At 44.7% G+C, this 62304-nt stretch overlaps 4 protein-coding genes across 5 annotated transcripts in view; 3 read left to right on the top strand and 1 right to left on the bottom strand.

The window, feature by feature from the left end:
* Nucleotides 1–431, top strand: part of chmp4ba (charged multivesicular body protein 4Ba) — a 7145-nt gene extending 6714 nt beyond the window's left edge. The window contains exon 5 of the mRNA XM_069179675.1: nucleotides 1–431. This exon is cut by the window's left edge and continues 1512 nt beyond it. The gene's annotated coding sequence lies outside the window, so the exon portion shown is untranslated.
* A 1651-nt stretch (nucleotides 432–2082) lies between these two features.
* ahcy (adenosylhomocysteinase) lies at nucleotides 2083–13469 on the top strand. Its single transcript, XM_006639660.3, has 10 exons — nucleotides 2083–2210; nucleotides 3233–3423; nucleotides 4170–4245; nucleotides 5585–5737; nucleotides 6497–6609; nucleotides 6947–7154; nucleotides 7337–7424; nucleotides 7744–7861; nucleotides 9747–9941; nucleotides 12918–13469. The coding sequence occupies exons 1-10, from the start codon at nucleotides 2183–2185 to the stop codon at nucleotides 13047–13049; spliced, it is 1302 nt and encodes a 433-aa protein (XP_006639723.1). The 5' UTR covers nucleotides 2083–2182; the 3' UTR covers nucleotides 13050–13469.
* Nucleotides 13470–17141: 3672 nt separating this feature from the next.
* Nucleotides 17142–43356, bottom strand: asip1 (agouti signaling protein 1). Its single transcript, XM_015365014.2, has 5 exons — nucleotides 43041–43356; nucleotides 30608–30692; nucleotides 23645–23814; nucleotides 22056–22111; nucleotides 17142–20524 (listed from the first exon to the last, which is right to left on the bottom strand). The coding sequence occupies exons 3-5, from the start codon at nucleotides 23796–23798 to the stop codon at nucleotides 20351–20353; spliced, it is 384 nt and encodes a 127-aa protein (XP_015220500.1). The 5' UTR covers nucleotides 23799–23814; nucleotides 30608–30692; nucleotides 43041–43356; the 3' UTR covers nucleotides 17142–20350.
* A 10305-nt stretch (nucleotides 43357–53661) lies between these two features.
* Nucleotides 53662–61177, top strand: eif2s2 (eukaryotic translation initiation factor 2, subunit 2 beta). 2 transcript variants are annotated; one of them, XM_015365164.2, is made up of 9 exons: nucleotides 53662–53801; nucleotides 55012–55192; nucleotides 55653–55753; nucleotides 56208–56352; nucleotides 56662–56762; nucleotides 57723–57871; nucleotides 59302–59358; nucleotides 59604–59689; nucleotides 60687–61177. In XM_015365164.2, exons 1-9 carry the CDS (start codon nucleotides 53787–53789, stop codon nucleotides 60860–60862), a joined length of 1011 nt encoding a protein of 336 aa, XP_015220650.1. In that variant the 5' UTR covers nucleotides 53662–53786; the 3' UTR covers nucleotides 60863–61177. The 2 variants fall into 2 exon arrangements, with proteins under 2 accessions (XP_015220650.1, XP_006639724.1); XM_006639661.3 differs by having other exon boundaries at nucleotides 53663–53801; nucleotides 56208–56340.
* Nucleotides 61178–62304: the final 1127 nt, after the last annotated feature.

Raw genomic sequence — 62304 nt, 5'->3', positions numbered from 1 at the left:
CATGCGAAGACTAAAGTTAATGGAGTTTAAATTACCTGAGCAGGTGCCCCGCACAGAGAAACCTGTCCGACCCAATCTGTCTGAATGATATTGGTTGACATGGTTACATTTTTTTGTCATTAGCTCTTAAGCTGCTTTGGGGAAAAAATGTTTTTGTAATGACAAAGTAAAAACTTGTGGTTGTTTTAACCATAGGCAAAAAAAGTTAGTTGATCAGTCAAACTGGCACGAAACTGACAAGTGTTTTCATGCTGAATGAGAGGGATATTACTGTTGAATTAAAACAAACATGCTGTACATTTTCTACATGGGAACTGCAGTGTAAATTGATATTTGCGAGGTGTAACACAAGCAGTAGCATGTATACATTTATATGTTTTAATGATTCAGATGAATCTATTATCTGAATGGTCATTAAACTTCTTGATTAATTTTTTGTCACTGGTCTTAATTCTCAATTAAGATTCAGTTAGGTGTATTTTTAAGCAGTTCGTCATCTTTATATAGCTGGAATAGCTATATAAAGAATGCAGATGGACCTTTTTTATGCTTATGGTTTTTATGCGACGTACTGTGTTAAGAGATGTCCGATGGCCTCACTCTAGAAACCTTTCTTTGCTTTAAATGCACTTGCTGTCACATGCAAAAACACCACAGCCTCCCTGTTGAAAGCAAGTTCTGAAAGCGTCTTTTACATTTTCCAGGGTGGGTTTTGCATATTTAGCATGAAGTTTCAACGATGTAGCAACAGCTTGGGAGTGGAGCATTGTGGGACTGCTGCTTGGCTGCGCGGTGTTGCCCTTGGTGAGAACAGGTTTGTCTTCCTGCCTGCCATCGTCATCCAGGTAGTGCTCTTATTCTTGGAGGATTTAAAACGGGGGAAACGTCCCCAAGGGTCAACTCAGGGTAAACATGAGTGATTCGAAAGGAGAGAACTATGGGTCAGAGGAAATGAAAAACCGCATTGCTGTTGGAGAACATCAAGTTGCAACTTCTTCCAGACCATCACGAGGAGATAATTTCCCATGATGTGTCAAAACTTAGAGGAGGGTCGATACCCCCTGGTGTTCTACAGGTTGTGATACGACACTGTACAGTTTTGGTTCATTTGAACAATCTTTTCCCTTTCCCCTGATTAGAAACCAGGAGCGCAGGCTGAATTCATTTCTTGACCCTGATTTTGTGGCAGGTACTTCCAGGCTGATCTTTCAGACCTTCGGGATTGATGACTCAGGTAGGTCTTTCCAGCTCCTAAGATATATATATATATTTTTTCCTTCTTCTGTTCCCGGTTTGAAATGTGTGCCAACGTTGAATGTCTGCAGCTCAGGGTTTCTCAACACTGGCCGAGGCTGGTGTGGAGCGCCTGTCAGGCGAAGCCCTGAGCTTCCACGCCTGACGTGACTTCTGGAGGCGGGGCCGGGAGTCGCAGCCCCATCTTTGTCTGAGCTCCGCTGCTCCTCCGGGCCAGAGGCACTGCCGTCCCGACAGACTTTGCTCCCTGTTTTCACGTCTTGCCGTGTGTTACCTGTCCCTCTGTAGGGTAGCAGTAGAGTATTAGAACTATTGCCAGAGATGCCCTTATAATCAGTGGGGAGAGTATGCTTATATAACAGTAACTGTAACCGTAAGCAAATAAAATATCAATAACATTTCCCCAATCGTCACATTAATTACCAAGGTGCGTGAAAACTAAAACTATCAGAGCTAAATATATGCAATCCCAATTCTTAATATGGATCTTCTGAAAACATTTTAGTTGGAAAAAGTCTAACAGGTAAGCACTTGCAAAGAAAACGTCAGAAGCAGCTGAACCTTATTCAGCTCGGACCAAAAATACTTCACTGTACAAACCTAACTAAAATCACCTTATCAGCGACAGGAGCCTAAAGCGCACACTGGAACATCCGCCCCGCCCACTGACACGCGTGGCCGCCTATTGGCTGCGGCGGTCGCGAGTCGTGGCCTATCCCGGCGCGCTACCCGCCCCACCTCCAAGCCCCGCCCCCTCCCCGCCTTACGGAAAGATTTGAATATGCAAATGAGCTCCTCATAAATATGGAAGCAGGTGGCTGTATTTGTATCCCCGCTGGCGGCCGCCCACTCTTCCCCGCTCTGTGCAGCCGGCAGTCTGTGGCTCCTCTCCTGCTGTCTCTCGGACACCCGCGCTCCAAACACAAACATGTCTGAAAAGCTGCCGTTCAAAGTGGGTCAGTATGCGTTTAAGAATTATTTTCCTATGGCGCGGGTCTGTTTTTGTCATGCTTAACGTGTTTTCGTGGGGACAGGAGCTATGCCGCTAGACTGACGCGCAGGTGTTATGAAACATCGAAAAGCGCTTGGGTTTTTTTATTTTCATTTCAGTCCCTTCGTATGCCTGATAAACCAAGCGATTGCGGCGTTCAGTATCCTTTCAGGCATGCGTTATGGGCACTACTGCACCGGCTATACAGAACAGATTTTTTTTCAGCTTTAAAGAAACTGTCCCGGGTTCGCTCGAACAGAAGATCTTGTGCTTCTCTGGATGAAATATTTGAAGAAGTACATGTACTGCATGTCGGTGAAGCCAAGTTCATTTGATGGACTTTTCTGTGGCACTAACTCCATTCGAACAGACAGCATGGTTTCCGTGAGCCGGATCTGTCGGAACCCCAGAGCGTGTCGGCACTTGTAGTTCGGCTGATCGGCCGACGCCCTTGCTGCGTGCCGGCCTCCCCTCGCAGAAAAAACTACGTCTCCTAGAATGCAGTGCGCGCTGATTGACAGCCGCAGCAGAGATTCTATTTATGGCCGCGCGAGCGGGCGAGCAAGCCCGCGCCCACGTGGGCCGATGCAGTTGGACTTGGGACTTGAGCGAAATGACCAATATGCGTGATTTAATAACCTTGCACAACGGCAGAGAGAGGAGGGAGGGTGGGAGGTTATGCGAGGGCAGACTTCTGCATTGGAGCCAAGCCGTGGTATCAGCCGGTAACGTCACAGTCTGCCCCACAGTGAAATAAAGTGATTGTTTTTAATGGGGAAAAAAATCTGAGTAGCTGCTTGGCGTGTCTGTGGGCTTGGGGCTGCTGTCCCGGCCCCGTGTCCCACAGTTGGGTGGGGAGCCTGCCGGAGAGCAGGGGAGCACGATGAAGGCATTGCTCTGCAAACAGCAGTGTAACAGGAACTTGTGTGCCATGCAGAGCCAGTCTCCATTTCGGGGTCCTGACCTTCTCCTCCCCCACCCCCACAGCTGACATCAGCCTGGCGGACTGGGGGCGCAAGGCCATCGAGATCGCGGAGAACGAGATGCCGGGGCTGATGAAGATGAGGGAGCTGTACGGCGAGTCCAAGCCGCTGAAGGGCGCGCGCGTCGCTGGCTGCCTCCACATGACCCTGCAGACCGCCGTGCTGATCGAGACCCTGCGTGCCCTGGGGGCCGAGGTGAGGTGCTGGCCCCCTGTCCGCAGGCCCACCGCCCTGCGTGTGCAGCTGCCTCCTGCTCCTCCTTCCCCCCTGCAGCAGTCTGGCAGCTCGATGTGTTGGCGTTGCTGGAAGGGGATCGTGCTGCAGCTGCCTGCCTGCTTGCTTTGTCTGTCCTTCGTGCAGCGCATGCTAGCAATTCTCCCCCGGTCCTGGTACATTCCTGTGTTTTTTTTTGTCCTGAAACATTTGCCTGAGTGAGCAGGACAGTGCGCTGGGAGCGGGTCTGGCCGAGGAGCCGGTTGGGCAGGTTAGGGCGAGGGCAGCTGTGCTCCAGCAGGTGCAGCTCCCCGCGCAGCTTCTGCAATGGCTCAAAGACACCTGTGCAGACACTCCCGGCTTCGCCAATTCGGGAGATTTTAACAGTATACGGTTCTTCCGACCCGTCGTTCCTGGGTCCAGGTCTGCACCGGGCCACGGGCTTCAGCCAGCCGGCCCAGCTGCACCCTGTCCCCCCCCGTCCCTTCGGCTCCTTCACCAGGCGCAGGACCGTCGGCTGCGGGTTCGGCTGACCCCCCTCGTGCCGGGGCCCCGGCTTTCTCCCGAGGGAGAGGGTCGATCGGCTGGCTCCGCGCTCGGGGCGCCGTGTCGGGTGTCAAGTGTGGGCTGTAGAAAGGAGGCTGGCGGTGCGGTGCGCCCGCAGCGGGGCCTCGCCGCGATGGGCGCCCGGTCCGCGTCTCACCCGCTTGTCCGTCTCCGTCCCGCAGGTCCAGTGGTCCAGCTGCAACATCTTCTCCACGCAGGACCACGCCGCGGCCGCCATCGCCAAGGCCGGCGTCCCGGGTAAGCGCTCCGCCTCGGCGCCGAGCTCGCGTGGACCAGGGCCCCTGCTGCTGTCGGGGAGGGAGTGCACGTCTGAGGTCTGCGCTGGTCTCCGCTGATGCAGCAGGAGCTCTGTGCTCTCGGCAGGCGGGGGAAGGCTGGGACACCCTGCCCCACCCTGCCCTGTGGGCTCACTGTCTCTGAGAGCAACTCGAGTGACTTCTAACCTCCCTTCCTGAGGCAGCTGAGTGACTCGGCAAGGTTTCCTCCACTCGGCACAGGCCTGTGGCCTTTTCAGGGGTTGATAGCTGGGCCAGAGAGCTGTTGAGCTGTCTGCTTTGCTCCAGGTGAACCCTGCACTCTGTCTGACCCGTGACGTTGTCCCCTTCTGAGTGCCAGTGAAGGCCCAGGCTCCTCGAGGGCTGACCAGTTACTGCCCCCAGAGCTGTTCATGTTTGAGCTGTAGAGAAGCTTAACGATTTCTGTCCATTAATACAAGAAGAAAGTCAATGATTTTTTTCCTCCCATTATCCTCTAGCCAGAACTGTCATTGTTTCCACAGGAGCTGAACTGTCCCAAAGGTCCAATGTAGTTAAGAGTGTGAGGTGTCAGCAGGAGGACTGAGGCTATAGGACGCCAGTTTAAACCCTCCTATACTGCTCGAGTGAAAGAATCGTGTGTGTTTTGGTTCTGGAATGCAAACAGGAGGCAGTGGGTGTGGGCGAGGTGCTCCGTCAGTCACAGTTCAGCTTGCGCTTTGCTGCACCACTCGACTCCTGCTTGTGAGAGTGAACCTTCTTGCAGCGGCAGGGCAGACCTGGGTCTGGAGCGGGAGGCGGCCAGGGCTGGGCATTGAGGGTGCAGAGGTGCCCTTGTGGCTTGTGCTCTTGTTGGGAGGAACGGGACAGTTTGGGGGGGGGGGGGATCACCGATGTCTTTCGGCTGGGCTCTGTGCAGACTAGAGCTCTACAAGGCTGTGTGCTTTGGGAGGGACTAATCTGAAACGTTAACGATGATCACGATGGCAGTAGCGAAGCTGAAAGGTGACATCGCTGGTGCACCAGTGAAGCTGTGCTCGCAGGTGACGGGAGCTCGTCCACACTGGAGGGCTTCCTTTGCGCTTAACAGCAGCTGGTCAGGGCAAGGCCGAACCAGTGAATAAACTCAATGGAGGTTAAACCTGCGAGTTTCTTGGTGTTTGCTTCTTGTGGCAGTATATCGTAGAGCCACCTGTTGCAATGTCAGGGTGTTGAAGGTCTTTAAGTTTCCCAGAAGCCTTTGAGCTGTAGTCATCCTCATGACAACCACACAGTCGCTAACCAGCATGTTGCCCTTCGCCCCTGGGCCATGTCCTGCGCAGTGTACGCCTGGAAGGGAGAGACGGATGAGGAATATTTGTGGTGCATCGAGCAGACCATCTACTTCAAGGACGGGCAGCCCCTCAACATGATCCTGGATGACGGGGGTGACCTCACTAACCTGGTGCACAAGAAGTACCCCAAACTGCTGGCAGGTAACCCCATTTTCTCTCCTGGTCCAGAATCATTTTTCATGCATCTTCCATTAGCTCAAGAATAGCATGCAACTGCTTCCTGTGTGAAGCTGGTTGCTGCCTGTCGAGAACTATGTCTAGAATATAGTCTGAATATGCAACAGGATCCAGCATCCTCACCTCAATATGGTGACATTCGCATAAACTGCAGAAGACCCTGCTCGAAAAAGTGAGATTGTCTGGGGACATGCTTGTGCTCTTAGCAGTCAAGATCAACCGTTCTTGATCCTCTGGCTGTTTCAGTTTCCTCTGCTCTGGACCCCTGCTTTTGCTTGTTTGATCCGTCTGCTGCCACCTTGTGGTGGACGTGCAGAGCAGAAACCGGTGCTGGGGTCTGTGGTTGTGGCCCCTTGTCGGCCACAAGGTGGCAGCGTTGCTCTGCTGTGGGGCAGAACCAGGAACTGGCCGACGTGTTCGATTTTAGGCAGCGATAAGGGTTAGGGTCATTCCTGCTTTTACCAAGGTCTCCTGCTTGTTCCTATGGCGTTTTCCTCCTAATACATAGGAGTGCACGGCAGGTAGGGCGCGAAATCGTTGCTTCCTTGACGTTCTGTAACAGTGTGCTGCAGGATTTGAAAACGGGCCATGTGAACAGCTCTTGAAAGCAGTGCCGTCCGTGACCGGGGTTGTGGTGCAGGTGCACTTTGCCCTTTATTTATCCTGGGCTGATGGAGATGCAGAATCCGTGACTGGTCTGGTCGGCTTCTTTGCGGTTTCCAGGGATCAAGGGCATCTCCGAGGAGACGACCACCGGCGTGCACAACCTGTACAAGATGCTGAAGAATGGAGAGCTCAAAGTGCCGGCCATCAACGTCAACGACTCGGTCACCAAGGTAACTAGAGCGCCCCCCCTCCCTCCCTGTTGAGGTAGCAGTGTCCTCTGGGCCGAGATGTGTGACCAGTACTGTAGGAGGGTCAAGCTCATTGTTGCAAGCTCAAAGTTCTGGTACGTGGTACGTGTCAGTGTGTTCTGTACCAGCGCTGAAACGGACTGGTCTGCCTCTCCCGTCTCTGTCAGTTCTGCCATGAGCCTCTGCTGTCTTTGGTGTCTGACCGCCTGGGTCAGAGAGCCGGAGCTGCTACTCAGCCAGGCTCTGTCAAAGCCACAAGGGCTGCAGTGGGCCTGACCTGCATGAACTGTCCTCTGAGAAGCCCCCTCCTCTTCCTCAGAGCAAGTTTGACAACCTGTACGGCTGCCGCGAGTCCCTGATCGATGGGATCAAGCGCGCCACCGACGTGATGATCGCGGGCAAGGTGGCGGTGGTGGCGGGCTACGGTGACGTGGGCAAGGGCTGCGTGCAGGCACTGCGGGCGTTCGGCGCCCGGGTCATCGTCACGGAGATCGACCCCATCAACGCCCTGCAGGCGAGCATGGAAGGTGAGTCCCCGAGTCCCCCCCCTCCCTACCGGCTGCGTTCCCCGCCCCAGGGTCTGGCCCGGCCCGGTCGCTTCAGTCCCTTGGCTCTGTCTCCGCTGTGGGCTCGGGGTACTGGGGGGAGCCCTTTTGTTTTGGGGGTTGTCAGTGAAGCCTACAGGTGTCCTGTGTGTCTCTCGCTCCAGGGTACGAGGTCACCACGATGGATGAGGCGTGCAAGGAAGGCAACATATTTGTCACGACGACGGGCTGCGAGGACATCCTGCTTGGCAGGTGGGTCGGGGTGGGGGGGACGTGGACAGGGGGGTGTCGGGGTTCTGTTGCCTGTTTCAGTGGCTTTCGCACTGCTGGCAGATAATGACACTGGCAAATTCCCCAACACCTCCGATACACCACGCAAGTATTGCACCTGTTCGCCGGCGGACATGTTCCTGGAGTGGATGCTGAGCAGCTGGTTTTGCGCCAGTGTGACCTTTTGACTCTGTTCCTCTCATGGCTGTGAGAGGGCGAAGGTCAGGGCCTCCGAGAGGTGCTCCTGCTCCTCTCCGGCTGGAAATTCACCCGGACGCCGGTCCCGTTTCTCTCCCGCCAGGCACTTCGAGCAGATGAAGGACGACGCCATCGTGTGCAACATCGGTCACTTCGACATTGAGATTGACGTGAAGTGGCTGAACGCCAACGCTCAGGATAAGGTCAACATCAAACCCCAGGTGAGTGGCAGGGATCTGCGCCTCAGGGCGAGCCAGCCCCCTCTCACGGGCTCAGAACCGAGCCCTTGGGCCTGTCGGGCCTTCCTGGTGCTCAGACTGCAGCTCCTTTGCCAGAGGAGAGGTGGTGGTGCTGGATAGTCCAGGACATAAGATTGTTGGTTTCTGAGTTTCATCCCAGGATGGCGGCTGAATGTTCGTTTTCCTCAAGAAAAAGCTCTCTGATCCCTAACCGTCCTAGAAGGGAAAACAGTGTCCCGGGATCTGGGGGTCCGGACCCTTTGAGGCAGGGCGGTGCGGGATGATGGGGTGTGGATCGGGTTCTGGCAGGCTCTGCGGCAGGAGGTGGCCAGCTCCGGCCCGAGTTCCTCCCTGGGATCTGCACCGAGGCCCGGCTCGCTGGGACCGGGCACGTGGGGCCTGAGGCTGTCCCCAAGGTTTACAATCTAGTGCGATGCCAAAACTTTCCCCAGAATGGGGCGGCTTCATCACAAAGATAGATAATTGAAGTTTAGTAAACTGGATAAAATGAATTTACATCTGCCTTTTAAACTTTTAAATGTAGTAGTACGTTTGTTTTTCTAGCAGTTGCCACCAACCCCAAATTGCTGAGGATGAAATTTGAAGCAAAGCACATCTTTTAAGACTAGTGATCTCCAATAGTCATATTGGGTGTAGTTACCTTAGCTGCCACAAGAGGGAGGTCTAGGCTGTTTATGCATAAAGATCTGATGTCTGAATCAGTGCCTTATTTGTGAGCTGTTCTTTTTTTAATTACAGAATCTGAAATACTCTCTTGCATGAAATCTGGTGCCAGCTCTGAAATGTTCATCTCTAAACTGCTCTGAAATGCATTCGTTTTTTTAAAAGACCTTGGCAGGTGACTTTCCCTGGCAGCAGAGGATAGTGACTTCAGCTATAAAACACTGCTGCCTTTATTCTGGGCTGTGAGCCCCATAAATAAGGGGAGTTCCTGGAACACAGGAAGTCTGTAAGGTTTTAAAATGAAATTGCTCTCCTGTTTTTAAACCAGTTTCTATAAAGAGGTGATAATTGCTTTCACTGGGCAAGTATAATGACACAAGGTGCTTTAAATTTGCTTTTCTTGTATCTTTAGTGTTTTGCATTGGCTCCAGCACTCAAAATCAAGTCAGTAATGGCTTGCAGTTGTATAAGAACTTAAGAAAAGTTACAAACGAGAGGGGGCGATGAGACCCATCTGTGCGAAGACCTGCCCCCATGTGCTGCCGCGGAGTCCTCTGGTTTTCTCTGCAGCGTCAGCGGTGCGCCGGGTCGGCCGAGCGCTTGTATCGGCTCTCGCTGCAGCTGTCTCTGTTCGAGGCGGAATGAGCTCAGTTCCTTCAGCCTGTCAGTCGAGCTGATCCCTTTAAGCCCTGGAATGTCTGTTTGTTCTCTGGATTGGTTCCAGACCAGCAATATCTTTTCTATAACATTCTGACCGAACTTGAACTCACAGTCCTGAAATGGCCGTACAAGTGCTTTGGAAGGTTTAAACCTGCCATCCCTTGACTTAACGCTTTGAACCGTCTGCCTTCACCGACGCGGCCGGGTAGCCTGTTCCACACTTCCAGGGCTCCTGGGGGCGAAGAGCCGGTCTCCCCTCGCAGCGGGACCCCGGAGCTCCTGGCTGAGCGGCGATCCGTATCGGTGTGGGCATCGGTCTCTGCCGTGCTCTGGCCATCGGCGCCGAGGCCCGCAGCCCAGAGGAGGCTGGTCTGTCTGGGCTGGTGGCGAGGAGCCTGTTGTCCGTTCGGCCCGCGTTTCTGGAGTGGAGCCGGGCGGATGAGCTCGTTCGGGGGGGCGGGCTTTAAGAGACCCCCCCCGTGTCCAGGTCTGTTTCCTCTCATCGCCCCTCTCTCTCTGGCAGGTGGACCGGTACAAGCTGAAGAACGGGCGCCACATCATCCTGCTGGCGGAGGGCCGGCTGGTGAACCTGGGCTGTGCCATGGGCCACCCCAGCTTCGTCATGAGCAACTCCTTCACCAACCAGGTGCTGGCGCAGATCGAGCTGTGGACCAACACCAGCAAGTACCCACTGGGTGTCTACTTCCTGCCCAAGAAGGTCAGTCCTGGGGGGGGAGAGGGGCTGAAACAGAGGGAGAGCAAGAGCACCACCTGCAGGGTCTGCAGCGCTGGACCTCCATTCCTGGGCTCAGGGGGCGCCCCCACCGAGATGTTGTATTACCTCTCCTCTGGCAGCTGAAGGACAGGGCAGATTATCGCTGTTTATGGTTTTGGCGGTGGTGTAAAAAGGTTCTGTGTTTCAGACCTGTGTGCTTTACCCCGATTGTCTTCCCCCCCTTGGTGCAAGACCTCCCGAACACGCCTGCAGATACTTCTGAGCCCGTTTTCCACCTGTTTTTTATCTCCAGCCTATTAAGATATCAGCGGCACAGAATGTTCTGTTTGAAGCCTGCTGGCTGAAGGAATCTGTATGTTCTACAGATGTGCTCGGCCTGCCAGCTGTCTGCTGCGGCCTTGGAAATAGTGGTGTGCCCTGGAGTGGCTCTTGCCCCACCCCTCTGCCCCCTGCTGTCTTTGCATGGTCAGCAGTCGGGCGCTGCGCAGGTCCACCCCAGCAGCTTGCTCTTCCTCCGTCATCCATGAGGGGGCGCTGTCTGCATCCCCCGAGTGCACCACTAGCTGTATTGACTTGCAGAGCAGATGTACTGCCAGCATGTTGGACTGGGTCTCGGGTTGCAGAGGAACAGCCAGATGCCAGCCTGTGTGCACCCCGCTCCACGCCCAGTGTGAGGGGGATTGTCTTCACAGGGCAGTGCAGGGAGCAGGGTGTGGGTGACTTTGTGCACTGCTTGCCAAGGAGTAAACTCCAGCACAGGTGTTTTTTGAAGATCCCCGCAGAAGGACAAACCCGCAGCCTTGCACACCCGGTAGGCTCAAGGGATCGCAGGGGTGTCCGACTGACCTCGGGGGGCTTGCGCGCAGTCAGGAGGGATTGTCCTGCCTGCCCCTCTGTTCGGGGACGTACTGTAGCTCTGCTCTGTGGGGGCAGGGGGCAGGGTGGGCTGGCTCGGGGCTCTGGAGAAACATGTCCAGGTCCTGATGGGGGGGCACTTCAGGGAACTGGCATGCTTTGACATTTTTTTTTTAAATCGAAGGCATAAAACGTAATCCTCCATAATTTATAAATGGCTTCAATATTTTGGCAGGCCCGAGTCCCATCTTTTGGAGTTATTTCGCAATATTTCAGATGTGACTTGGGGGGGAGGGATGTTTCACAATGCAAGATGTGCCAGTGTTTTTGTTGTAACTGTGTATTTGAAACCACATAAGCGTCTATATTTGAGTGTTACTTTACCCATCAGCGCTTCTCCAAGTCTTCAAAGCTCTGCGCAAGACGCAAGCTCTCTTTGAGACAGTAATTAATAATTCACTCCTGCAATAAACCATCTGCAGTGTTCTTGGCCATTGCATCAAGCAGGGGACTCATAACTGTTGCTTGCAGTGCCAGATTTATGAATGATTTCCCTGGTGTAGTTTCACATTTGCAGTCCTTGGAGACCACTCCATATAATCCATGCTTGTCTTGGGCACCCTCTACCAAATACACCCGCTAAAGGCAGCTGGAGCCGTCTCTCAAACCTGAGCTGCTGCTCGCTCGCTCTGTAAGAGGGTTTGAGGTATTTACCCAGACTGTACCCAGAGTGCAGTTCAGCCAGTGAGCTAGAAAGAGTCCATGTGGAGTCTTCTCTAGACTGCTGTCATGACAGAGCCACAGAGGTGCACTAGCACAGGGTTTTTGGTACTTAGATGTCTTTGAAATTACTAGGGAGAAGTCAGTAATGGTGAAAATGTGGATATGGCACCACCATGACTAATGGGCACATTTCTCCAGTGACTTGGTTGGCCAAGTGAGTGAGACATGTACTGGTGTCCATTAGACAGGTGTGTTGAAATACTGTTGCTTGCTGCGGCAACATGTCTGCTTCAGTTGGAGGCCTGTATCACCTTCTGATCAGAGCATGTCTTCGTTATTGATCCCCGTGTACTGGCGTTCAAAATGCCACCCTTCCGATGGCGTGGCCCACTGGAGGGCGCATTTCCCCTGAGCGACCACTAGATGGCAGAGGGGGTCAGGTCTCACCTTGGGCTGGGGGTGGCCCATGTCCTGGCAGGGGGGGGGGGGCTGAGGAGATCTGTCTATATAAGGAGCCGGACCTGCGTCGGCGTCGGGGCGCCCACGGGCAGCGGCTCGAGTGCGTTCCGTTGCAGCGCCGTTTTAATTAGAAGTTGGTTGAAATCGGATACAGGCTCAAGTGACGGGAGAACAGGGCTCCTGCAGGGTGAGTGTGGAGCCCGGGCGGACGCACGGCAGCGTTGGGGCTGCGGCGAATCGGAGCGGTTCCGCAGGCTCAGGCTCCTCTCCTTGTACCGCCCTGGGGGTGGGGTGGACACACGGCTTGCAGACCTGTCGTGGCGGACGCCCCCGGTTCCTGTGAGGGCAGCAGTGGCCGTGGCGCGGCTCGTGGTGTGTCCGGGGTCGTGGGTCATGGGCACGCCGAGCCAGCCTGCCGGTTCATGTTCCCAATCTCGGCACAAACAGCCTGTCGGGGCTGGAACAGCAGAAGCTCTCTGACGAAGACCAGACTCGGATCCACTGGGACGAAGAGGCACAACCGCGCTGCACGCAAGCACAGCCCGGAGCGCAGAGGGGCTGGGGAGAGGCCGGGAGAGGCAGAGGGGCGTTAGGTCCTGGGCTGTGAGGGGTTGTGAAGTTGCCCTCTTAAAGCGCGAGAAATCATTCGAACTGCAGAGCAGGATACTTCCTGTATTTTTGATCTTGGTGAGGGGGGTGGAAACGTTTTCAGCATTTGGGCTCGTGTTAAAGAGCGTGCTTCCGAGCAAAACACTGCTCCTGGTTTTGCTGGCCCTGCGTCTGTGCAGCCCAGATGGTGACGACAGCCCTGACCCTGCTGCCCGTGTGCAGGAGGTGTGTTAATGAACGGCGTGCAGGTCTGACGCTCACGTTCCTCCTCTCTCTCTCTCTCTCTCTCCCTCCCTCTCTCCCCTCCGGCAGCTCGATGAGGAAGTGGCCGCCGCGCACCTGGATAAGCTGGGGGTGAAGCTGACGAAGCTGTCGGAGAAGCAGGCCAAATACCTGGGGCTGCCCCTCGCCGGGCCCTTCAAGCCCGACCACTACCGCTACTGAGCAGCCCCCCGTCCTCCCGCAGCCCCCAGCTCTCCGCCCTGCGCCTGCCGGGCTGCTCTGAGGCATTGTGGGAGGCAGGAGGAGCGCTGGTCTGGCCCGGGAGGGAGACGGGCCGAGGAGGGACCAGCTACGCTGGGGAAGCACTTCCTTCAGCCTTCACACTGGTGTTAAACTGGGAATTTTCTATTGGATGTTCTAAGGTATCCCCAAATGCAGAAATGAATGCCCTTTTCGTTCTTTTCCTGGACCTCTCACTCTGTTTTAATTACTGGTATCGTCTGAGTTGAACTGAGACCGACGCTGGGAACGGTTGTTTCAAAGCTACTGCCATTACGTCTTAAGCACTTGTGTAATGTTTGCCTTTGTTGTCAGTCTCTGTCAAACGAAGGGGGTGTAAATAAAGGCCACGTTATGCAGTAATGAGCTGTTTCTTGTGATGAGAACAATTGGAAGTTCCCTGTTTTTAATAGCTTTTTTTAAAAAAAATATTCTACAGATGTTCATCCTGAAAGTCAAAAGCACTTTTTTTTAAAAAACTTTTTTGACCTTTTTCTATCCCAGCCTGCCATGCGGTGTAGTGGGCAGGCGGGCGGTTCTGTGGGACAGCTGGCCCAGGCTGGTCAGAACCAGGTCGGGCCGCCCTGGATCTGGCGCTGCTCAGGGTTCGGGTGCCCGGTGCGGCCGCTCGATACAAACCGGGTGACCCTGGTATCCCTGGCTCCCCTTTGAAGTTGGGCCGGGACACCCCATTAGTCTGTGAAGGATCAGCACTTCCTCTGGTAATGGGGCCCAGTCACGCAGGCAGCCAGGGGTGTTACTACCCCTGCAGTTACCCAGGCAGCCTCAGACTTTCCGCAGCGCAAGCTGGGACAGAACCTGCCGCCTTCTGAAGGTTTTTTTTATTAAACTTGAGGACTTCTGGTAAGCTCCAGTCCTGGGGGTGACATTAAAACTTCACAGGCCGGTTTAAAGACCTCTGTGGGCAGTTGGCTCTGCTGGAATGGCTCCGGAGTTTCTTGGAGCCTGGGCGGAGAGAGGGGCGAGTTACTGCGCGGTCGAGGAGAACATGTGGAGCCCCCCCAAGGACGCGCCCTGTTTTTCTTGGTCTCCTTGCGAGAGAAATTTGAGCAGGAGCCTGTTGAAAAAGCAATTAATTTTTTTTTTAAGGGGTGTGGGTGGAGAATGGCTTGTTCCTCTCGGGTGAGAGGCGCCAGCAGGTGGCGCTGCCCTGCTGTGTTTTGGTTGTTCTGTCCCAGGGCGGCGGCAGCGGTGGCGCCTATAGGAAGTGGGTGGGGGCATCAAGCCGTTTACCCGGAAGGCCCCAGTAGGCACCTGGGGGAGCGGTCTCTCGGCTCGGGGAGCCCTTTGCCGCCTGCTCAGATGGGTTGGGGAGGGGGCGGGAGTATAAGTGGATCTGTGGGCCATTACCCAGGCTGGAATAATTTACCATGAGTGCAGCCGTCCCCAGAGACCCCTAAACTGCTCAGTCCACCTTCAAGATATCGCTGCCCAATGGGAAACAGCTGGTGCATCTGGCACCCGGCGTGTCATTTCGTATCTCGTGTGTTTTGTTTTTACTGCCCAGGCCCAGGCGCTGCCAGCTCGTTAAGGCTCTTGTTCCCCCGGCCCGCTTTGATCTGCATTTATGACGGCTGCTGTGCACTGCGGAGTGGGGCCTGGGGGGCCCGGGCGAGGCTCTCGGGGCTGAGCCCTGAGCGGAGACGTGCGAGCAGAACTGCGCGAAGATGTGTGGATGAACTCTGTCCTTCTGACCAAAATTCAGGAAATCGTCCTGCACTCTTAAGAGTACTACATGGTGTGGTCATCTGCCATAATGAAGTCCCAAGACCGCAAAGGGTCCACTTGCTCACACCCCCTGTAGTTATGTTATTTTGTAAATCATCCTTTGACACGGATGACTCTGACAAGATGTCTCATGTCCCAGGAGTTTGCACAGTCTTGAATTGTTCTACAGTGTTCAACAGGCCTCACTTGTGATTATCTGCAAACTTGACTTGCTCTTATACTGAATGATCTAGATTCTGTTATTTTAAATTACAGTGAAAGTACAGGGGTCCTAGTACAGATCCCTGTGGTACTCCACTAATTACATCACCCCAGGCTGAGCAATTACACCCTTATCTGTACCTGAACCCATTCTCACTCTGAAGGCACATTTCACTACATGCCACCTGTGATCTGAGAACTAATCTTTTATGAGGAACTTTATCAGATTGCCTTCTGAAAACCTAAATATGATATTCTCTATGTGGTGTCTTTTACTGTTGTTGCTTTTCAAAGTTTAACACAGTGGTTAGGCAGGGCTTACCTTTTCCAAGTCCATGTTGACTATTCACCAGGAACTGATTTCCACAAGCTGCCAGCAGAAGGAAATCCCTTTGATCTCGTTTGATTCGTTTCCCTGTGCCTGAGCAATTCGTAGCTCTTTAATGCGTTTCGTAAAATATTTAAGCACATTGCACTGCAAGTTGAGATAGGGCTGATCTTGTGTACTTTCTAAGAATAACAAACAGAAAGAAGTCCTATAAAGGGATATTATTGTTGCTTCAGTCTGCGTGGACTGGAGTACATGATGTTCTGATTTTGCCGCTTTAAGTGTTACAAGGCTATAAAACCAAACCCTAAGGTGCTGTAACGGAAATAAACACCAAGAGAGATGACCCCTCACTTAACATGGGATTAGAGACTGCTGTGTGCTGGAGAAATAGATGACAGGACTCATTTCATAAACTCTTTACTGGAGTTAAATGTGGTGCCAGTCCGTCAGAGGTAGATGGTCAGAGGCTTTAGCAAATCGGAGAATTAAAGGGCTTTAAACAGGAAAACAACACACGTAAACAAACAGAAGTTTCACTGCTCTTGGCTAAACTGCTCGTGGCTTCCTGTTGGGTTTTTTCCATTAGCGCGATGTCTCTGGCGGGGTAATTGTTGCCACACTGAGGCGCAGGGAGGAAAGAAGGTCATGCCGGTTCGCTCACGTGGGGGGGCAGCAGAAATGGGCTCTCCTCGCGCTCTTCTCGGGGCAGGGGCAGACCCCCGGTAGACGCACACGTGCTCAGGTCAGCGCGAGGGAGCAGGAGCAGGAGGCCGCTCAACACAGTGCGCGGGGTGGGGGGGGGCTGTGAGGCGCGAAACCTGGCGAGTATCGGGCGGTTCCTCAAAGGCAGGCCACGCCTGGGCAGACGCACAGAACTGTGCGCTCAGGCTTCCTGCTTCCCGCCCTGAACACATTTTCACACATGTGAAGCTGGAGGGAGGCTAGCTGAAGGCCACTATCGCGAACGCTGTCCTGGATGTATTTTTACCAGAGGAGCCCGAGTCAAGCTGTTCTTTCGGAGTACCGGCTGTGCTTTGTGTGATCACGCGGGCCCCCGCTGTGGTGATCGGCATCGCTGCCTCATGGTGCCGATGCCCTGGGTTCACTCCCAGACCTGGGGTGCTAGCTTGTGGAGTTTGTGTTTTCCTCGTGTTCACATGGGTTTCCTCCCTCCCTCTGAGGACGTACGGGTGGGTTCGTTCGCTTCTGGGAAAATTGGCCCTGGTGTGAGTGTGTGTCTGTGGCGGTGTGTGCTCAACCATGGACTGGGGTTCCTCCCAGGGAGTATCCTGCCTTGCCCCCATGGCTTGCTGGGGTAGGCTGCCCCGGAGGTAGAAGAAGCAGGTGGATGGACTCTTGCCGGGAGAGTGACGGGTGATGTCACTGAGTGACACGCCTCTTCTCCAATCGCCTGTGAACTTCCTGTCCTCCCATGTGCTGCTGTGACGTGGGCTCACAGGGACGAGCAGGTCAGAGAAGCCCAGTGGCCTTTCCTCATTCTGCCCGTCACAAAATCAGCTGCTGTTGCCAGATACTGTTGGTATAGATTAAAAACGAATGAGCAATTCTTGGTTCTTCCTCCAACCTGCACATGACAAGGATTTGTAAATCAAGTGCGATGAGCTGAGTTCCATACATTTCCATGTCCTGAGACTGGATTAATCCCGTGTGCAACTACTATCTCTCCTCAGAAACTGGAGCATTAAACAAACATTTTTAATAAAACTCTCTTTACTGAGACATACAAGTGGAGGAATATTTAAAATATAAGAAAGCATTTACATTTTCACAGGTATTTCTTGGTAAAAAATACAATCTTAAATGAGATATACATAAAATATTTTGTAAAATACAGATAAACATTCTGCGTGTTTTGATACGTCTTGATGCTTCATAGCAGTAAATATTTAATAAATGATCTCAGGTACACACAGACGCAAACGAAATGTAAACCAAATCTCTGATTACAAGCACGGGAGTTAAAAATAGGAATGGTAGAGCTCCAATGGCACATAAGGTATATAGAGAACAAAATAAAACCTCTGATGCACATCCCGATTTATTTTTAAACCTAAATGCTGAAAACACAAAAAAGTTATCAAAAGTGCTGTTGAGAAATTGTATTTCCAAGGTTTTTCATCGGCAAATACAATTATATAGCCTTTGGAAAAGATGGATTAGAAGCTATATTTTCTTAAAAGTGCACACAGCCATTGCTATCATGCTAATGTACGCCACTTCTTTGCTTGTGAGACAGGGGAATCTTCCAAAAGGGGCACGTTTCACTCCCAGGGGTTGGGACAGCCCTCGGAATGGACAGTGGGAACTACAGGAAGTGCATTTAAAACCAAGAATGTAAGGCACTTCTGTTCCCAGAGGGTTGTGGCCATCCACCGTTGCGATTGAAGCCTTTACATTGGCTTCATTCAGGAAACAGCTGGATAAGATCCTCAGAACGATGAACTGCCACCTGCCAAATGGCAGCCAGCTGAGCTGAATGACCTTCTCACATTTATAACCTGTCCTAATTGTGGGTCTTCTGCTCAGTCTGAACTGTGCTGTTAAGCTACCAGATCAGAACACATTTTGGGGGAGTGTGGACAGGTTACGTGCTCCCTGTGCTGTACGGTGAGAAAGTCCCAACCCTGTTGTATTGCGGACTAGCTCTGAAGGCTCCTTTTCTTCTTCTGCTTTGCCTCCGAATCCGGCAGAACTCGTATGGTATTGATTGCGTTCCAGGAAATAGGTTTATTGATCCAGCACAACAGTGACGTAGCTGCCTTGGAATGCATAGCTTGAAGGATAGCACGCTCTAGCGATCTGGTCCGGCCCCAGGCTCAGAACCTCGGAGAGAACCAGGTTGCTATTGCAGGTGGTGGTCTTTCCTTTTGGACTGAGATATCCTAACCAATTCCTAAATCCACTGTTCTGTCTGAGGTGCTATCCTCTAATTAGATGTTAAACCTTGGTCCTGACCAAATTCTACTCTGGGCTTGAACTGTCTGGTTTCCCTGAAGTTCCCCTTTAATTCACCCGGTGCAGCAGTTTCTCACTCCTCCCCCCGATCTGCTGGGCAGTGGGGCTGCTGGTGCAGAATGGCCGTGGCTCTTTGGGATGAAAGGCACTATATACATGAAATTAAATGCATAGCAGCAGTGCGGCAGCTCCTGCGCCCCCAGAGCTGTGTGCTTGTGGACACCTGGGGGTGTCTCAGTGTCTTACATGCCTGGTTGTTCAGTCTTTGAGAGTGCAGGAAGAGTAAAGAATGGTGCCAAGCAGACAGCCCCCAGGACGGAGAGACCAGTGATCTAGACTGCGGGACAGGAAAAGGAAACCAGGCGCAGTCTTGGTATGAAGCTGAAGGCAGAGCTCTGGTGGGAAATATTGAAGTGCAAGAAGGGCACAGGTGTGGAGCCAGACTGGGAGAAGAGCTGGGCTCACGGACAGGGACACCGAGCTCGGCGCTCCAGTGCGGCTCTCTGCTCTCGGCGTGCGCTCAGCCCGGGACAGGCTGGGGAAGTCGAGCGAGGCCGCAGGACCAGGGCGGAGGCGATGACGTCGCGGCTGGGGAAAAGTACGGGAGTCTCGGGGCGCTCGCTCCCCAGCTCTGTGCCTCGCCCCCTGCTGCTCCGAGACAGGGAAACGCCTTTCCGCACTCCAGACAGACCTGTTTAGTCATTGATTTCAGTGTTTGCCTTTTCACCTCTTTCCAAGTTTTTTATCTAAATTTGTTTTTAATTTTTGCGCTGTTTTTTGGGTGTTTTTTATTTACCCTGTAAAGTGACCCAAACACTGTTGAGCTCCAGGGGCCCCGGATGAAATCGTTGAGAAAGCCTGGCGGTCCGGAGCCCCTGCTGGCCTGGCGCCGGTCTGAGGGCAGGGGGCCACGCAGACGCTGTGCGCCCGCCCAGGAGCAGGACCAGCCTGTCGGGGCAGAAGCTGTGGCTCGAGGCCTGGTGGGGTCAGCAGCCACACAGCGGCCCGCGCGCTGGAGCTCTGCGTTCTCAAGCCCTGTCCTCAAGCGGGACGCTCGTGGGATTGTGTCCTCGCGCGCTTTAATGAAGACGAGTGCGGATTCTGGTTTCGTGCCCCCTCTCGGGGGTGTGCTTCAAGAGCAGGGGGTTAAAGGACTGGCAGAATGGCTCTCTAGATTGTATCTGCGAGGCGGCGACCCCTGCTCCTCTCACTGCAGACAGCCCAGCTCGTCGAAGGGGGAAATCAGTCTGAAAGCAGCAGGTCTGCCTGTGAAGGTGCTGCTGCTTCTGTTGCTTTGGGACACCTGCTGCCTTCCTGATGGCGGTGCGTGGGCAGGTGAAGACGGCGTCTGCGGGCGCTGGGCAGTGGAAGGCTCAGGGCAGTCAGCTCCTGGCCTGTGCTCAGTCACGCTGTGCTGCAGCTTGGGATCAGTGCTCTGTACGGTAACGGTAATGAAGTCAGTCCTTCAGGAGCTGTCCGTCGGGAATAAGGCCGCTCTCCGAGGGTGGAAGGACGGGGGGCTGTCCGGGCCCTTCTCACAGAATCGGGGAGCAGCTGGAGCAGATGAAGCCCAGCCCAGCCCAGCGGGCCTCTTCGGAACCAGCAGAGATAAAGCTCTTCCAGGAAACTGCTGCAGGGGATCTTCAGGCCAGTCAGCCATGAGCCAGAGGCTCATGGCTGGGTATAATCTGTGTCTGTGTGGTGCTTCTAGCTATCGGCATAAATGAGCTGCGGGCTGTTTTTAACAGGCCCCTGCCTACCTGCCATATTAACTCAAAGGATGTGTCTAAACCCCCTGCGTGGGTGTACGTGGGGTCTGTGGGATTGGGGGACCTGCACAGAAACAGGGTGCACCCGCCAGGGCGGCTGTCTTGCCTCTGCTTTGCCATCTGGGTGCCACCTCCGGGCACAAGGAAGGACACGAGCCGGGGGGGGGGGTTTGCGGGATCACAGTTCTCCCCCCCCCCCCCCGCACACGCTCGGACCCTCAGCACTGCGGGTTGCCCACGCGGCAGTAGCAGACCGTCTTGAAGAGCCGGCAGTGGCAGAAGGCGCAGGGGTCGCAGCAGGCGGCGCCGGGCAGGCGGCAGCCCCCCCACACCGGCACGCAGTTGGCGGGCGGCGGCGGGCGCGGCTTCCTGCTGCGGGACACGAGCCGGTTCTGCGGAGGAGAGGGCGGGATTACTACCGGGGGGGGGGGAGACATTAACATTTATTAATAATACAATACGCACAGTAAGCAGCACACATCAACATACAACAATATTATACAATATAAGTTGCAATATTTACAAAGTATGCATCTTGACTTAGGGAATCCCGGACTGCTGCCAAGTATTCAGATCCTATTTTTTGTGCACCGTCTTTATTATTAGAGTTGACTTTCCCCAGTTTTAACCATCCCCAGGAGACACCGCGGGGCCCTGGCCTAACCTGTCCCTCAGTTTCCAAGGCCGTCTGTCTTCCAGGACTCCTTGTTTCCGATTAAAATCGTGCGATTGTCTTTTTCTTTCAGGAGCTTTCGTCCATCCGTGCCTCCCTTGGTCCTTCCTCTCCCTGCTTTTCCCAACGGGGCGGGCGAGCCGGAGCCTATCCCGGGGAGCGGCAGGGCGTGAGGCGGGGTACACCCTGGGCCGGACGCCAGTCCATCGCAGGGCACACACACTTACACTAGGGCCGGTTCTCCCCAGACGCTAATCCAGTCACCTCGGGTTTGGGCGGTGGGAGGAAACCTACGCGAACACGGGTGGGGGGCATACAGACTCCACGCAGACAGCACCCCAGATGTGCGGATTTGAACCCGGGGCCACAGCCCTTGCCGACCGCTGCCGCCGGGGGCTTTCCAGCTCTAGACACGACAAAAGCTGCACAAACACGAAGAAACAAAACAGACCCCGAGTTCTGTAACGCATGCAGCCGGTGCTGGGCAGCCGGCCTGCGGGTTTGAACGAAGACTAATCCGGACACGAGAGACCTCGAGACGACTTCCCACCGTGTGAGTTCAAGACGTGGAATCGGTATCCTTTACTTAGGGCATATTCCCACTCAAAACGTGCTGAAACATCAGAGAAATGGATATATGCTGGGTTTTTTTTTAAGAAAAGGAAAAGGGTTCGTTTTCTGCCTATGACGTTTATTTCCCACGTTTTTGAATAGCTTTCAATGAAATGTCAGTGTAAAGTGAGGGTCAACGGAGGTACTTATTTGGTCAGATTCATGTTCGGAGTCGTGTCTTGTCGGAAAATGTAACATTCAAGATGCTGTTATGATTATTATCTTCTCTTATTATTACAGTAAGTGGCGAAGCGGGTTCCCGTTATTCCGATCTGATCTGATCTGATCTGATCTGCTGCGCGGCGGGACGGTTTCTACAGTGGCGGTCGAAACGGGTCCTTTGGTCAATAATAAAGGTAATAAAGTAATGAAGGGTTTTGACAGCCTTCTGGATCCTACGCGCTACACAAATACGACTGCTATTGTCTTCACCGCTATGGATAGTAGTGAAGTTATCATTTTCAAATGCTTCTCCTGCGCTGGACAGCGCCCTGTCGGGCAGTACTGTACCGCATGTTCGAGTGTGGCGTATTTTCCAGCTGGAAACTGGAAGGGCAAATCATCTCCTCTCTTTATCATCATTGTTTGCCGCAGATCACGCCAGCCAGCAGAGTTCAAAGAGCAGGTAACGAACATACTTTCATTGATATCTTTTCCGTTGCTTTTCTGTGGTTCTTCTTTGTTTTCGGAAGCTCTGAAAAAAACGAAAAGTTATTTTAAGGGAATAAGGTTATAACGCTTGTAATGCGAGCAAAACGTAACATCGCCAAACCCATTTGTGTGAACTATATGTGTGCGAGTATCACAGGAACTCTTTAATTTCTGAAGTGTCATCTAAATGGGACCTCTGTTCTAAATCCTTCAATCCTGTTTGCTTCCCATGGAGAATTAAATACCGAATGGTTTTGAATATACTGTCGCTCTTACAGTCTTTACCATGAGAGGTATTCCTGCCACATTGCCCACAGATTCAAGGGTGTTAATTTGCACTGTGCTAAGAGTAAATATGCAAAATTAGCTTGGGTTAAAATCTTGCAGATGTTCTTGGAGTTCTGTAGTTAAAGCACAGTCTGGGTAGCTGAGGAGGTCATTTGGCAACACACAGGTCTCTTCTAAGAAAGTTGAATACGGAACGAGACACACAAACTGTTTTGCCAAAGATCAGAGGTTGGAACATCCATCCATCTATTCTCTAAACCTTTCATTAAGTCAAAGTCAGGGTACGCCCCGGACAGGAGGCCAGTCCACGACAGAGCAGGGTACGCCCCGGGCATGAGGCCAGTCCATGACAGAGCAGGGTACGCCCCGGGCAGGAGGCCAGTCCACGACAGAGCAGGGTACGCCCCGGGCAGGAGGCCAGTCCGTGACAGAGCAGGGTACGCCCCGGGCAGGAGGCCAGTCCGTGACAGAGCAGGGTACGCCCCGGGCAGGAGGCCAGTCCACGACAGAGCAGGGTACGCCCCGGGCAGGAAGCCAGTCCGTGACAGAGCAGGGTACGCCCCGGGCATGAGGCCAGTCCATGACAGAGCAGACACACACTCACACCAGGGACAGTTTTCCGCGAAGCCGGTTAACCTACCAGGATGTCTGTGGACTGTGGGAGGAAACTGGAGCACCTGGAGGAAACCCACGTGAACACGGGGAGAACATACAGACTCCACACAAACAGCACCCCAGCTCTGGAATTGAACCCAGGGCTGCAGCACTGCGAGGGGTGCTAACCACTGCCCCGCCCTGCTGCCCCGGTCAGAGCATCAGAATATTTAACTCTTCAGTCCCGACTGATTCATTGCTACCATGCCGGCTCATTTCTGTCATCTTGTGATGAAGTCTGCAGCACAGGAGTGACGTGTTGGGGCACAGCTCTACACAGCTTGCTACAAACTGGGCTACACAAGGCAGTAGCGCACTGCAGTTAGGCTCAGCTGTGGATCCAAATAAGTTTTATTATGGGCTGTCGATCTATTACACTCTTACTGGGTGAGACCATGTGTAATAGCATATTTTTTCTTAAAATCACTTAACAAAATAGTATAGAATGAAAAAAGCACTTAAATATTATTGTATCCATTAAAAGGCAGTTGGGAGTCTGCAAAAACCTTATAACTTGACTGTATAAGCAGCCAGTCACACTCACACCCTCCCCACCCCCCGGCACACACAATGGAGAAACAAAAACCAACCCATGTTATCCCGAGATCGGGAATTCTGGATTCTGTCAACTGACCTACTATGACAACGGGTGGGACGTCTGGCTGGTTGTTCTCGTGGAGGCTAGGTGACGTCGAATCATTCGACTGTTCCATTACCATGTGCGCATAGGCCACAAGCAAGCCAGCAGAGCTGAACACAAAGCAGCAGAGCAATGTCACGGAGCTCATGTTAAAATGCAGAGGCCTGGAAATAAATAGCAGAAATAGGTTGTCTCTGAAACGCTCCAAAAGTGGTATTGGATACATCTGTCTTAATGTAGCATTTAGTTAATTACAGATATGACTATTTCCTTATATCTCATTCATTGCTACATTTAATAATTTCTAAGCCTTGCACAGAATTTGGGAGAAATATTTGACCAACTAAGCCTCCTGATGCTGGAATAATACTTAAAACCTTTTAATGCGATCTGACAGAATTGATTTAAAATGTGTTTATGCCCTTTGTAATCAAAAGTTGATTTAAGCACATAGAAAGATGCAAGGTTACATCCAAGATTTGTTGCATAAATTAATGTAGGTTCTTAAATTATTTGATCTTAATGAAAATGTTATTCCTTTACTTGTTTTATATTAATTTAACATTAAAATAATTCAAAGAGATAATAAATGTATTAATTGTTTTTGATATTTTTTATTCTTATTGCTACTAATCCTGATATTTAATATTGTAGTGGTCTTTTTCTATAGCAGCTTTCTCGTTGAAAAGGACATTTGGAGTCTCATCAGGACTTGCTGTATATTGCTAAATGCAGGATAAAAGTAAAAAATGATTTATTAGTTAGGAGACATATTTCTGCTTTTAACTCTAGTGACTTAAGCTAAAATAATATTCCATGAAAATAATCCTTAAGAAAAATGTATAGCAGAATACTGAAACAGATGAGTTCTCCATTTTATTTCCACATATATATTCCCTTCTAAGACTGTAACTGCTCTTTAAATGTTTTGAAAATATATTATTCCCAGCCACTGCAGCTTTTGAAGGATTAACATTGGTTCAGAACGGATGTGTGTATTGGATTTCTAAAGCAACGATTTATACAAAGTATCACTTTGTTTAAAAACTAGATGTTCTTACGCAAGAAATGTTGATGCATACATTCTGTAACATCTAGACTGAGGCATGTATCATATCTTGCCATCTAGCCACAGTGTTTTAGAATTTTGACAGTAAAAATGTACAAATCACTCAGGTTTGTTTACCACCAGAATATCAGATGTGCGATTCATCTGACAAGACAGCTGAGGAACAGATGCCATCCACTTTGATTTATTTTGAACATTTAACTGGGTGACTTTGATCTTTTATTTGCAGAGATGCATCAGGTTAGTCATATATATCTAGACTAAAGTACAACATTCTTGAATTACAATTTAAAACCTGAGCAAAGGTAACACATTTTAGTCAGTGTTGATTTAGGGATTTTATTTACTTTGCCTGAGTTGTAAAAATGCACACAAAACTATCATTTTTTGTCTGAATTGGGAAAAAAGGTTTGCTTGCTTCAAGATCTTGATCAAATGTAGCAGTTATTTTCCATTACATTTATTCAACATTCTCAAGAGTTTTAAAAAATGTATTCTTTGACTGGGGTTTCAGGATTCAGGAGAAATATTACGTGACATGTAAATAAATGTGGAAATTTCCCTAACATTCTAAAAAAAGGATACAGTTTAAAACAAATTGTTCCATCTGCATTTACTCTTGAAAGCAGAGATTGCTGGTTTTAATGAGAAAAAGAACTTCATCTATAACACAAAACAGCCACAAATGTGCCTGCTATGAACTATAAAGGTTTTGATTTTTACATCTAAAAAACGTGCTGGAGATAGTACAGAAGTGTTTGCAGCCAACAGCGAACATTTCTTTAGTTTGATAATGCAGTTGATTCCCTTTCCAGACAGAAATGGACCCCAGACTTCACTGTACACGGAGTGTAGTCTGTTGTGCTATAAGCGCTGTACTGTAAGTGTGTATTCCTCAGGAACAGAAAGCACAGAGAATGCTGCAAAGGAGCACTTAACAGAACTTAATGTCATATGAAATATTTGAGATTATTCTTGCAAAATGAAACAGCACAATAAAGCTGTCATGTGAGGACAAATAGTTTCTGTGTTGCTTTGCACTCCCACACTGGCAGTGCTGTCCACTCGAAGCTTTCATACAGTATGTACAAACAAACCTAAAATATAGTGTATGTAGAACATATACAGTAAGTTTCCTACATACACATATGGCATATATACACTTTTGTTGGTGATTGCTCTAATATTTTTTTTAAATTTTCCATTTTAACTATGTATTTTTCTAATATGATCAGTAGCAAAATTACTTTTACAATGTAATTAGAATAAATACATATTATATGTGCTTAATATTTTTTATTAACTTAATTCAATAATTTCTGTTGTAACTTTTACTTTACTGATGATGAATCTGCTAGAATAACTTTTCATTAATAGTACAGTAGCTTTGTCTGGTCGTTGGATGTTTCTTTTTGCTGCATTATTCAGTGTATAAACTCACATCATCTTTCTCACACAAAGAAGTCCTTCTTTATACAAGAATCTATTATATTAACATACCAGACACACCCAAGTCCTTGTAAGATAGATGCAGAAGATTCATTGTGAGACATTTAAACTTTAAAGAAAGAATATAATTTGTTATTGAAACACAATCAAAACATTCAGGCAAAGAGAACTTGATAATTAAGAAATATTACCAGTTTATTGGCTGATGGGGCTATAGAGCACAGATTAGTTTCTACAAAATAATAAACTTTGCTTACATAAAAAAACAATAAGAACTTAACACATAGAAACTTGTTTAAAGTAAATGTTGCTTACTCGACATGGTACTTTCCAGATTATTCTTTTTGTATTTCTTATAATCCAGGCGGATATTTTCCTTAATATTCTCTACTTTATTCTGTTAAAAAAGGGGATTTGTAAATTTCTGAGAGAGTTTACTGCTTTGCTGTGTACATTTGACAACAATCTGTTTATAATGGAGTACATATGTATCAGCTGAAGCATTATTGAAGATCTTTGGTAAAACCCCAAGGGATAAGATAATCTGCTTGAGATGTCAAAGAGCGTTCTGCAATAGCTGGTGATATAAATTTTCTGTCAGTCAGAAAAAAGTAGCGCTCTGAAGAAACATGCTTGGCAGGTTGAAGAGAAGTTGAAGTGGACCCTATTTACAGTACCAACGTAAAAAGCTTGTACACAAAAGAATTACAAACACAAGCTGGCCACAATCTGTGGCACAAGATAGTACAGTATCTAAAACAATCTACATGTATTTAACAGCAAAATATCTTCTGTGCTATACTTTTCTGTTGCTCGTCATTGCAAAGCAAGACAGTTCAAGTAAAGTGAAAGTTATGATAGATTAACTTGCGATAAAGGACTTGTGATTTCTTTATGGGTTTCCTGAGAATGGGTTTCTTTGTGTACAATTCACACAGCTAGTTGCCTCTTAATTAGTTTAGTATTAACTAACATAATAGTATTATGTCCAAAGTTCGTATTAAATACTTACTGTGTTTAATTTATGTTTTTCAGTGAGTCACAAAAATCCATTTAGTCATAGAATAGGCAGAAATGTTTTACCCTCTCCTCCCTCATTCACACAGCTAGAAGTTATAATAATTCATTTCATCTGTATAAGGCTGATTTTGTGTTCTGAGTAGTGTCAAAGAAAATGTAAATAACAGTACATGTTGAATAAGCTCACCCGTAGTTTAATATAGACGTTACATACTGTAACACAGGTAATTGTTGAAAGTAATACTTGGGTGTGCTTGAATAATAGATCTTAAACACCTTAAAAATGTGGTGGAAGCAATAAAAATAATCCTCCTATTTCAATGTCTGTGTACCAATCGTCCTGTTTAAAATGTTTGTAACTGTTTATAACTGTTTGTTATAGCGCAGTAGTTTCCCGGGTTTCGGGAAATACTGGGTAGACAAGGAAAGAAATGGTGAGTGGTTAATATCAAGCTGTGATTTCTTCCATACCTAAAAATTACACTAACATGTCCTGAGATAATTCATTATGATGAAAAATATTCATTATTGTGACACAGTTTCTAAAATATGCACAGTAACGAGTAACTTGCTTCTAATTATAATATTTAATATTATCAAGGACTTTTATTGCATGTATTTCTCTATAAATCCAGTTTATACGTTTATTTACATTGTTAAAACTGTACTTGGCCATGTAATGCGATCTGCACTAACGAGGTTATAGCGGTCGCTGTTTTAATGATTTTAAGCCATTCTGTAACAGGTCAACGATTTACAGGAGTATTTCTGTTCGGTTTTAGGAATTCTGTCCCTGTTTTCAGTAAATGAGCCAATTTTGCGTTAGAATACGAGACAGTGTTTGGCTAATGACTTCCCTTGTCTTAAGTCGTTAAGTTCGGCTTCCTGTCTTAACCAAAGCTGCACTATAAACAAGAATTAAAAAAGAAACCATGTATTTTTTTTTTGTATGTAGAGCAAGATCAAGTACAAAGTTTCTTTGTCTTATCGGGCTGTGTTTTCTTAATTCTTTAACACACCCTCACTTTAAATAAATAATAAAAAACGGAAAGGGTAAATGCATTCTCTGGCACGTGGGTCAGACATGAGGTCTACACCCAGCATCATGCACTTACAGTACATGACTACTAATGAGCATGACCTGTGTTTTTATTAGATTCTGTATAACTGACAGACTTTGAATTGTTTTCGTATTAACTTGTGGTCAACCCAAAAAAAAATTGTTTTATTTTTCTTCTTTTATATTTGAGCCCGTTAACATTCATCTCGGCACACCGGACCATCTGCCCAGCAGCACCTTCGCCAGTGTAGTTGGCCGAGTTACACTTCCCACGCCGTGCCTGTACTGTATGTAGCCGGAACGGTAAAACAGCAAGCATAGAAATGAACCAACTCCGTTGTTTTTTGAGATTCATATTGATTACATAAAGCTTAAAATAAAACCTTTAAAAGAATAACACAATGTTATTAAAAACTTGAGGAAAACTCAGTTTTTTGAATATTTAGAACATACAATGTTATAGCATGACAGATCTATTTTAATGATAAAGTTTCACATGTTTCCCGTAGGATTTCTAAGCTGTGGTAAGAAAATTAGTTTTTTTTCCCCCTTTTGTCACAGTAAACATTTTTATGGGAGAGAGAGCATTGGTAATAATGGCATTGCTCAGTTAACAGTGTTGATTTAAGATGCAAAAAAAAGTTATGATGAATAAAGTAGAAATATGTTTTATTTATCTGTTTTAACAAAACATTTGTATGCGTTCAATTAAGCACTCGAAAATATTTGAATTACAGTATCTTTATTTTCGTTGCAAAATTATAAATCTGAACGTGAGAGACTTCCAAAGACTGGGACAGCTAAGGGTTACAGGACAAGATACAACTGAGAACTGAAGAAAAAATGCGAGAAATCAGAACTTTTTAAATGTACATAAATGCAACCTGAAGGCTTCTGTACTTTCTGCACGACAGTATACTTTGTCTGTGTGGAAAAACAAATGTCTGTTTAGTGGGTGCCAACTAGATGCTTCTGACACAGCTATCCATTTTCTAACTGCGTCATCCAGTTCAGGGCTGCAAGTCTCACAAATGATTTCAATTAAAAATGATTTCAATTTTTTTTTCTCTAATTTTTAAATCAAGTAAGATGAGCGTTTTTTTTTGTCTCCCATACACAGTGCTCCCATGCACTGGAAAAAAAAAAGTCATATATTATATTACTATTTCTTGGTAAACGACATATGTGCCTAGATTTATAAATCTCCTTTTACATTAAAAAAAACACACAGCTCTTCGTAGATTCTGATTTTAGTTATATTTACAGTACTTGCTCACTGTCTTTCACTTCTTATTGTATGAATTACTCTGATATTATAATTCATACATCATTTAAATGCTCCCATTTCTTTCTAAATGAGAACACAATAAATTCACTTTGGCTTAAAATTGTAAAAAAAGCTTTTAAATGTATTCAAGAATTAACAATCATTATAGTTTGCTAAGTTACCCCGCCACAGAAAGCAATTGTTATTCTCCAGAAAACAATTTAACTTTAAAAACGATAAATACCCAATAGTTACTCTGCATTGCTGATGGTGTCACAGAATTTGAAACACCTTGTAACTTTCCGAATTGTCCTTAAACTGGATTTCAATTGGTCAGCATAATCATTTCAGTGAAATAGTTTCAATCTCATAAAATATAGTGTGCTACAAAACAATTATAAGAAAATAGTTCAGAATGTTATGCTGAGAATATTAATATGTAATCTTTTGGAAGTTACAGTATGTAGTTTCTAGTGACGGATTAACACCAAGCCACAATCGATTGATTTGGTTTCTGTTTCTTCTAATACAAATTATTTTCTATGAAATACATTTTGAGCATTATTCGGGAGAAAAAACAACAATCTTTGCAGATGAAAAACCTGAAATGAACAAGTGCTGCTGATGATGGTAGTTTATTTACCAGTTTCTTTATGAATGCAAAAGCCTGTCAGCCTTGAATAAAAGGTGTGAAGACACCCACATGTTGATGATTGGTCATATTAAACTGGATACTATGGCTATAAAAGCTTATCTTTTGTGGAACTTCAATCATATAGGTCCTATAAGTCGGTCCATTTCTGTTTGTGCACAAGAGACATGGTGGCATGCACTTTATCGTAAGCTTTTAGAAATCCCTTTCAAATAATGTTTAGTTTTGAAGGATTTTATATTTCCCTTGTGAATTACTGGCCAATGTTTGACCTCTGAGCCTAGCTTTGATATTTTTAGAAGAAACTGTTACCTTCCTTGACATAAAACACAAGTATAGTTTTGTGCCTTGTTGGTCCGTAGCATTCCCCAACTAATCCTTCTTTGATTTGTTTTACAATGAGAGAAAAAAGAAAAAAGTATATAAGGCTTAAGACATACCTTTCTCGTAGTCAACAGTTTATCAATATGGTCTTACAATCTCTTTACTCCCTTGTTCTCAAGCTGCAAATTAGAGCCTTTTCGCCTGTTAAACGACAGAAAAAATAGGGCAAATCATGTAGTCGTGCATTTTTGAGAAGGAAAACCGAGACACGCAAGTGGGGGCGGTTCCACACATTTTACAAAAAAACCCTATAGGTTAGAGCAAAGGGTCAGTGTTTTTGGTAGTGATAATTATGAGAATGGGAAGTCTTTTCGTTTTTATCTGATTATTCAGAAAAGGTTCTGGAAAGTGTTTTAAGATCCTTTTAAAATCACAGAGCCTCCCCATTCCCCTATAAATCTCAGTGCTACCAACTGATTGGGTACTAAAACAGAGTCTGGCCATTGTGGTCCATAGTCTGAGCTTCCAGGAATTAAAAACTGTACAGACTGGTCATTGTAGAGGTCATTTTATGAATCATATCAGTCAGAACGCAATGCAATTGGTTATACAGTGTTTCCTTTATATTAGGAAGATCACTTTGAAAACATTTTCCTCCAGTCACAAACAGTGATTCACCTTTTTACTGGCAAGGGAATCTATTTTTTAAAATCAGCGTTTTAGAAATATAACTAAGCCTAGAGTAGATCAAGGATAATTGGGTTGCAGTTACTTTTATAAGGGCTATGGTTGAGCCACACTTCTAACTGAATTTGCTCCTTAAAATCTTTACTTTTTGTGTGTTTTGTAATCAAAATATCTTTTATCTTTTAAAATTAATTTTAAACACATATTGTATTTAACAATTCTGTATCTTAAGTGATTGAGCTAAAAGTGAGGTGCAGTAGTCGTGCAATCCCCTTGACATGCTAAGAGTGTATGTTAGAAGTTTCTGAGAATCCTGAAAATGCTTGCATTTATCCATTATTAATGTGGTTTTGAGCAGAAAGTTTCTCAGACCTTCCAAAAGAGAACTGGCCATCCAGTCCATGTTCTCGGGAGTTTTGCACAGTCATTTAGTTTCTTTTCTTTGTATGTTGGCAGCATTGCTGGGTTTCTAATTTGTTTCAGTCACATTTGCTTTGTCCTCTCGTCTGTTGACTGCAGATATACTGGTGCCTTGATTATTAGTGGTTTCAGTTTGTCTTCAGTCACGGGCTGTTTAAAAAGTTTGTTTGTAATGTTTAAGAAACTTTAAAAAAAATTAAAATAATACCAAACAAAAGAAACACAGCAGTGCTCTATATATGCATGCTTTGAGATGTTGTGGTGCTCAACCGGAGACCACTGTTATGTCAAATGTCCTTTCTAGGAGACATACAGCAGTTGTCTTTGACATGCATGGATAAATGATGTTCCTTTCAGTAGGACAGTTGTTTACGTCTCTAAACGTAGCAGCTCCGACAGTAGGCACTACTGTGTTGGAATTGTGTTCTCTCATTTAAAACAAAGGTCTGTTTTTAAGATCATTAGAAAGGCTACAAAGGAGAGTAGGACATTTAGCAGAGCAAGACTCTTTGATGGTTAGAAGTTAATTGATCCAAGGATCTCATCCATTCATGTGTGGAGAGAAACCAGGATGCTGGCTTCAGCAACGTGTTTGGATAGATTGGGATTTGTTTTACAGGGTTACCCTGGAAGATTTAGACTTTGTACAAGTTTTGTGGTAGTGTTCTGTGATTTGATATGATTTACATTTTTAGTATTTGAATACTTACCGTGTATAAAATAAGTATATAACATGTTTGTTTAACAGCAGATAATATATGTGATTTATGGTAGTCTAAAAACCTGTTCCCAGCTCTGAGGTCAAGAGAGTCATGTGTTACGTTGCTATCTTAATGCCACACAGGCAAGCTGCTTTCTTTGAATTTGGGTAATTTTGTCTTCTGCAGGAATTACATTTGATGGTTTTATGGCAAATTAAATTTCTTTGTTTTTTTCAACATTGGTGGTCAATTTTGATTTTATGAAATACACGTTAAAGTTTGAACAAATTGGAAATGACACATTTTATAATTCCTCTGTTTTTTTAAAAGGTTAACAGGAAAACAGTAGTATTTTTTTGTTATTTTCTAAGCATGAACGCTAAGGATTTTGGTTTTCAAGTGTTAGGATACATTTGGTGGAGTTATGATGTATAAACACTAGAAAAGAGGTTAACATGTTAGTTTAAAAAAGTTATCACCATGTTTATACATTGACTTAACAACGATGGCTCAAAGGTCCCAGCTTTGTCAGGCAGAGTTTAGTGCTTGTCATTCATTTGACTGAATTGAATTCTTTTGAGTTCACAAACTCCTAAACCATTTAGCCAGAAGTGAAGTGGTTTATTATTATTTTGTCGGTACATCTTCCCCTGAAAAAAGAAGAAAAACATAATGGTTCATCAGGGACTAGGGCATTTTTGTGGTGTGTATCAAGGAGAAAGTCTGTTTATCTTAATGGATATTTAAACTGACACATTGGCAAGGATAAAAACTCAAAGAAGAGATCATTAAGGCATAAGAATTTAAAAAACCTTGAATGTCTGCTGAGGGCAAAAATTCTTTAGTTAAGTGCTAACAAAAAGAGAGGGCTATAGAGAACACTGTCAGGCCTGATGTAGCTGAAGAAGGGAAAGGTGAAAAGGCCACATCAGATTGCTTCATGCTGTGAAAAGTCCATGTGAAAATAATAGCAAATTTGCTTGTTTTCTATCAGTCTCATTAAAAATCCATTCCCTGTTCTGGTAACAGTAATTCAGGATAAGGGTGATTTTCTCAGGTTCTGAAGAGCAATAAAAAAGCAAACGAGCTGGACAAAAAAACTAAATAACCAATTCTGAACAAAAATAAGTCATCATTATTTTTAAAGTGATGTGATTAACTGGTATCAGCTGTGTATGTAACAGGGATCCTTTGATGTCACTGAAAGTGGGTGACTGTCCTATGGCAGGAGGCTGAGCCTTTCAGCGCTGTGGAATTTTCCACACTCGGGGCATGGTGCTCTGTGGCTCTGAAACCAAAGCTACCTGGGACTGGCCATCTTCCAGTCTCCAAGGGGGAAATCCCCAGTGTCACACGTGCCAGGGTGAACGTGTTGATCTGGGCATGGATCAAGGCTGGAGAAGGCAGTCCTCTAGATCAGCACAGTTTCTTAGACTTAACTTAACTTTTAAAATACTGGAATATTAAGTGCTGGCACAACTATGTTAGGCAGCAGGACCTGTTCATTCTCATCAAATGTTTCAAAATTTACGCTTGTTAATATGCAGTTTGCCTGAAAAAATTAAACTCTGAATCCTGAATTAAACCATCAGCATTAAAGAGCTTTCTAAGAGAGGCATATTTCACCGATTACAAAATCAGATTAGGGGCTTGTATATGTTATTTACCTTACGAAATATTTAAATAATGAAATGGAGTATATCACAAACACAAATCGTTTATATCAGAACCACAGAGTAAGAGATACATATAGGATATTTCTCGAAATAAATATCTAGTAAAACAAAATGCAGAAACAGGAAATAACAAAATCTTACAGATACTTCAAGCCCAGAAACGATTTCTTTCTAACACCACATGATTTACACGTCGCCTGGTGTGAGGCTGTTGCTAGTTCTATAAATGGTGATGTATTTGAAACTGATCAGTACTTGCCAACTACCGAACTAAATTTTCCAGTGTTGGAATGCTGCACTGTTTGAATAACATATGCCGCTGTTGGTCATTCTTGCCAAGGAGTGAAAAGTTACAAACTTAAGGGACAAAAATGCACGAGAAAGCAAAAATTAATTTGAATTTACATACATATCAAATCAAATATTTTACTATTTGTTAATAAGAAGGGAAAACATAGACGGCCAAAATACTACATGTACTGGGAAGCAATAAAGCAGGAATGCAGAGTACCTTAAAGATCAGTTTAGGTGTTCTGAAAGTTGCAAAATGTAATTTAAGGAAGATTATTCTGACGCTGTAGATTAAGTTTCTGTTGTTGCAGCATTGTGTTCTCATCAATCTGAGGTGTAGAAACCATGTTTGGTGGTGAAAGCATTTTTTTTCAATGTTTTGTTAAATTCAGAGTTCTGGTACAATTTGACTGTTTTACCATAGAAACAAGGCTGATTAAGGATCATGAAGATTAAGAAACAGGTATAGAAATGAAACAGCAGAGACACCAGGTCCTGTTGCCGTCTTCGTGTGAACCTCTAATATGAGAAAGAAAAACAGCAGCCTATGGTATCACCTGGTAGGTCTCATTATTGTGTTCTTCATAAAATCATCTCTGTTATTTCTCTATAAAGTCATACAATCAATCTTCACCCACGATAGTAGGGTCAGGAAAGTCAGTAAAACTTTGTTGCATTTCATTGGCTAATTTTGTTTCCTATTTTTTCCACTTCTTTTCCCTGACCAGAGACTTCAAAGACATTCTATGGAATTTCAGATTGAAAACAAACCACTGTTGTGAAAGTAACAGTGGGGTAATAGATAGCAGGCAAGCTATAAGTTGTGAAATATGTTATTAATAAGTCAGCTCCAAGATGTATATTTATTTAGCTTTCTCATGTCAAAAGGAGCTGCTTTATGTAACAACCTTGAATTATCCAATTTGAACTCACACATTTGAGGTCGGTTTATCTAAAGGTCAGGGTTGTGTTGTTTTCTTTTAGTATTGTGTTTTAGACCCAGAAGCAAATTACTGTACCTTTTTTTTCCTCACAGGAACGATTTACTCCCATAAGGCAACAGAAATATGACTTGATATCGGAACACCGTTGCAAACCTCTCACTTTAGCTTGAAACTCACAGTAAGTTAAAATACGCCAATAAATAGCTTGCAAGACTCGGCACGTTCTTCACCCATTCATAGTACCATTTATAATACTAAGAATGTTCTTTTAATTTTTACACAAGCTGCGATGTCACACACAGATGCATCAGGATGCAGTTTCTAAATGTAGCCTGATCATAGCTGTGGGTGTCTACATCTTTACATAGAAGTGAAATAGAAGGGATTTCTGAGCTGCTGTTTATATTATTAAATATATATACAGTACATTATTATAATATATAATATATGTGTCTTGTCTGAATCAAGCCATTCACCGTGTGCCAGTTTTAGTCTTGGCATTTTAAAATTCTTTAGACGTTTTTGTTTCACTTGGAGCTATTAAAAAGGGTTTCAAAGTTAAAGTTTTAGTTCATCACTTTTTTATTGATAGCGCATGTAATGTGTATGATCAAAATGAATCTGTAAGTTAACCCTAGTCTGTTGTTATATAATTTTCCACAGAAAATAAAAAGTAAATATACAGTACAGTAGTCAACATAAATAATTTACCCTTTGATAATAAGTTTTCACAGACCAGCTTTATCAGTGACACTGAAAGCTGCATTTAAAACATCAGCAATAAAACAATGATGGGAAAACATGATCTTCATATTACTGTAAGATGCTGAGAAAGAAATATCTCATTTGGAACATTTGCCTAGCATTTACCTAAAGACAATTCTGAACATTTAAAAAAGTGGGAAATATTTTTGTATTTCTATTTGGAGGTCTATATAACAATTTAAAAAATATTCACGATTCTTGTATACAAAAAGATATGGCTCTCCTGATTCCCTGAAGCGGTCTGGTCCCAGATGTGCAGATGTACAGTATTGTGTGCTAGAGGAACATCTCTGTATTATGGGTATGAATATTAAATAGTCCTTGTTCAAGCACAATGCTACAGGAGACAATTGTCTCACAACTTCTTATTCTGCCTTTCATATAAACTACAACTACAAACAAATGAAAAAGAAAGTCTTTTATATTATGCAAAGGTTTAAATGATTAAAAAGGCATTCGTTTCAGGACATTTTGTGCAAAAGTTTCTTTTGAGATAAAATTATGTTTAGAATGAAATATAATGAACTTATCATTTCTTTTTTTTTAAATGAAGGTCTTTTTTTCCCAATTGCGACTGCTGTCTTTGTCTTTATACACATAACAAATGTGGAATGAAAAGTTGTACAACAGTTCTGTCTCCTGTAGTGTTGTTTTTTAATTAAATAATATTCATAAATCTATTTACAATTTAGAGGCCTTTGTAGTTAGTAATTAGTTTGAAATTTTTGATTGGTATTTTAATCACTATTTATTGTTTGGGGATTTGTGGCTGGTAGTCAAATGTGGATTGGGAAATTTATAGTGTGATATAATTGTTGACATAATTTAATATTAAAGGTAATTTTAAACTCTGTTTACCAAAGAGAAACACATTCGGTCTAAAACAGTAGAACAAATCTCTTTCTCAAGTCAAGTTTGTGCTCTGCCTGTGGTTTCCCTGGCGTCTTGAGGCTGTAGGGCTCTAGATTCATGAGGTGTCAGACTGCTCTCCTGCTTTGAACTTGTAACAGGAGTCAAAGAGCTGGCAGATTCTGACATTATAATACAAGCACTAAAATAATCAAAAGTGGTGCATATAACGATTGTAAGACACATATTTAAATATACATTTGTATTGCTGAAGAACATTATTTTAAAGAATATCAGTATATTACTTATCATGTTGTAATGCTTAGGAATGTTATTATTTCTTGTTCTGTTTTATACCATTGTTAGTAATCCTTTGGAATTGGAAGAAAATTCCATCTTTATTTCAAAGAACGAATTTTAATAAATTCAGGTAGCTTGTCGAGTTATCGCTCAAGGGTTTAAATGTCTGGCTTCTGTTTCCTTTTCCTTCTCACTCTGAATAAATACTTCATTGTTTTAAATGGTGCTTTTTAACTTTACCATTAAATTTATTATCTGCAAATTTAAGGAAAGTTATTAAATCTTATTTTACAAATTGGTTCTCCAGCTATGTAGGTTTGCCTTTAATCTCTCTCAGCATCTCTCACAGTAGAGGGTGGTTGTGTTCCGTGATTGTCTTTTCTGCGGGACCCACGATGCCTGGTGAGGCCGTATCTGAGCCTGGAGCTTGTGTCAGGTGTCTGGGCACTCAGACAGCATGACTGTCCCAGGGAAGCTGATATCAAATGATCGTGGGACTCCAGCTCAGCTCCTGGAGGGCCTAGCGTCTTCTTTTTTTTCTACCTGAGCTCTCAGATAACTGCATTATTAAAAGGCTTCTAACTAGACTGCAAGGTGTTTCATCCTACAAAAGCCAGACCTCCCACCATTGCAGGCTCAGCTTTGGAAGATGGACGCCCGGAAGCCCGCCTACCAGCGAGCCCAGGAGTGGCCCGACGGTATCGGCTTCACCGTGGCGTCCTGACCATCTGCCCCCGGGGCTAGGAGCGCCTGGCCCCGTTACCCCTTTTATTGCCCCGACCCTTCGCCGGATCCCGCTCCGGCTTTTAACTCCTGCCTTGTCTGTCAGGATGGATCACCCGGCTTTGGACAGTGGCTTTGACTTGTTTGCCTCGACGACGGCCCCCCGAACACCGGTCTTTGCTTGTGAGAGGACAGTAATGCTAGTTCTTCTCTTTTAATAGCCATTGGTGGCTCTGCTAGGAGGTGGAGAGGGCTTAGTGTCCGTCAGCCTCAATATCGTTAGGCACAATTAGAATCAAGGTACGATGATAAATGAAGTGTATATATGTGTAGAGGGAAAGAGTAAGAGTGCTTTGTTTATGCCTAATTGAATTCGAAAACCCTTTTACTGTCTTGAATTAGGTTCATCTAATGTTAAAAAAAACAAATGAGTACACAAACTCAGATATGCAAATACTTTTGCAAGACTTTTGTTTGTTTACAGCTGCAGAGCAAGCTTAAGAGGCCCATGACAATATCTTTAGTAGTCATCTCATTGATACTACTGTAGTTGCTATTTAAAAAGTTTATTTTCTTAGTGCTTATTATTTAACAAATGTGTAATAAGTATTGGAAGATTATATCATAGTTGTTTTCCTGAAGAAGCCGTTGTATGTCATAAAGAGATAGCTTTGAAGAAATGCCAGCAAATTCAATTATTGTATATCAGCCATGAAAGTGAAAATTTCATACAATTTTATGTCTGCCAAGTCCAAGACTAGACATTTACAAGATTCAGTGCAGTAATACAGCAAGACTTGTTCCCTGTTACTCGAAAGGACTGTGGCAATGTAACACAGAAACGTCCTGTGCTTGCGATGGAAGTAAATGGTTATTTTAATTGCTTTGCCTTCTGCTTTAACATTCTTCCTAGTTGTTCCCCTTGAAATGTTTACTAATACTGTGCATGAAAGGAATGTACAGATTAGAACTAGGAGATTCTCCTGGAAATGTGAAGCTACACTGCTCTCTGGGATCGATTTAAGAAAATAATAAATTATGTTTTTTTCTTTTCATATCTACTTTGAACTTGTTGATTGATATTCAGCACAAATGCTCATACCCAGATGACCCGAGGCATGGAAGATAGCTCACTAGGCCAAAGACCAGTTGCACAGCACTATCTCAGAATGTGCTGAAACAAACAACCTTTCTTAAGTTATTCTATTTTTAAGATGTACGCAATATATGTAGTGGGTTTTCTTCATGCCCCTCCTATAATTTATAGGAATTTGGAAGATTTAAACATGGCTTAACCACATGAAAGGACACCATTACAGTGAGTTAAACATTCTTCTACAAGTCAAATAATCATTTCTGAATTTCTGACTCCATTGAACTTAAACACACAGACATGTGACTGAAATAAGGATTCCAAAACCCCCCAGAGCTGATCATCTCTATTACAGTTTCCATTGAGGGTTAGTAATTTATTAGTACTTGATGATACTGTAAGTTGCAGATACTATTAAAAAAACACGTTGGTCAGTTTAAAAAATATATCAGGGAAAATATTGCATGAAGTTTTTTCTTGTTTACAAACCTGTACATTGTAAATTAATTGGAGAAAACATTATATTAAAAACTCACAGTTGAGAGTGTGACAACGAATTGAACAGTAGAGTTGTTTTGTTACATGTACACTTACTGCCTACTGTCTTCAATGAAATATTTCAAGGCTGTGCTTGGAGATGCAGAATGACGTGAATCCTATTTAGAACCATCTCACTGTTAAAAGTGTCCCTTTGGATTAACTGTCTTCTTAATAGCTACCAACTGCAACTCAGATGAAAGTGGAGACAAAAAACAAAATCTAGGACATCGTTTTTCATGCTTCCACATGTGCCGGAAAAGGAATCTGTCTGAAATATGCCTTTATCACTGTGTTTCGGTAACAATCCATTGGCATAGATTTAACCAACACACTGTATTTAAACAATGGCAGAGTTATAGAAAGTAGAGATTCTGTATTTTTATCTAGACTTTGTCAAATACATTTTTGGTAAATTATGGCATCTTTATAGTGTTCACTTAACTCTTAACTCTCAAACAGTCCTTTGAGAGATAAAATTAAATTAATTGATTTTTTACCCATTAATTAAACTTTAGTTTCACCTTCCACTAATACATTTTTTCTACTTAAATTAAAATGAATATGCATTTAGAATGGTAATTTAATGGTAATGATTCAATACTGGTTTAATTGATCATTTTGACTTGTATAGTGAAGATACACTGTAGGAGCTTGGTGTAAGATTGTTTCTCTGTATCACTCATAGTCAAGCCCTGAGAGGCTCTGCTGCACACTTCTGTCCTAAACTAAGTCAATAGGAGACAGAAGGACAAGACAAGGAACAAACAAAATGTACCCCACACTGTAATTAATGATCAACATTTGTTTCTCTTTTTAAAATTGGTGAATATAAAGTATAGTTTTATTTGGTAGTACTAATTAAAAAAAAATAAATGGTTCCCAGCACACACTGTATTTAGTTACAAACGAGCTTCTGTAGCATCAAAGTAAAAATGCAAGTAACCAAAAGAAAAAAAATATCGTATTTCACCCAGTGAAAGTATAATTATCCTAAGTTTGCAAAAATAGAAATGTACCTGACACTGCATGAGCCCTTCCTTCAATAGCATACAATTACTGTAACAACCTGGGACGCAGCTGGGTTAATGGCCTGCCTTGTACTGTGTGACCTCCTGCTACATCCAGGGCTACATCCAGTAACCTCTTTGCCTGAAAAAACAAGTCTGCCTGATGGTCCAAATAGCCCCTCTTATCTGGAACCATTCAGTTTGAAGGATCATTTAAATTTAAGGCTAAAGGAGGCAGTACAATAATCGTGTGAAATTTGCAGCTTCTTTGACTTGAAGCAGGTTAAAAATGGTATGCTTAGGAAAATTCCTGAATGTAAAAATGGTTACCGTATATACGTGTTCTGTGTTTGAACTATATTAATTTTCTTCTAGTTTAGCAGCCATTATATACAGTATATTATATACATGTTCATTTGTCATCCTTTCCAGCCTGTTGTACCGCTGCCTAAACTTGAAGTCTTCATCTTTCCACCACATATTTTTGGAGCTGCTCAGTTCCTTCATCTATTTGAAGTGCTCTCTCTACAAGCTGTTTTGAATGGGAGCTGCTGTGTTCCCCTATTATACTCCAAACATTAAATTAGAGCAGACCCTTTTAAACATCAATAAATATTTATTCATCTAAATGTTTTAGCATGTTAACTCTATAATTTTAAAAATAATTTCCAGGTAGACATTTCATTCAGAAGATACATTTCCTGTGTAATTGATATAATGAGACAACAGCTTTTCTCCTTTGGCATGCATGACGTTCAGCCCAAGATAACTCAGAGCCCAGTGTAAATGGCGAAGCTCAGCTCAATATGCAGGACGTTCACAAGCTGTTTTGCTCCTGTCACTCCTGCAGATTCCTGAGCACTATGTGTTCTGCCCTTAGCATGTGGGCACACGAGAGACCAACCTTACAGCATGCACAACACTGCAGCTCTAAGAGCTGAGGGGTGGGAGCACAGAACCCCGAAATTATAAACTGAGGCTGTAACGTCTGAGTCTCATATGTCAAAAAGCTGATGCTTATCAATTGTATTGCAGTGTTTAGGCAGTTGTAAAACAATGAGAGAAAAATAATTTTTAAAACTCTAACTTCTTTCTCATGAACATTAAAAGGTAAAGGTTGTGCAGCACATTTTAGAAACAAAACTTCTAAACAAAAATATCAAGACATTTGTTCATATGATTGCGTGTAAAGACAGTAAGAGATAAATCTTACTTTTAGCCTTTAGATTTTAAATGTAATCCTTCATAAAAGCAAAAAAGGGTGCCTTTCTAAAAGCATTATTGGAAGTTCCACACAACGATTTCACAAAAGAGCCGTTTTTGTTTGGTGTTTGTACACTACACCTTTGAAGTGGGAGCAGAACCAGGACATGAGATTATGTGTTAGTACACATATGCGTCTGCTACACTCTATATTTTAAAACACAGATAATAACACATCAGGGTTAAATTGTTTGCAAAGATCCTACTGGGAATTGAGAAGGTGATGTTAAACCTACAGTACACATTTATAGAGTTTCAACTTTCAGATGCTTAATACTATTTGTATTGTAGGAGGAAAATGCCTTCAGTATATGATGGAAAAAAAATGTTTCGGTTACTGCTGGCAAAAAGCTATTTTTTCATGATTAAAATAATAATTAAACTTTAAATGTAAGGATGATTTTGCTTCTATTTACACCTTTATTTGCATTTTGTATGTTTTCAGCAATTAAGAATATTTTATTAGAGTTAAGATAAATGTGTGTTTTTTAGAGATCATAAGATGCACTGATGTTGTTAATGGCACCTACAGTAAGTAACTGTAACAAAGTATGCAGAACTGGAAAGAATTGTTTTTTCTAAAATAAGTACTTAAATAATTAAATGTCATTAGTTAATTAGTTAAAATATTATAGTCTTATTTAAAAGAAACGAGGTATTGGAGCTGTTATTAACAAAAAACATTTAAGTACATTGATAAAGAGAATAGAAGAACACAATACAGAGTTTTAAGAGTTATTTTTCAGATATTTAATTTAATACTAAAAAACAAAAGCGAGCCAGCACACCTAACTTCGTAAAAGAAGCTTGTCAGGGATTACTGTTCTAAAACTATTTTAATAAGCAGAATGAATCTTGTTTCTCAGAAAAGCAAAAATTGTACTTGGAATCCATTCACTATCCCTATGAACGACACTAGATTTCTGTTTGATATATTTACAAAAGAAACGCAGACATAATTTTTAGAACTCGCAACACTCGGATTCAGCTCTTCTCAGATTGAAGAACTATTTTCTTGCATGTACAGTGCTCCACGTTTGAGACAAACGTTATAACAAAGAAGATATTATGGTATGTGATCACACACCAAAATGTCTGAATACTTAGGGCATTTGTTCAATTCAAGTTGCTTTTCTCTGACCAAGCATGTGTTCAGCATTTTCCATTTGATCTATAATTAGATTAAATATAAGTCCAATATGCTCAAAGATGAGTCTTACTTCTGGCAAACATGCCAGAAAAAAAGGTGTCCATGCAAGTTCAGCGGACGATCCAGCAATTGTGTCTTACCTTCTATAAAGATGAAAGATGAAACTCCTTTTACCTCTTCTCTGCTGGGATTCTTGGAGGTGGATCTGGGAGAAATTTACAACACGATTTTCAGTATGAAGCTCCTGGAGGCCCCCACACCCTGCATCACCAACCCAAAAAAGGGTGTGCTGGGCTGGGAAAGCTGATCCATCCACACCTAGGGTCATCCTTTGCGTTCTGCGAGAAAGGTTAGTCCCACTGAGCCTAAGCATAGTACCGAACTTTCCAGTTCAGCCTTTGTTTAAAAGGTGAGAACAATGATATATGCTTCCTTTTTTCTGATTCTTTACTGACATTTTTAAATTAGAAATGCTCAGAAATGCAGCAACAAAAAATATGTAACTCTTCCTGTACCATGGAACAGGAAATTAATACAGAGTATGCACAATATGTCCGTTGTTTAGCGTTCCTATGCTTTCACAAATGTTTTTAGGATTTAACTCTTCAGCTTCCAGAAGCCTGTTTTGAAATGTCATCCACATGTATCAGAGCTTTACCTCGACAGTCTTTTGAAGTGTGTTTTGATTGCGTGTTTATTGCAAGCACTATTGGTGTCTTCAACTTGTTTTATTCTCCAACATTTGTCTGTTATTCTTAGTAAGTTTACATTCTAATGTATTTTAGGTCATTACCCTTAGCAATTACTTTCTTTGACAGATTTAATTTAATTCATTATCTTTCGCGATCGTCTATAGCAGACAACCAACATTCTGATAGTAATTGCCTCTTTATAACTTTGGCCTTTGTGATGCCTTTTCACTTTTCATTTGTTTGTGACAATCATCATTATTGCTAATGAGTAATAAATGCATCACAAAATGCAAGCATACTGTTTTTATATTATTTTGATACCCTTGATTTTTAAAAAATTGCTGACTTTGGGAGAGAAAACAATATGAAAAACTCAGATCATTCAGTTATCTATTTCTTCTTTTACAAAAAGGGTTGCTTACCAGCAGCCTGAATATACCCAATTCAGCAAATACTTGAGCTAGTTAATAGTACATGAAAAAGATCACAGAGGAGCAAAACTCTCAATTCAGATGCATCTGAACAGTATGGTTGTCTGTACAACATGCTACGAAGGTGAAGTATGGAGAGATTCAGATGTTTGTGCGAGAAGCTGTATGTGTGACTTAGAATCTCTTGCAATGTTTAATCGATCATGTGGGAATAACAATGTTCAAAATGTTTAAAAGTGACATGAGACTTACAGAAGGTGGAAATGCAGAGGAAAGAGAAGAAATGAATGTTTGACACTATGAATTAGCTTCCTCCTTTTCACTTACCTCAACAATATAAAAGAAAACATTTAATGAAATGTACTGTGTCTCTTGAGATTAAAACAAATTAAATATGATAAAGAATGCCATTGTGTCTGTCTCGCTTACCAAAGACCAAAGACTGGCTTTACAGCTATTTTCAGCAGAGCACCATGGTCAAGAGGGAGTTGAAAGTAACTTTGGGTGAAGTTTAGAATACTTGCTCGTTTTAGATAATGTGCGGATTTGTAATAGAAGCAGTCTGTTTAGGAGATACTGTCTTTTGTAGTTGAAATTTTTATGGCCACATCACATGCTGTAGGGTTACCATATTTAAAATCCTGGTCATGTCTGCCAGCCTGAGGGGGCAAAATGCAAGTCTCTTTTCTTATTGTATTTGTTCCAAACATCCACAGATGTTTGTGTAACTGTGTTGTACTGTTTTTCAGTCCATTCAGTCCATTTCCATTTACAGTATGACCTCTTATTGTGATTTTCCTTGAAGAGCTTGAGTTTGGGCTGACTTTGCCCATTTCCTCTAGGTGTTTTGAATACCTTATCAAGTTCCCACAAACCGCTCATAGTTCCAGGCTCCAGAGGTTTTTTCTTAAACTCTCTGTCCAGTCCAGGAATTACTCTGGTTATTCTTCTCCTGGAGTTGTGGTTTCCAATGTCTTTCTTGTGGTGTGGTGTGTGGAAAGCTGAAGTGAAAACAGTGGTCTGAGAAAGGTCTTAGAAGCATTACCTCATAATTATCATCTCTCTCTAGGGCTTGTCTGCTGATCGCCATGCTTCCTCTCTCTTCTACACAAGCAGAATGTCACTTCCACATATACAAGCAGCCTTTCAAAAAACAGCAGTCCCCATGACGATCTCTACAGTATCTCTTACATACAGGGGACAGGTTCTCTAAAATCAAACTACTGTGTGAAACCTAGTGAGGTGGCGTGAATCACATGGACAGGATGGGCTGCTGTGATCAAGCAAGCATGTAGTGTCTAAAAGAGCTTATTACTCACATTTACTGTATACAACTGCAGTGCGACATTTAAATATTCTTCGCCTTTATTTGTGTCATAGGATCAGGGAAGTTTTATATGCATACAGTATAATTATTACATTTTTAAAAGAAGTTTTATGCACAATCTGTCTCGGTATAAGGGGCTGCAACATTTTGATTCACCACAATGACTAAAGCAGTGACACAAACAATGACTAAAGCAATATGTTTGTAATAAAAGAACAAGTAAACATCAAGAAATATATTTTTGCAAATGTTAACCTGTTGTAGTCACAGAACCAGCTGGCTCTACAAAAGAAATACATTTCATTTAACACTTCTTATCAAAAATGATCCCTTGTATGTTGTTTTATATGTTATTGTAAATATTATATTTTATTCCTTAAACTAATGTGAATTGTGCAAATAGAACCTTAATATAAACTCGGTATTTTAAATGTAATGTACTTCATGTAGACATTTGCGAAACATTTGTTACTTCCTGTCAATTCAAAATACTATACTACTGTTATTTAATAAAACTATAATCCTGAAGTGAAATAAAAAATTGGAAGAAACTGGCAAACTTAAGCAAATTGATTTACAATATAAAGAATCGTACTGTACAGCATGACTTTAATCTTAATATTGGGATTGTGACAGAAAACGTTCAAAGGTAAGAACTGTAACGTCTGTAGCATCTTAGCTCCTCAGTGCTGAGCCACGTGTACAGACCTTACAAGAGCAACTGTACCTTTACCCCTTTAACAGGAAAGGCTGTGGAAGGGCCCTCCCACGGTTCTTCATAATACACAAGAATACAACCCAATTCAATTATGAGAATTTCAGGCCAGATTGAGAAAGATGCCAGCACATTCATTTCTACAACGTGACTTGGCAGTTTAATCCACACATTAATATATATGTGCGTATGGATAATTACAGGGTTTTCTTATATCTGTGTAGAGTCGTCTGTTTGAGAGTTTTCCATCTGGGTTCTCGCACACGAAAGATGAGATATTTTACTTTGTAAGTTTCTGAGGCTGTACTTCAAAATTTGGCATCTTGAAGTTATGTTTTTAACGTACACAGTTAAGAACAAATCCTTGTTGCACAAACGATGCTCACTAGCCCTGTGTTACATCATGTTTTCCAGTTATTCATTCCAACTGTTTTGTTTTACAAACATTATTAAAAAGTTGCAAACATGCAGGTAAAGGTTTATTCCATTCTTTCATAACTTAAACATAGCCTGGAATACAATTACTGTACACCTCCTCTTTACTGAGCCCCCCTCTCCCGACACTGTAGGTAAATTATATGGTGAAGATTCATGCATCTCGCTGCACACTGTCTCCAGCTTAACTCTCTTGACACAGTTAACAAATGCTTTTTTAATGAGCGTGCTTGTAATCAGTTACAATTCACTGTAAACAGTTCTAGAGATACGCACACTATGTACACTTGAAGTGTCTGTTTATTACTGTTTCCAAGCCTTTGATGTTAAATGCTCGATTACTTAGCGTTGTTTTCAACAGAGATTGTGGTTTCTTTTTCTTAGAGCGTTTTCAGGGAAGCTAGCAGTGTTGACAGTTTTTATAACTAATATTATGTGGTTTCGCCTGTGAAAATGCGTCACTGTTCTAGATTAATATACGAGTCTTGGCTGAATTTTTCAGGAAGCCAGATCTGTGTCGTAGAGTCACTGACGTTTGCAAGAAAATACATGGAATAGGCACACCTCACCATGTTTGTTCCTTTTGGCCACCTTCACAATAAACACACCCTATACCTAAATCAGAAAACCTTCAGGAGAAATACTGTTTCACTAACAATAAAACAAAACAGTCCTTATATGCAAAGGCCCTTAAGTGGCTGTCAGCCAATTGCTTCATGGATCCTAAACTAAATTCATGGTCTTTGCTAGTACTGCCCATTATTTCATGGGATTCAAAATGACCTCATGCCTGAGGTTGCAGAACATAGTCAGGATCAGGTGGATGTGATAAACTGACTCTGTAACAATCAGTTGAAAAAGACTGAACCTTCTCCTTTAACCCTGACTTTAACCCTGTCTTTCAACCATTCTCAGTTTTCACTGAAGTGTGTCTTAGTGATAACACAGGGACATGTTCCCACTCTCTGAAATATCATCACCTGCTGTGTCCCAGATCCATCACTCAGTTTGTGATTTAAAGTCACATGGTGGCTGTCTAGGCACTACTGGAGTTAAGTGCTCATGGGTCAAAATGTTACATGTCCATATGGTTTAGTTTCTTATCTATGTTCGCTGCAAAATGAAAGCTTAAACACTGGACATTTAGAAACAACTGTTTTGTCCTCATTTGTAATACAAATGGGACAGTTGTGAGAGGCACAGACTCTTGAAGTATTTACCATGGCTTACTGTAAAACAAACAAAAAATCATTTAGTGCTTTAGGCAGACTTGCTGATAAACCTGCTTTATTTTAACAAAACATTTCTGTGCATACACAATAGTTTATGACATGTTTGAAACATCATAACATGATTTATGAAGTATGATTTTTATTTCAGACTTCATAAAATGTTAGTATAATACTGTTATGACTCTCAGAAATCATTTCCACAGATGTAAGATAAGTAAAATAGAAGACATATTCAGGAATTTACTGTTAGAATGAATTCAGTCTGAAGGATGGCAGTTTAGATCTAGTTAACCAAAGAGCTGTGCACTATTTCTTATAATCTTACATTTTTGCTCTGATATAGTTACCCTGTGCTTTAGTCCTATCTAATATCCATATTTAATGGATATTTTTTAAAAATGAATTTTAAAAAACAAAACAGTTGTGTAATCGAATGGGGTGTTTTTTTTATTTAAACTACCCTTACTAGTTTTAATTTACTTGACATACAGTACCAGTTACAATTTGAGTTTAACAATTTAACAAAAAAAAAACGCATGTATTCATGTAGAACAAGTTATATTGGATCCAAAAGAAAGGTTTATTTTACTCAAAAATATTTACCACATCTGTAAGCAGTATCTATATTTACAGAGTGTGGCTGTTGTAAATACCAGAATTGCTTTTGGTTTCCTTTACATAATTACATTCTGTAGCAATTTCCAGGATTCTTCTTTTTTCTATTTTTTTCTGTTAGAATTGGCAACTTTCTTTAAAATGCAGAGAACTTAATTTTTAATTCTTGCATTCATTATTTATTGCAGTGACAGTGTTGTTATCAGGACGAACCATTGCTTGAGTGCTCCATTCCCGGTGAGTTTGGACAGATCACCAGACTGGATACCTGCCCAGCGGCCTCTGAATAACACCTGATGAGGGGCTTGAAAAAAGTCAGTGACACAAACCTGGGAACTCACAAACGGTCACAACAGAAACTGGGAGGTGCTTCAGAGAACCTCCAGCTGACATGGTGCTTCCACCTAGCAATATGAAACCCTTACAATAAAAAGGGACTTATGAAAATTGGCAAAGGAATAAAAGATTTTGCAGTTGTTTTCTTAGCATATCTGTTCTGAAGACTACTGTAGCCACTGCAAATAAACTCCAGAAATCAGCCTTCTATGTAAACACACAGTGCTTGAATATCGCGGTGTTATGTTATCAGATACACAGATTTACAAAAAATTTTGTGAGAACAAATTGCCGTCCAAATGAAAAACTCTTTGCCCTTTTAGAACATAAAAGGCTTGAGCTCTTAGTCCTAGGGAATGACAAGCAGACCTGTGAGGATTACTTTTATCACATGCAATGAAAGCATGCCTTTGAATTATAGTGAAATAGAAGTAACCTAGTAAATGTTTCTGCATATCAGGCAAGACTCCCGGTGGGACCTGTGAAATTGCTTTGTATACTGAATATCATTTGATTGGAAAGATGTATTTTGTTGTTATTTTAATCAGAATTTCCAGCCATTACAAACTTAATAATTTAGGAAATCTTATTGCAAGTTCATTTTTTTAAGTTGACTTAAATTTAAGATGACTCATAAAGGGGGAGACATATGTTCCATTCCATTCATTCCAATACCCGTAATTTTAATTAGAAAATCATGTCTGAAAAATGTGGATGTCTCATACTGTAGCTGACAGCTACAGTATGAGAAATACTGCATAACTGAAGACCTGGGTTAAAGGGTTACTTAGTGTTCTGCAGGATTTATAGCTCAAAGCAATACTTTAATGTAGTTGTCTCCAATGATGTCTATATCATAGGGATGCCTTCTTGATTACTGTCATAAGTAGCTTTTGTCAGTTCGGACTGATGGGATTTATTCTTGCTTTATCATTTTAGTTAGGATCTGTTAAAAATCAAGCCACAGTCCTCTATCCTGCTCTAATGATGCTCATTTATCTCTGTTGTTCTACTCCTCAGCTGAGTGAAGACTCTGGTTAAAACTACATAACACCCTGAATTATCTCTTTCTGACAACAACATGATCATTTACTTTTAAGAATAATCCTTGAGAGTTTGTGAGTCAGACCTGTAATAGTTATTTGATTTGTCACTGCTCAGCTGCCAGAAGAAAATATAAAATCTTGTGTGGCTTCAAAGGCTTTTGTGTCCTTGGTTCGATTCCGAAGGCAGCCCTCAGTGTGAAGTTTGCATCTTCTCCGCGTGGCCACATGTCTGAACTGGTGGTGTGCCGGTTTACTCCCTCGGGAATCTGCAGTTCTTTTCTTTACTCTCTCTGTGTGGTGATGGACTGATACTCCAGGAGTCATCCCAACTTGCCTATTGTCAGCTGGGTGAGGCTCCAGTTTGCCATGACTGCACTGGACTTAGTGGTCATTGAAAATGGACTGCCGGATACTGTAAAGTACTGAACAATTCTTCCGTAAGCTGAGAAGAATCGAGGAAAAGGAATTTATGCTCAATATCATGTTTAGTTCAAAAAGCCAGACATTAGGTCCCCCTTGCATTACCTCAATTACCTCTGGGGAAAACACTACACCACAGTCACTCAGACAGGGATACAATGTTTCACCCCACTTCCACAGCAGACTTTGGCAGATATAAGCTGCTTTACAGAGCTCTAGACAGAGGACATACAGATATAACAGCTCTAAACATCATGACAGATTCATAACACGGAAGGTAGTACTAACACCGCTGGTATACCCCGCCTACCCTTGTGTAAAGAGGGAGTTCAGTCTTAGGACTTGAATGACACACTGCAGTGTGTGGAACTACTACTGTAACCAGACTGGGACCCCTATCATCAGGAGGAGGGACTGCCACTGGCAATATAGTGTCAGCACTAACACAGCAGTGCAAACCCAAATATTTAGGGTAGCTATAAATATGAGCAGTATGATCAGCATTGAAAATTTTCAAGGGCTGTTTTTCTAAGTTTTTCTTAAGAATTATGCAGCTATGCAGCCAACCTAAACCATTCCTGATTTAAAAAAAAGGGTTTTATAGACGTGCACCATAATTACAGGAATATGTATTTTGTTTGAAAAAGCAGAACACTCCACTTTAAATAAAGCATCTCAGTTCCCACGAGCTTGACTTCCAGCTCTTTGCACTTACACAGTACATTCCAAAGGCAAAATACACATGTGCTTTCTGACACACAGAGCGCCTGCACAATATCATCTCACTCTTCATATGTCAGTGGTTTTGAGCACTGAGCTCCTTGGTTCACAGACTGTACTATAAGAGGCAAGCCCCATAGGAAGCTATGTGCAATTAAAAACATCTGGAAACTGTGAGAGCCTTGTTTGAAATTGACTCAGAGAAGACAATTTCCAATGGCTAACAAAGCAATTTTTTTACTTGACGTACTAGCTGATGTTTTCTGTCAGAACTGATGGTTAACATTTTAAATATTTTTGCAGATTACATTTAGAAAAGAAGGAGCCTGTTGAGCAGGTGACCTTTTGGCAATCGATATATATTAGAACAACTATATGTATAAATATGTTTTAATTCATACATAATTCTCTGTTCTAACTGATAACTCTGATACTTCTGATTCGGCTGATGTTTTTATGAAATATATGTTGTTGAAGCATATATTGTTTTAATTAAAACCATTCATTTTCTAGCCCCTTTATCCAATACAGGGTCGGAGGGGAAGCAGCACCTGTCATGGCAAGCAACAGGCACAAGGCCGGCTACGCCCTGGATAGGACGCCAGTCCATCACAGGGCACATACATACTAGGGCCAATGTTTCCAGCAATCAATTAACCTATGTCTTTGAGCTCTGGGAGAAAACCAGAGCACCCAGAGGAAACCCACATGAACGTGGGAAGGACATGCAAATTCCACACTGACAGTGCCCCAAGAACTGGAGCCAGGACCCCGACTCTGCAAGTACCAACTGTACTAACCACTGTGCCACTCTGCTGCCATCCATTAAACACATGCTAAATATAGATACCTCGACCATCTCCAAGATGGGTCAGAAGTAGAATATATATATATAAGACCTCAGCAGTATCAGGCATGTTAGTGGAAGTACAAGCCCCTGGCTCTGTGCACAGAGTGTGAGACCGCTACCCTGGCTCTGTGCACAGAGTGTGAGACCGCTACCCTGGCTCTGTGCACAGAGTGAGAGACCGCTACCCTGGCTCTGTGCACAGAGTGTGAGACCGCTACCCTGGCTCTGTGCACAGAGTGTGAGACCGCTACCCTGGCTCTGTGCACAGAGTGAGAGACCGCTCCCCTGGCTCTGTGCACAGAGTGTGAGACCGCTACCCTGGCTCTGTGCACAGAGTGTGAGACCGCTACCCTGGCTCTGTGCACAGAGTGAGAGACCGCTACCCTGGCTCTGTGCACAGAGTGAGAGACCGCTACCCTGGCTCTGTGCACAGAGTGAGAGACCGCTACCCTGGCTCTGTGCACAGAGTGTGAGACCGCTACCCTGGCTCTGTGCACAGAGTGAGAGACCGCTACCCTGGCTCTGTGCACAGAGTGTGAGACCGCTACCCTGGCTCTGTGCACAGAGTGAGAGACCGCTCCCCTGGCTCTGTGCACAGAGTGTGAGACCGCTACCCTGGCTCTGTGCACAGAGTGTGAGACCGCTACCCTGGCTCTGTGCACAGAGTGAGAGACCGCTACCCTGGCTCTGTGCACAGAGTGAGAGACCGCTACCCTGGCTCTGTGCACAGAGTGAGAGACCGCTACCCTGGCTCTGTGCACAGAGTGTGAGACCGCTACCCTGGCTCTGTGCACAGAGTGAGAGACCGCTACCCTGGCTCTGTGCACAGAGTGAGAGACCGCTACCCTGGCTCTGTGCACAGAGTGAGAGACCGCTCCCCTGGCTCTGTGCACAGAGTGAGAGACCGCTACCCTGGCTCTGTGCACAGAGTGAGAGACCGCTCCCCTGGCTCTGTGCACAGAGTGTGAGACCGCTACCCTGGCTCTGTGCACAGAGTGTGAGACCGCTACCCTGGCTCTGTGCACAGAGTGAGAGACCGCTACCCTGGCTCTGTGCACAGAGTGAGAGACCGCTACCCTGGCTCTGTGCACAGAGTGAGAGACCGCTACCCTGGCTCTGTGCACAGAGTGTGAGACCGCTACCCTGGCTCTGTGCACAGAGTGTGAGACCGCTACCCTGGCTCTGTGCACAGAGTGAGAGACCGCTACCCTGGCTCTGTGCACAGAGTGAGAGACCGCTACCCTGGCTCTGTGCACAGAGTGTGAGACCGCTACCCTGGCTCTGTGCACAGAGTGTGAGACCGCTACCCTGGCTCTGAAGCCCCTGAGCTGCAGCCAGTCCCTACGCATAATGCATGATGAGAACAGGAATATGAGACATACAGCACAGTAATTGCAGTAAAAGATCATGAATGGCTGCAGGTGCAAAACTTATTCATAACCAATTTGTTCATCAGGTTTTATTTTTTGAATGTTTTTAATGTAAGTGTCAGAATGTTCTTGATTTGTTTACCAATCATTGCATCAGCGAGATGGGAGGAAATGTGGAATAATGCTCAGGAATAGGTTTCTTAGAAATTACTGTTGTTGGACATGTGTGGTAAGGGAATGGTGATTTTCAGGCCTACCACAGATTTCACTGGAATAAGGGATGATGAAATAGGCTACATGTTTGTCACAACTCCCATGTTGGCAATAAGACATTTAATTTGGATGCATTTATTTAGTAAAACAGGCTGATTTTTCTTCTGTTCAGGGGAATCTAAAATAATTGAATATTACATTAGCTTATTTAAATAAAGATGCAAAAATGCAACCAAAAAAAACCCCCCGCAGATTACTCAGAAGAACCGTACAAGCAGCATCTTCCAATGTCCAGGAGCGCGACAGGAAAGAACTACAAGTCCCGCCTGCCGCGCCGCGCATGCGTATTTGGGCCCGGGGCAGCGGCGCCTGCGCGGGTTTCGAAAGCTGACGCAAGCAGCCCGAGGCGCTGAGCGAGAAGAAAAGAGCGAGGACGGAGCAGCGCGAGCGAGGAAATTCGGACAGGGGACGACAGGACGCGAACATGTCTGGCGACGAGGTGAGTGGGGAGCGGAGAGTGTCGTTACGCCGCTGCGTGTGTGTGTGTTGCCTGCACCCCTCGGAGGCCGAGTGAGGGAGGTTGAGTAGCGGACCCGGCGGCGTGAGGCCTAGTCCCCATGTGAGCGAGCGGCCGCCGGCTCCCCACGCCTGCAGAAACCACCCACACGCGTGTCTTCCTGGCTGCACTCACTCACACACACACACGGGAGAACGCAGCTCCGGGAAGGCTCGCCTCTTCGTGGTAGATTTACAGATGAGCTGGGGGGGATTTCCTACACGTTGTCGGAGAACCCAGGGTCGTCTCTCGATGCGAGTTACACGGCGTTTTTGCACTCCCAGGCGAGCAGGCCGTGGCGTTGAACACGTCCCCTGCCTCTTTTGGCAGTTTAGCAAAGTCATTTTCCTGCGTGTCTTCCCGCCTCCCCTCCCGAAACGCCCAAGCGGGGCGACTCTGAAGCCCCCAGCAGCCTGTCGAGAGGGTGTGGGAGCCGGGAGGTGTTCGTGAGCTCAGAAATACCGTCTAATCTTCAAAACCGGGCTGTGAACATACTCCCCTCCCTTCTTTTTGTACAGAACAAGATCATCATATCAGTGTAATGTTTCCACCAGTGGCTGTGAGTGGGTGCCCCTCGTGTGTGCCAGGCTTGTGTATTGTTAATTCGGTGTGAGGCTGCTGGGGAGGGAGGGGGGGTGACCCCTGACATCCGACCCTTGTGTCCCGAGCAGAGCAGTCTACCTGCACGTTGAAGGGTTAATAGGCCGGTGCGCTGGAGCAAGTCCCCCAGTGCTCACAGTCAGCTCTGTGGATTTCACCAGTATGAAGGGTGAAAGGTGAACCAGGAGAGACAAGTATAGACTACAGGAAAGAGCTCAAAACCAAGAACATGAGGCTCTTTTCACTAATAGTTGTGGGAGTGTGGAGCAGGCATGCTGAAGCCGAAGCTCCTGCGTACCAGCCGGGCGGGGTGGGGTGCTCTCGTTTGCAGCCTTTCTCGTCATGACACTGGGAGATGGAAACGGTGATCTCTCGGGTGTTGCTGGGATTCCCGATGTCTCCTCTAGTGGGGCGCCCGCAGCTGGTGCAGTGGAGGTGTGCTGGGGCGCGGTGTCAACTCTTCCTGTTGCCGTGTGCAAGCCGTGGCCGGTCACGGCCCGCGCGCCCCCCCCCCCCCCGCCAGCCCTCACGGCGCTCTGCCCTCTCCCCGCAGATGATCTTTGACCCCACCATGACCAAGAAGAAGAAGAAGAAGAAGAAGCCCTTCATGCTGGAGGAGGAAGGGGGCGACGCCCCCAGCGAAGACACCCAGCAGCCCGAGGCCAACGTGGCCGAGCCGGAGGGGGGCGAGGACAAGGACCTGGAGTTGGACGAGGACGAGGGCAGGAGGAAGGGTGAGGGAGCGTCCCTGCCCCCCTGCCAGCGGAGGAGTGGAGCTGGGATTGGTGTTCAAGAATATTCCCACTAACGTGACCTTCACAGCTCTCATGCCTGTGGCTAGTTAAGACGCATACATATACACGGCTGAGTTAGTTTGACTCTGTTGCTTCCTGTATACTGTTGACCTGCTTCTATTACAAAAGCATAAATTCATGCTTTAATAAAATTCTTAGCATCTGCTATGTGACAGATTTAAATGATCAGTTGTGATTTTAAATGAGCTAATGGTGTTCGATTTGGTTGTTTTCAAACCCAGTTCTCTGTTTAGGTTGTTTGTTTTTTTTCCACTATGCCTTGGAAAGGGCTGTTATGCGTTTTCTTTCTCGGTGTTTTGTCGAGAGCAGAGTCTGAAAGCGTTTTGGTATTCTTTTCAGAGTCTTAATTTTTTTTTCCCCCCCATTTGAAAATTTACAGAGGTGTCAGATGATCTCGATGACCTGAACTTCTTTAACCAGAAGAAAAAGAAAAAGAAGGTTAAAAAGACGTTTGATAATGACCTTGAGGAAGGGATAAAGGTCAGTACCAGAGGAGCACCACTGTGCGTGTTCACATGCGACATCCGAGAAACATGACCAGAGAGGTGGTGCTCCCAGTTTGTAATGAGAAACTGCTCCCCTCTTTTGTGTTAATGTTGTGCATTGGAATAGCTGTTTGTGTTGAGCACCATGAAACTAGAATATCTGTTGGTTGTATTTGTGACTGTCAGGAGACTCAAAGCCAATTTTATTCTTAATACTTAATTTGCGAGTTCAGTGCTGTGCAGAATTCAGCCTATGTTGTAAAGGAGACTTGGCACGGTTGATTTTTGACATGCAGAGCTGTAGTTTGCTGTGGTTTCCTGCCTTCATATATCGGACTGGAGGGGGAACCAAGTCCTAGATACAGAAGCAGGCATCCCGTTCCCTCTGGCCTGATCAGAGCTTGCGTGGGGTCTCTTACTGTTCTCGCGCTCCACCCTGCTGCCCTCAGGAGTTGAAGATTGAGGGGGAGACAGAGGCCATAGAGGATGATGACCTGGATCTGATGCTGCCGACCAAGAAGAAGAAACCCGTCAAGAAGGTGGAGTTCCAGGACGAGAGCGAGCTGCAAGACCGCGACGACGGTAGGTCTGACTGTACGTGCGTCTCGCCGGGAAGTCTGACACGCACTTAAACATGTGGAAATTTCTGGCCAATTGTCTTTTGAAGAGAAACACACGTTGTTTTATGCAGTTATAAGAGAGGGTGCAAATAGCTATTTTGTTTTCAGTTACGTTACTTTTTTTTACAGCAGCGCTGACAGTGCTGGTTTCTGAGATTTGTGCCTTTCAGCCGGTCCCCGGCGCTCGGCACGTCTTGCGGTCACCTTGCGTCTTCTGACGGCCCCCCACAGGGAGGGGGGGCTGTGTGAATGGGTTAGGTGATGCCGCTGACTGTTTTGGCAGCACCCGAGGACGAGGACGGAAAGAATAACGACGGGATCACGTTCAGCGCGCAGACGGGGCCGTCCTGGGCTGGGACGGAGCGGGACTACACTTATGATGAGGTAAGGAGCTCTGCCCACCGCGGCGCAGTGCCCATGCCGGCTCTTCGTCTCCGCAAGCGGCAGGCGCCTCACCTCTCCGTTTTCAATTCGGTTTTTAGCTTGGGTTACGATACACCGGGGTCTTTTTAACCCATGTTTTGAGGAATATGCTTTTATCAGACATTCAACCCAGACTCTGACTATTTGCTTAGTAAGAAACCTGAAGACACTAAGTGTATGGCTATAAGCCTCACCCCAGGGTCCTGTTTAAATACTGCTCTGGGTTTTGCAAAGTCTGTCTCTTCTTAATTTAGCAGTTTGGCAGTTTAAAATAGTTTCTCACTCCTTCCCCTGATCTGCTGTGCGGGGGAGCTGCTGTGTTGCACGAAGGGGTTCCAATCCTGTCTGTAAAGTGTTGTGCGATTGTGTTTGGAGCGGTGGGGTGGCTCTGTGGCTCAGGATCTGTGGCTGGAAGGTTACTGGTTTGTATCCTGCGGTCGGCAGAGGAATCCTACTGTGTTGGGCCCCTGAGCAAGTCCCTTAACCCCAACTGGTCCAGGGGTGCTGTATAAATGGCTGACCCTGCGCTCTGACCTCAAGCTTCTCTCTCTGTGTGTGTCTCTCATGGAGAGCAAGCTGGGGTCTGCGAAAAGACAAATTCCTAATGCAAGAAATTGTATAGGGCAAATAAAGTGATCTTATCTTATCTTTTGATCCTTGTTATAAACTGTGAGCAAATCATCGCCTGAATCTTTTTTTATGCATGACTTCAATCAAGAACAGTTATCCCACTAAACAGGAATAGTATAGGAATAGGAAAGTACGAATCTGGAATTCAAACTGGGTTAATATTGCAGTTCAGGTTCTGAATCCCATGCAGCGGGATGGCTGCTCTCCAGGCCCCCGAGAGCTGTACAGGAGGTAGGAGGTAGGGGCCGCTGCCTTGCGCGCCTGTCCTTCACTCGATGCTCTCGTCTGCAGCTGCTGAACCGCGTCTTCAACATCATGCGCGTGAAGAACCCCGACATGGTGGCGGGAGAGAAGAGGAAGTTTGTCATGAAGCCGCCGCAGGTGGTCCGTGTGGGGACAAAGAAGACGTCTTTCGTCAACTTCACGGATATCTGCAAGCTGTGAGTCCTTCCCTTTCTCTGGTGCAGCTTGACCGTTTAACCAGTTTTTTATTATGGACTGTGGTATTCTCATCTGGCCTGTTAAAAGAGGCAGGCGTTTCAGTGTGACACTTTACCTCTAAGAATGACAGTGCAGCACATATCAAAGCATGCTGCAGAGAGACCAAGGCACACGTCTCTAGTGTAGCGATACCTCAGTTTAACGGAATAGCTTTGTTCCATCTTGTTGGTTCACTACCTGGAACTTAACCAGAGACACCAGGAGGTGTTCCAGCACTTGTGTAGTAGGAAAATATAATTTTCAAAAATAAAGGAAATGGGTTTTAACACATGAACATTGATGTTTAGATCTGCTACTAAGGTCAGTTGATTGCTAGATAACCAGGTGTGGTGCGCCAGGTGTGGGCGACTCACGAGCATCTTCTCCGATTGGCCTCCAATGATGCGAACAAACCCCTCTGCACCCTTTCTGCTGATGCAGCCCGTCTCTCTGTTTTTAATATTTAGAGTTGCTTCACATGATTTCTTGGGTTTGTTTTTTCAATACTTTTGCAAAGAAAAGATGAGCGTTGTTCCCAGAGCGCTAGCAGAGGTATTTTTTCTTTTGCTGAGTAGATACCTTTGTTCAGGGCACCCTTAAGAGCTAGAAAATTTAAATTAGTTGCAAGTATCAGCCACAATAGTATGGGTACAGCAATGAAAAAAGTTGCTGATTAAAACAAAAGATCTATAAAAGATGACTGGTCGCCAGATTATGGCACAAAGCCTACTGTAGGGAAATAAACTGAACTGTTCAAAGTCATCGTACACAGCCCAAGAAACGCAAGCTGTCACAATTAAGGAAACAAACTTTCAGCTGTTTCCAAAAACAGCCAGTCGTCAGCTGTGGATTCAAATACAGTGAGTAGACCTTTTCTAAGGATCATTGCTGCTTTAAACTAATATGTTCTGTGATTGAAAAGGGAGTCAGATAATGGAGGTTAATTATGTACCTGCCTTTGACTGCGCTCCCTGAATGAGACGGGTTGAAAGTAAGTTCTGCTGGCTGCCAGTATTAGTCATTGTTCATGTGTTTGCCTTTTTGCTTCAGTGTGCTGTTCATACGTCTTTGTCTTTTATCTTAGACTTACTGTGTGTAGGAAAAACGCATCTTTTCCGCATTTCATATCGAATTGAAGTGATATCATGCTGGTTTCTTTGCAGTCCACTCTCTGACCCTGCCCTCTAACCCTCTGTGAAATGAGCTTATTGAAATATGGACGTTCGTGTAAGCGGTGAAGTGGAAGTGTGCTGCTGTGCGTTTTGATCCATACTCCCAACGCCCATTGTTTGAGAATGCCGAAAAGCAAAGGGCTATTATTTGTTCGGGATGCGGTCCTTTTCACCAGAGCTCACTCTGACCGCTGTTTCCTTTTCTCTCTTGTTGCTAGATTGCATCGTCAGCCCAAACATCTCTTAGCCTTTTTATTGGCTGAGTTGGGAACGAGGTAAGTTACTGCTGCTGTGTGTCTCCTGTTCGTCTGTGATCTGGGGAAAGAGAATAATGGACTAGGAGTAGAACCTCAAGTCCAGTCCACTCCTTGAGGGAACTGCTGATCACTGATCCCCAAATTGGTCATTCCTGTTTGTCTAGAGAAACCTGTGACAACCTGGCTTGGCCAAGAAATTCTTGTTTTCCTTTTATACTCTTAATGATGGGTTGGATTGATGCACGTTTGTGTCATCTTCACAGTGGTTCCATAGATGGAAACAACCAGCTTGTGATCAAGGGAAGGTTCCAGCAGAAACAGATCGAAAATGTGTTGCGAAGATACATCAGTAAGTGCGACTTCAAAGAAACGTATTTGACTTGACATTGTTTTTATTTTATTATAAGTCCTAAAAATGCTGATAAGGAAAGCTGTTGTGCACTGTCATGCTATGTTTTAGAAGTATAGACCTATATTTCATGGTATGTTTGGCATTTTGATTAAGCCAGCTGTCCTTTCCTTAACCCTTTTATGGTCTGTGGAGATTTAAAGTCCTGGCAAGACTTTGACAGTAGTGGAAATTAGTGATTTGAGGGCTCATAAGGCCTGGTGGGACAGCAGAGTTTTTGTCTACTGACATACTACAGGTGGACACTGGCCAGAGTTAATCTCCCAAAGAGCCAGATGTGAATTTTGTGTCCCTAAAAGAGAAATTTAATCTCAACTGATTTTTTCACACTCTGCAAAGTATGAATAAAAAAAAAGAACAAAAGAACAGGTTTTATAATTTTACCAAACATGGTTTTCAATGGGCGAGTCATTGGAGCTGAATCTTATCGATACACCCTGCTCCTCATCCTTGAAAAATGTAGAAAACTGATAATTGTATGCATTGAAGTAATCATCATATGCACACCTTGTATAAAACAAGCCTTTGACCAGCCTTTAGTTAGCGTATTCAACATGGATACTTTCACCAGTGGTGCGGAGAGACCTGTCCTGTTCCCAGAAAATATTCTATATATATAAGTAATATATAGTGCTCTTTTTCAAAACGAAATCAAGCCATGAAGGCAAGGCTGAAACAGCGCTTGCTGTCGTCAGAGGGACTGGATTTGGAATAGCAGGCTACCAGATTAATTGTGACTCGGTGAGAACTGGGATGCGGTACGTTCCTGCCAGAGTTTGGCCTGGATGCTTTTGAAAACCCTCGGCCGGGTTGTTTGAGGGCTAGCTGCCGCTCGTGTGTGTGTCGTCCGAGCGGCCTGACTGCGTGGCGGCCGCAGAGAGGCCGCCAGCCCGGTGCCCCTGGTGTCTGACGGCGCTGTGCCCTGTGTGCCCCGCAGAGGAGTACGTGACGTGTCACACCTGCCGCTCCCCGGACACCATCCTGCAGAAGGACACGCGCCTCTACTTCCTGCAGTGCGAGACCTGCCACTCCCGCTGCTCTGTGGCCAGCATCAAGACCGGCTTCCAGGCCGTCACGGGCAAGAGGGCGCAGCTGCGCGCCAAGGCCAACTGACCCGGCCGCCCCCGGGGCAGGGGCGCCTGATGGGACTCCTTCTCCAAACTGTGCGGGTGGGCCGGCGCCGGTGGGAGCCAAGCCTGGCCAGGACGGGCCCGGTGGTGATACCCCCCCCCACTCCAGCGGTCCTCCGCCCGCCCCGCATGCTACACCACCGCCTGTGGTCACCTGGTACCCCCACTCCCTGCAGGCTTCAGCAGACCTGGGTTTTTCCTCCCCTCATTGTTTTTTTTTTTTTATTCTTAAAATAATCACATTATTAAATCTCGTTACTTCAGTACTTTATTAAATCAATGTGAATTTACAGTTTAACGGCAATGGGAATTTTTGTCTCCTGGGTTAATTGGAGAGGTTGCTTTTGCACGTTGTCGTCGGATCCATTTCATGCGGTCTGCTCGATACTGCTTTGACCCCTGGAGTGTCCAGCTCATTTCAGCTTTCCCATGTTCCTCTCTGCGGTGCTGGGAGCTCCTGGTGGACGATGAGAGCTCATCGACACATCATAATACAGCACTGCTTCATTTGCTGCTTAAGAATGATGTGCATTTTAGATGTGAGCTCATGTCCATAAAAATTTGGCTTGGTCAGGAGAAATGCAATCCTGCTATGGTAAACATAAGTCAGTGTCATTCAGGTGTAAACATGCTTAAAAAGAAATATCTACTGATTTTTAGTCATTGGTGGGGAGTGTTGGAACGGACTTAGTTTTCAGTTTGACTAAATGTTTTGAATCTGGGCAACAGTGTCTTGTGGCTGAGAGTTTGGTGGTTAGTGTTTGAGAAACTAACATGCATTCTCACAAAAAAAAAACCCTGAACACAGTCTTTAGCCAAATTATTTTCATGGCCCTTGACGTGACATGATTCCCAAACTACACTGCCAGATAAGACTGTGCTCTCACCACCACTCCAACATAAAGGAATAAACATGTGGATGTGCCAGGGTCTGGAGTTGCTAGGACAGGGCTTATTTCCTGAAACAGCAGCACACTGAGCAACAGCTTTAGCACCTCTTGGAAAAATTTAGTGAGTGTGTACCTGGCGTATTCCCAAATTAGCCCTGTGAAAATAAAGAAAATTCTCTTTGGCTTTTCCCGACTGTAAAGCTTATCTGCATTTATTTGTGTTTTCACTGCTTCTGGCTGGATGAGCAGAGAGGAGACTGGCTGTTGGGAAAGGTGTAATAGTTGGGATGTGTTGGTGTTCCTATTTTAAGAGCTGCTCACTGCCCAAACGGCATGGCCTAAATTCTCATTAATGTCACGGTTTTAAACAAAACCCTGCCCCAGACAAAGCTGATGCTGCTGGCTGCCTGCTCACTACCTGTGTAAAACTTCAAATCTACAGCACAGTTCTGACCTTCTGACCTGGAGACATTTTTGTGGTAAAAGAAGAAAGCCATCATGTTTCAATCTGTTGGTGGGGAGGGGTTGTCTCTTC

Source organism: Lepisosteus oculatus, chromosome 16 (genome assembly GCF_040954835.1).
Source record: "Lepisosteus oculatus isolate fLepOcu1 chromosome 16, fLepOcu1.hap2, whole genome shotgun sequence".
NCBI lineage: Eukaryota > Metazoa > Chordata > Actinopteri > Semionotiformes > Lepisosteidae > Lepisosteus > Lepisosteus oculatus.
This window is presented reverse-complemented; position numbering and strand designations above follow the sequence as displayed.

Bases quoted from the DNA above. Each gene is read 5' to 3' on its own strand.
- ahcy (XM_006639660.3), top strand. From the start codon at position 2,183: ATGTCTGAAAAGCTGCCGTTCAAAGTGG. The intron at 7,155-7,336 runs GTGAGTCCCCGA...CTCTCGCTCCAG, and splicing joins CCTGCAGGCGAGCATGGAAG to GGTACGAGGTCACCACGATG. The intron at 7,862-9,746 runs GTGAGTGGCAGG...TCTCTCTGGCAG, and splicing joins AGGTCAACATCAAACCCCAG to GTGGACCGGTACAAGCTGAA.
- asip1 (XM_015365014.2), bottom strand. From the start codon at position 23,798: ATGAGCTCCGTGACATTGCTCTGCTGCTTTGTGTTCAGCTCTGCTGGC. The intron at 22,112-23,644 runs GTCAGTTGACAG...CGTTTTTTTCAG, and splicing joins CCCACCCGTTGTCATAGTAG to AGCTTCCGAAAACAAAGAAG. The intron at 20,525-22,055 runs GTATGTTCGTTA...TCTCCTCCGCAG, and splicing joins CGGAAAAGATATCAATGAAA to AACCGGCTCGTGTCCCGCAG.
- eif2s2 (XM_015365164.2), top strand. The intron at 59,359-59,603 runs GTAAGTTACTGC...TCATCTTCACAG, and splicing joins TTGGCTGAGTTGGGAACGAG to TGGTTCCATAGATGGAAACA. The intron at 59,690-60,686 runs GTAAGTGCGACT...TGTGCCCCGCAG, and splicing joins TGTGTTGCGAAGATACATCA to AGGAGTACGTGACGTGTCAC.